The 72,089-nt window shown below is 39.8% G+C and overlaps 1 pseudogene; it reads left to right on the plus strand.

Moving 5' to 3' along the window:
- Positions 1 to 22,587: 22,587 nt before the first annotated feature.
- LOC128863696 (guanine nucleotide-binding protein subunit beta-like protein) lies at positions 22,588 to 36,975 on the plus strand (annotated as a pseudogene).
- Positions 36,976 to 72,089: the final 35,114 nt, after the last annotated feature.

The following is a 72,089-nucleotide window of genomic DNA, read 5'->3' on the forward strand; positions in this document are numbered from 1 at the left end:
TATGCATGTACATATATGAGTAAGTTCTCTGTAGGAAAAGCCAAACTTGTAAGTAAATGCATCTTCTAGTTCAAATACTAACAGTGGACAATAGAAAAAACCAGACTAGTTCACCATTGACTAGAATAATACCAGTCGTAATATGATCAGTTTGTCTGGAAAATACTATAGTAGTTGATTTTTGTTTTTAACACGAATTCCAAGACTCGTATATAGACACACCAATGCATGGCGTCTATTAGAGGATTTATTTGTTTAACAAATAAATACAATTTGAAGAATAATAAATAATTATTTCAAGAAGCCGAGAAAACATGATTTCAGACTGACTACTAAACTAAAGAATTATGAAAAAAACCCCTTTATTTTCTCGGTAGAGACTCTATTATGATTGATATCTCGAAAAGTAGCGATCAAACAATTTGAAGTTTATCCTCGTTGTCAAGGCGACTTTCCACACTAAAAAAAATCGTTTGCTGTTTTTTGTTTGCTCCATTCAGTTGTGAGTTACAGGGTGTCAACAATGGAAGTCAACAAAGAGAAAATTCGGTACATTTTACAGTTTTTCTTTGATAAAAGACGAAAATGCAAGCCAGGTCGCTGAAATTGTAAATGAAGTTTAAGGTGCCGTTCCTGTAACAGATAATTAATTGAAATTTTGGCTTCGTCGATTCCGTTCCGGCGTTTTTGTTGTTCAAGAAAATGTCGATAATAACAGCATCACAGAAATAATTGAAGTTGACCAGCAGTCGACGGGTCGTAACATCGCTCAGAAGCCAAAAATCGAACATAAAACAGTTTCAAAAAAATTGTACGCCAAAATAATAGTTTTCTTTATTTCAAAACTAATATTTATTCGAAAAACACCATATGTATAAGAAGTCTATCAAATAAAGGTTTTCACTTTATAAAGGGTTTTCCAATAACAGGTGTTATATCGATTTGATTACTGATTATTAACGATTTTTTATGGCCGGAATTGGATGGTATTGATCTGGACAACATTTATTTTCAACAAGACGGCGCTACGTGCCACACAAGCAACGAAACCATTGATCTTTTTCGGCAAAAGTTTCCGGACCGTGTTATCTCTCGAAGAGGTGATCACAATTGGCCATCGAGATCTTGTGATTTAACACCTTGTGACTTTTTTCTTTGAGGCCACGGGAAAGAGAAGGTCTACGCCAACAGCCCAGAGTCGATTCAAGACCTCGAAGATGGAATTCGTGGGTCTATCGAGGACACAGGGCAGCCACTTTGCAATTCGGTTATGGAAAATTTCATGAAAAGGATATTGTCCTGTAAGCGTGGTCGTGGTGGTCATTTTCCTGATGTTATTTTCCATTATTAACGGCATACCTTCCTCTTTATAATGAAATCAACATCCGATAATTTACAATATATTAAAAAATAGCATTTTTCTTTGAATATCAAAATAACACCTCTGTTTGCAAAACTCTATACAAGGTGGCGCAAAATTAGTAACTCTATCGGAAAGTTTATGATCTTCGTAAAAGTCGGCGCTGGCAGAGTAAGAAATAATTTCAGAAAACTGTATTATAACAATCCCGATTTCACTCTTGGAATTCATGCACTTAGTCAATAGTTGTGCGCACCGAATTTAACAAACCGCACCGTTGTTAGATTCGGTGATTGGGTGAAATATACCCCAGTTTGTAGTTCCCGTACTTCTTTTGAATATACAGCCAACATCAAAAGAAAGCGAACACTATATATTTATAAATCTAGGACACTATCATCGTCGTCAAATTCAAATATTTCATCATTCAAATCAGATGAAATACTTTACTGCTCACTTTTTTTTAGAGGCCGGCTTCTAGAGGCCGACACTCCATATAGAAATGGAATCATAATCATGGAATCATAATCGATACACTGTTTTGCGCGATCTAAAAGCTTTTCGAAAGAGTGTTTCAGGTCATTGACCGGAATGTCCTTCAGGATGTCGGTACAAGCCTTTTGGATGGCCTTTACGGACGCAAAACGTTCTCCTTTCATGGCCAACTACAATTTTCCGAATAGGTAGAAGTCACAGGGAGCCATATCAGGCGAATACGGTGAGTGATTGATGGTTGAAATGCGATTTCTAGTTAAAAAATCAGTCACAAAAGTGGATCGACGCTTCCGATTGCATTACCATACAATAAGCACCAGCTTCCACCTTCGCGTTATTCAGGTATTCAGGGCGAATCCGACGAATGCGATGCAACAAACGGTTCAAAACGCCCAAATAGAAAATTGCATTGACGGTTTGGCCCATTGGCATTGTAGACAATTCCCTTGGAATCATTAAAAAACGAGCATCGACTTGATTTTTGGCTTCTCCACACACGATTTTTTGGTGGTGACTTGTCTGGGGGCCTTCATTCGACACTTTGTCGCTTAGTTTCAGGTTCACGTTGGAAACACCACGTTGCGTCACCAGTTACGATGTTGTAAAGGAGGTTTTCGTCTTTTCTCGCCTCTTTAATGAGGTCTTACGAATGTTTAATTCTGAGCAATTTTTGGGCTTCAGTTAACTTGTGCGGAATGAAACGTGCACAGACCTTTCGTAAGCCCAAATGATCAGTTAAATCGATGTTTTGGGGATATTCAACTCCGATTCCATGAATTTTAATGATGATTTCAGTTAATTTTTTGATAAATTTACGAATAAGTTCGATCTCTGAACCGTGTAAACCACTCATGAACTCTGGCACGAGATAGACAATCAGCGCCATCAACTTTTTTCATCAATTCAAATGTTTCGGTAAACGTTTTACCGATTTTAAAGCAAAATTTGTTAGTAGCTCTTTGTTCGAAACTAATTTTTGTGCCGATGACACAAACACACTAACACTTCAGATGCAATAACTTCGCTTCCACTGGAAGTCAGCCAGATATGTAATTTCCAACGTACTAAAAAGATGATGCCAACAAAAACATTTTTAGTGACGCCAGTCTTGTTTATTTTGGAATTTAGCTTGTAATTCACTAACTAATTTTTATGAATTTGCTATTTTTCGCAATCTTACTACTTTATTTTTAGTTTATTTAGAAAAATACTTGCAGCTCTCTTCTCTTCTGAGCATCACCGTCCTTGGTGAACCACAGGCTTCATTCACAACCTTTCGCCAGCCGTCTCTATCCAAGGACACTTCCTTCCACCGCCGCACGTACAGCTTTGCAAGGGCATCTTCAACGTCTTCGAGCCATCTCTTTCTGGGGCGTCCTCTTCTTCGGCCTCCAACAGGGCGTAATTCAACTGCCTTTCGAGTTGTTCCCTTCTTGGGCATTCTAAACACGTGTACAAGCCATCTTATCCTCGCAGATGCCGGACATATAAAATCAAAATTCAAAATTTAACTACCATTAATTTTATTTAGTTACTTTTTAAAGACTTTACTTGAATTTTTTTAGGATTTACTTATAGTTTAGGTATGAACCGATTTTTACATATTTAACCAATGTATTGTACCTGAAAGAAATTTCATTGAATATAAAAGAATAGAATATTTAAAAACGTTCGAATAAAATGGATGTTTTTTTTTGTATATATTTTAATTGATCCAAAACTGATTGTTTTGGAAATATTGTATATTATATTTATTATTATATGTAGAACTTTTTGGCAAGTATGAACTGATATTTAACTGCTATTTTGCTGATGTCTGGCGGGGCAATTGCTATTTCGTAGGACATCGCCACTGGCTAATTTTGAAAACAGATAGAGTGCGAACTGGTTGAGCTGAAAAGTGAACTGGTAGAATTCAGTACTAGGGTTTTTTTTTCCAGCGGGGAATTTGAAAGTCTGTGCTTGTACTTTTAAAAACCTTGAAACTTGTGTGGGTGTGTGTGTGCTTGTGGTATTTTTTTCTTTTTTTTTGGTTAGGAATTCTGGCAAGAATGGCTAGCATCTGCACTCTACACTCTGCACTGCATAAATGTGTATGTATGTATGTATGCGAGTTTATTGTAGTTTGTTTCTGCGCTGAACCATTGAAGTTGAAGTTCGCCATTTGCAACAACAACAAGCAAACAAACACAAGTACGTTAAGTGGTTGAAGGTGGCCTTTTAGCGCTCTAATCGAAAATTGCCATTAAGGATTTAAAATTTTCTATGCTCGCAAAATCAAATGTGTGGGTTAATCTCAACCAGGTGTGTGTGTGAGTGTGTAGTAGTATTAGTTATTTTAAGGTGGCCATCGCTATACAAACACAAATAAGTACATTTGTACGTACGGATTTACTTCTGTTGTTTGATTCAGTTTTCCGTAGCACTGCAGGGTAGGCACTTGTAGGGATGTTTCCGAACAAACAAAAAAGGAATAAAAACAAAACTCGCTGAAAATATGTGATTAATTACAACGACACTGTGCAATTGAATGACTGGGTGGAACATCAATAAATCGGTCATAGTGCACCTATTTATTATTTATGGTGTTCAATGCCCAACATTTTTGTAAAGAGAAAAACAAGAATATGTACAAGGTGGCGCAAAATTACCCAATTATGTTTTGAATAACTTTGAATTTCGACTAATGATTTTGACTGGTGAAAATCTTCATTTTGACCTTTACGCGTCCCATTGCTTGTTGCAGCTGTTTAGTTCACAAGTGACACATATGATTAAATTTGCGTCTCCTATCTACATATACGAGGTGTGTTCAAAAAGTATCGCGAATTTTGAATTTTCGCAGGTTATGTATATTCGAATTTCAATTTTTTTGTGGCGATATGTTGGTACTCTTGTCTCTCACCCCTGCCGTCGAGTTCGGCCATTGTGAATGTTTAGTTAATTGTAGACAGCTTTTGCTTCCTCGTGTTTCGGCTCGTCTTCGATTTTTACCTATTCAAAAAGATGGATCAAAGAACCTGTATCAAATTTTGTGTGAAAAACGAAATTAAGTGCGCGGATGCATTCCGAATGTTGACTGTGTCATACGGAGAAGCTACTTTAGACCAAACCAAAGTTTATCGGTGGTACAAAATGTTCTCAGAAGGCCGAGGAGATGTGAACGACGAAAAGCGTGCCGGACGCCCGAGCACTTCAACAACAGACGAAAAAATTGAATCACCGTTAGAGAAGCTGCTGCGGACCTAGGCATATCGATTTTTTTGAATGATCTGGGCATGAGACGGGTCGCCGTAAAATTCGTACCAAAACTGCTCAATTTTGGCCAAAAGCAGCATCGCATGAACATTGTTAATGAGATGTTGGACTCTGTCCGCGAGGAACCAAATTTGCTCCAGAGGGTCATAACTGGTGACGAATCGTAAGTTTATGGTTGTGACGTGGAAACCAAAGCTCAATCATCTAAATGCAAGCTGCTGCACGAACCAAGCCCGAGAAACGAAAAAAGCGCGCCAAATTCGGTCGAATGTAAAAGTTTTGCTTGCTGTTTTCTTCGATTGCAGGGGCGTTGTGCATCATGAGTTCTTGCCACAAGGTTAAACGGTCACTAAGGAATATTACCTGCAAGTTATGCACAATTTGCGCGGAGCAATCCGCCAGAAACGTCCGGATTTGTGGAAGAACAAAAATTGGCTCTTGCATCACGATAACGCCCCTGCTCACACATCGTTGCTTGTGCGCGACTTTTTGGCCAAGAACAACACACTAATGATGCCACAGCCACTGTACTCCCCACATCTGGCCCCCTGTGACTTTTCTTGTTGCCGAAACTGAAGAGGCCCATGAAAGGACGACGCTACGCTACGATTGACGAGATAAGGAGCAGAAAAAGATAAAAAAATGATTTTTTGAAGTGTTTCGAAAATTGGAAAAAGCGTTGGCACAAGTGCATAATATCTCATGGGGATTACTTTGAAGGGAACAGAATAGATTTTAATGAATAAATAAATAATTTTTGAAAAAACACAAAATTCGCGATACTTTTTGAGCACACCTCGAATTATTAAGTCAAGAAAATTTAATATGCATTAAACTGGGTGGAACAAACAAAAATTCCAAAAACTTATGTTCTGAAAATTTCGAATCACAAAGCCTCTAAGAAACCTTCTAAAACCGCAAAGATGATTTTTGCTTTTAATTTGATTATTTTTTATCCAATTTTCAAAATCAATCAACTGTAGTCCTGTGGAGTGATGTATTTCGTTCTAATGTCCTTTGGCACATATTTTATACCTAAAAAATTCATTCCTTCTGAAAGTTCTTAAAATCTCCTTCTAGGTAATCAATATAAAAGTATGAAATTTTGTTAAATTTAGTATAGAATTATCGTCAAAACTCGAGGTATTATCGGGGAAAATAATGGAATAGAGGCCAAGGAGTATCCCTATATTTTAAAAATCGATGTATCGTTTTGATAACAAATATACGCATCGAATAATGGTATCTGAGTAACGTACGATAATGAGCTTCGACGTTTAGTGTTATAGGAATTTTCAGCCTGGATTTTTTTGATAGATAAAACCATTTATTTAGGCGACTTCTCAGCATTATAGGATTATTTTCGACCAATGATTTCATTTTTAAATTTAGGCCGAGCTAAGTACAATGAAATCGGCGTCCTTTTCTTTGGTGTTCAAATCTAGTTCGGTCCTAAATTCTGCGCTACAATATTATTTTGGGTAGGTAGTTTTGGCAGCCGCATTGCACAGAGGAACAGCTATGCCACTCAGACCACGAAAAATTCGTTGGGTAAAAATTGTGGAAAAATATGACCTGTTGGGTCATAATTCTATACTTTAAAAATTCTGAAAAAAAGTATGATTAATATTCGGTATATTTAAAAGTGATGTATAAAAAAAACGAAATTTCATGATTTTAATGAAAAAATTAATACCTAAGTATTTATCAAAAACTCAAAAAGAAGTGAAGGAAATTGGCAATTCAAGAATAAAATATCGATGCTAAGACTTATTCGTATGTAAAAATGTGTGTACTTACCCTTGTAACTACCTTCATTGTTGTAAGTCAAAACATATTTGGCATTGCAATTACGCGCTGCTTACGCCTGACAATGGGGGCAGATACGAGGTTGTGAGTGTTTGAAGATCGGTATGTACATATCTCTAACAAAAAAAAAAATATAATGTGATATAATATACAAGAGAAACTGGTGTTCAACTAAATTTGAACCACGATGAAGTGAATGCAGGTGGCGCCTTCTGCAAACCGCTTCTTTGTTCTTGGCATATTTGACAATTGAGTGTCTTCAATAGAGAAAATAAACAAACCTTTGTGTGAAAATGTATGCACATGGCGATGTACATATATATGTCTGCACGACTTAAAGTACGTTCACATATGCAGTAATTAGCAGTAAGTCCACAAAATTATTCTACGCGTTCAGATATGGCAGATTACCTGCGAAATTGAGAATCAGCTGTTAATACTATTTTAAAAAGTTTTTCTTCATAGAAATTGCTTTGGTGGAATATTTTGGAGTTTTTGGTTAATTTAATTATTATTAACGACATAAAGAAAAACCAAGGCGAAGGATTAGCTAATTCAGTTGCGCAAGTGGCTGCTAGTAATAGACAGCTGGAGGAAATTCGTAAATGACTCTAGTAAAGTGGCAAAAAATTATGATAGAAATACGCATGCGAAATTCGATATCACATTTTAAAATAAGCACTAACAGGTCAAAGCGTCTGACAAGCTTTTTCTTTTATAATCTCAGATTTCGGGAGAGAAATAGTGTATGGGTTATCTCGCTTTTTAATTACGGATTGGGAGTTAAGCACGAAAAAGTATATACTTATCTACTTATAACGTATTATTATGTTTGTTTTATATTACGTTATTATTATATGTTTGTTTATTTTCTGTACTGACGTCATGGCACTTGAAAGGCGCATTCTTGTATTCTTTCATTCTTGGGTTTCAATCCTTTTTTGAATTTAGCACTAAATATTTTCATAATATTGCGTAACACAGCTTTCCATGTTTTCAAGCAAACCCTGAAGGTATGGCAGAGAAGCTGGAACAAAGAATTGGTTTAGGTTGGGAAACCAAAAGGCAGCCTCCTATGTGGAAGGAATCCATTATCGTAAAAGTACACAAAAAGGGGGATAATAAGCAATGCTATAATTGGAGAGGTACATTATTGATGCCCATTATAACAAAACTTTTAAGCAAAACTATACTTAAAAGAAAGTATGGGCTTCTAACTGGCTTAATAAAAAAATCAAGCAGGCTTTCGACCACGTACATCCTGTGTTGGCCTTATAAATACTACACGGATTATTATTGAGCAATCTGACGAGTTCTGCTTTATCTAGTGTTTATTGACTGCGAACAAGCATTCAATGCTTTCAAAAGAAATTGTGTTTGGATGGAACTAAGAGCTAGAGGAATTGCAGAGAAAATAATTAACATTGTTAAAGCGAGCAATGAAGGATCAAGAAGCCGTTTTCTTTAATACTTTACGGATGGTGTACTAGTGCTAACTCACAGGTATCAGGATATGCAGCAAAATTTACATATCCTGACGATACGTGCATTTTAGCAATTGGAGATGATGAGACACAGTCCTCTCGCAAACTTCAAGAAGATGTTAACAAAATCACCGAATGGACTACAAAGTGGCGTATAAAACTTAATGAAGCCAAGTCACTTCATGTGGATTTTACAAACAAAAAAATTCAATATAATCCTGTATATATTTCTGGCACGAAAATTCCTTACTCCAATACGGCGAAGTACTTAGGGATGACGCTTGATGCCAAACTATGCTGGAAAGAGCACGTTAAAATAAAACACGTGGAATTAATCCTCAAAATGCAAAAATTAAACTGGCTTACTGGAAGGAGGTCTCCTCTTTCCATACAAAATAAACTTTTAATTTATAAACAAGTATTTAAACCTGTGTGGACTTATGGTATACAACTATGGGGCTGTGCCAAACAAACTCATATCGAAAAAATACAACGATTTCAAAACAAGTTCTTAAAGAACGCAGTAAACGCGCCATGGTATGTGAGGAACACTGATTTACATCTTGACCTAAAGATGTCATTAGTATCAGAAGTTGTCAAACATTACGCTGTAGCTCATGCCGAAAGACTCGAAAAACATACTAACCCGGAGGCTCGCCGACTTGCCAATTTAGATGACCAATGCCGGAGACTTAAACGAAAAAAACCAAATGATCTTGTTCCAGAAATTTTGATGACTGACAAATATATGTAAATTTCTGTCAGCTGTCTTCCAGTTATATACGTGTTTCCTGTAAATACTGTTGAATTTAATAAAATAATATTACTTGATAGTTGTGAACTAGGTGTAATAGAATGAAATGTATTTAAATATTTATAACGTTTCAATAAAAAAAAAAAAAAAAAACGAAAAAAAAATATCCTGACTGTGAATCTAAAAAAGTTGGTCTGGCCATAAACGACAAAAAAATAAATACCGACAATAAAACAAATACCAATGAGAGCAAATTGCAACGACAGAGATCCACTCAGTATCGGTACTGAAAATATCGAAGGTGTGCCCCCTCAGTTCGAAGATGTGGGAATCCTAATTACAAGCAGAATTCAAAGAGCGTTAAAACAATGTAAAATTGGTCAACAATGCAATGTCATATTAACAAATTTTTTGAAAACATTTAATAGAGTTGGTCATAAAATTATGTTTAAAAAGTTGGAATCAATTTCATTTCATTCAAGGAGATTCATTCGCATAAATAAAGAACACCATAAGCACCTACGGCCTTTACTCTCGTTAATTTCTGTCAATGAAACTCCAGACACTCGATTTTACGTTGTCTCCTGTACGCAAATGAGCAGAATTAAACTTCAACAGGACATATCAAGATGGCCAACTTGGTGTAGTGCGAACTCTCTACCTCTTAATGCTGGCACAGGTCCTTTGTCTTTTTGTTGATAGGCCCTGCTACCACCACTAAAATGTGGGTGATGAATTTACTTTTCTAAACATAATGGAGGCATTTGGCTGTCTGGTTTATTTGCAATGAGGAACACTAATACACTGCTGGTCTTAGTTTAGACGCACGTTTAGTTGCATAAAACTTTGCTTCATATTTATTTATTAAAAGACGATAGAAAAGAAGTTGATATGCAAAAACATTTCTTACTTAATGATACTTTAAATATAATATTCAAATGATTATATATATTTAACAAAATTGTGTTTTTCAAACATTTTCTTAAAGCTACTCAAAATAAGGCGAATTTTTCTTGGTCATTAGAATAGACGCACTTTGGGTTTTTAATTTTTATAAGAAAAGTATTTGGATTTTAACTTAAATTACTATTTGATTTATTTGAAAAAAAAAAAAAATAATTTCAGTAATGAGTACTGCCTCCTTTGTTAGTAATAACTTCATAAATCCGGTCCTTTATAGAATGATACAAGGAATCTATGTAGTTCAAGGAAATCTCGCTCCAAGCACGTTAATATCTGCAGTTAATGTTTCCTTATCTTCGTATTGCTTTCCTCCTTCGTATACCTTCCGTGTTAGCCAGCCCCAAACATTTTCAATTACGTTAAGATCTGGAGACTCTGACTCGAAATAAAAGATTTTACTACTCGAGAGTTATGAATAGGAGCATTGTCTTGTTGAAAAATCCAAGGAATTGGTCCAAAGAGATCTTTTAATTTTGGAAATACGGACTCCAACAATGTTTTGAAGCGATCGCCGTTCATCTTTTGATCGATAAAAATCAAGTCAATTGTTCCATAAAACGTGATCGCACCCCACACCATTATTCCCCCTTCTCGGCTATGGTGGCGACTTAAATATAGCTCACCGTTCCGCAAATCGTGATAATAATATTTAAATCCAATTTTAATATTTTTTCAATACGAAAGTTTACTCTAGTCCACGCAATACGAAGAAATTTAAGCTGCGTCTAATTCAATGACCAACCGAAAACACGTGTGATTGCCATAGAAATTTCTATAATCTCCGAATGTACACTTATTTTTTCGCAAATCAACCAGCTGTCAGCATTTTTTTTTTCGAACAAGATTCGCACTTTGATAAGAAAAGCATTTTGGACAATTAGAACAAGCATGATAATAAATAATTGATTTTGTTTAAAAAAAAAACGATGGTGCGTCTAACCTAAGTCCAGCAGTGTATAAATCCGAAGATCCTTTTATACTCAGGAACTGTTATTTTTCATTTGTAATATTTATTGACCCCTGAATATTACGGCATCAATTCGGATCCATAACATTTGGATGCCTTTTGCTAGCCTTTCCGACATTACAAATGCGAAGAAAAATGTAATCTGCGGTGTATATTTGAGCCATAAACATTACCATAGACTAAGCATACTTTTCTTTCTTCGAAGTCTAAGTTTTTATTTGTAAGAAATTCGTCTTTTCATAGACTAAATTTATATGAATAAACTAACTAAATAAACTGAAATGCCCACGTAAAAAGCGCATCTACGATAACTGCATCGCTTGCTATGAAATTGGCAGCTCCCATGTGAGAGCTCATCGCCAAAGTATTTTACGTATATATATATAATATATGTACTTATAATTGGCGCGTACACCCTGTTTCGGTGTTTGGCCGAGCTCTTCCTCCTATTTGGTGCGTACGTCTTGATGTTGTTCCACAAATGGACGGACCTACAGTTTTAAGCCGACTCCGAACAGCAGATATTTTTTATAAGGAACTTTTTCATGGCGGAAATACACTCGGAGGTTTGCCATTGCCTGCCGAGGGGCGACCGCTATTAGAAAAATGTTTTTCTTAATTTTGGTGTTTCACCGAGATTCGAACCGACGTTCTCTCTGTGAATTCCGAATGGTAGTCACGCACCAACCCATTCGGCTACGGCGGCCGTATTTTACGTAAAGGTAACACGAAAGACTTATTCAATTTTGCACTTAATTATTTTCATGAAACAAAGTTTTAGTATTATTTTAATCCTCATACCACACAGCTGTAAGAAAACAAATTATTGGAACCTTAGGTAAATATATTTGCACGCATACATACATAAGTATTATCAGAGTAAGCCTACTTAACTGAATACTTTCCTAAACTTCGAGCAGCTACACCAAATAGTATTTAAATACATAAATCTCAGTCTGCCTTAAAACTCCACACCTATTCGTTATTATTTTTAATCTGATCTGACAACCAAATCATTTGTGCCGCTACTTTACTTGAATACTCCATGCACATCTCGTTCACCTGCTACAAAATCCCAGTTGGCCAAATTTTGTCGTAAGGTTGTGTGCAAATATTTTACAATGAAAAGTCGGGCAGTAACAAGAAAACCTCAACACTTGAATTGGCCTATTGGCCAGCACGCAGGCGCACACGAGTCATACAACTCAGATGGGTAGATTATTTACGGAGGGCGACACAAACTAAATAGATAACTAAACAAACGAAGAATGTACGTACATATTTTCACACAATACATATACATACATACATACATAGGCACACACAAGTACATCTGTCATATCTGTATTTACATTTCACGCTTCAATTTGAAGATGGCCCATGTCAATAACGACAACAAGGCAAAACACGAAAGCAAACCAAATGAGTAGATAAACAATTTTTGGTGTTTTTAAATAAATATGCAAGTATTCAAGCTGCTGTGTGTGGTTTCAACAATAACAACAAAAAAAATAGAAAATTGTTTTTCAAACTGTATAGGCGTAAGAAAGGCGCGCAGAAGGCGTGTCCGTATGTACTATGCATACAAATATATGCTTTGAGGTAGGTTCAAGTGTGGAATATATGATAAGAATAACTGTTAAAGCTGTTGTCAACTTTCGTAAGTATCTACATAGGTAGGCAGTTTTATTCATTATCGCAAACCATTTCCATCATGACACAAAGACTCACTCGTCAACAACACTGCTTCTTCAGGGGTGCCACAGGCAGTATTTTTTGATGCTGTTTTGGAGATATTCAATTTCGACTCTATGAATTTCATTTATTAATTTAGTAAGTCAAGAAACACAAGGTTTCTAGCAGACTACATAGAACTAAAAGTATTTGTAAAAATTATATTTATTATTATTACGGGTGAACGATATGAAGTGTTACCAACTTCACACTGTTGTATCTGTAAAACAGCTCATGACATCAACGTCAAACTTGTTCTAATGACAGTTCATAACATTGTTTATAAGCCATCGGAAGCATTTGCGTTTTAGTATTGTTGAATTTTTTGTTCGTGAGCTCAGTCACCTTTGTTCGTGAGCTCAGTCACCTCATAGTGAATAAAATGTTTGTGTATCGCACTATAAAACGTTACAATGATACTGCTAGCATTGCAAAACGCTATGGAGGTGGACCAAAAAAACCGCAACAACGCCAGAAATGGTTCGGAAAGTGAAGGCACGACTTGAACGAAATCCACGTCGAAGTGGAAGAAAAATGGCCAAAAAAACTGAAAATATCGCAAGACAGCATTCGACGCATATTGAAAAGTGAGCTCAAGGTACAAGTTTCAAAAAGCATGTGAAAAGCATTAGGAGTTGTTACGCTTACACGAACGTGGCGAATTTCCTAACGTTGCGTTTTCTGAGGAAAAAACTTTCCCAATTGAGCAGTTCATAAACACTCAAAACTATCGTGTTTACTTGACCGAACGCTCATACGAGAATTTAGCCTACGTATGGCCACTCGGAGCAATTTCCAATCGCCAGTAATGGTTTGGGCCGCAGTGACCGCTTATGTACGCTCTCCAATCGTTTATTGTGTTTTGAATAGGTAACACTTCATATCGTTCACCCTGTATATGTACATACATGTTTCGATACTATTTAAAGAAATCATTAAGTGATAATTTAAACTTAAATTTAGTTAGCGTTAAATCAAAAGCTAAAGAATTCGCCTTATAATAATAACTCCTTCAATCATAGGTGCTTTCGAAGCATAAACAGTTCTAACACGAGTTTTTCGTGGTATGTCAAAAATAATGCGCTCTAAGAGTAAAGGCGAGTAAACTGTCCCATTTATAATATCGAAAACAAAGCAGAGTGACAGTATACTTCTTCTACTTTGCAACGATTTCAAGTTTAATAATGCACACCTTGCATTATATGAAGGAAGCGGATCAGTGAAGTTCAAAGATCTGAGTGCAAAAAGAAGAAATTTCTTTTGAATACCTTCAAATCTATTGATGTGGCACTGATGATAAGACCTCAAAATAAAGACGGTATACTCCAACTTGCATCGTACGAGTGAAGTAAACAGTGTCTTCAAAGTGTAAGGATCCGTAAAGTCGGAAGCAAACCGCCGAATGAAGGCAAGTGTAGAATACGAATTGGTGATGACCAAATTTAAATGACTAAGAAACTGAAAGGTGGAGTCCAAATCAGTCATTTCATTAAGATTATTTAGACGCGAGTTCTTTATAAAATATGAGGTAGAGATTAAATGCTTTGACTTAGAAAATGGCGCCTAAGAGCATTTCTTAATATTTACTTGAAGTAGATTCCTATCACGCCATGCCTCGACGTTGGTGAGGACTGATTGAAGATAGTATGAATCAGACAGGCTTCGTACAGTTTTACAAATTTTTAATTAGGCTGCGTATAAAAAAAACTCGGAGAAATGAAAACCTTCAGATATGTCATTAACAAGAGTTACAAAGAACAAAGGGCCCAAAATGCTGCCCTGAGGGACACCGCAAAAGGCAATAAAAGGAAAAGAAGATACATTATCGACAACAACTACACATTCACGATTGAAATGGTACGACTTTATCCATTTAAGGAAAGTAGAGTGAAACCCAAAACCTGTTTAGGGCCGCTGCTCTTCGTTCTATTTATTTATGATATAAGTGCCTGTTTTTCTGTAGAAATACTGAGGATGTTCCTATGTTGCAATCGGAAATTAATGCGCTCGCTCGTTGGTGCAGTAACTCTGACATCTCTCTAAATATAATATCAAGAAATGTTTTCATGTTACTTCCGCTAAACCTTAAAATGTTTTCCACTCATCTTACAATATTGGTAATACTTTGGTTCCCTATTTTTCATTCAATAGAGGTCTTGCCTGTCAGCTCGTGTTCCCAAATCCTATCCCTTCCTATAATTATCCTTAATGCCACATCAGAAGAAACTTTAATTGGGAATTTTGCGCTTTTCACATAACCACATAACAGGGTCCGGCACTCGAAGTGTAACCAACTTCAGGCCACTGGCGCAGCTGATGCCCGTGTATGTCAAGGTAAATGCGAAATATTGTCGAGAAAGTATTCTGGAAGTTGCTTTGAAGCCGTCAACTGAAAAATATTTCGGTGGCAGACCGTGGATGTTTCAACAGAACTCGGCACCATCTCACAAAGCTCGAGTGAACCAAGAATGGCTAAAAAACAACGTTCCGAACTTCATAACATCCACACAATGGCTCTCACATTCACCAGACGTGAATCCGATGAATTACTCTCTTTGAGCCATTTTGGAGAGCGGGGCCCGAACTAAAAGATTCATCAGTCTCAAAACGCTAAAAAAATGCCATTGTTCGCGAGTGGGCCAAAATACCTGCAATTCACATTCGGGCAGCTTGCGATTCGTTTCTGTACCATCTCAAAGCCATAATCAAGGCAAAAGGTGGTCATATCGAGCAAAAGCAAATTTTACAATGCATTCGGCGAGCACAAATTCGCAGAAATTCCCTTGTTAACAATGGAGTGCAGAGCTAAAGAAATTCGCATCGCTGTAATTGCATTACAAAAGGGTGGTAAAATTGCAAGTGAGATTTAGGAATTGCTGAAAAAACTTAATATTTCGAGAATGTTTTTTTTACTCCGCGATCAATCGTTTTTCCCAAACGTTTGAAGTGACAGACAAAACAAAGGAGTGGTGACCCTCACGCGGTTTCAACCAGTGCAGCCAGAAAAGCTGTTCCAGAAAGAATTCGCAGAGATTCCCTTAGAAAGCTGAAAATCATGTCCAGGGAAATGAATGTATCGACCAGATCCATGTCAAGACTAATTAGAGATGATCTCCACGTGAAATCTTTCCGTTGTTCAACTGGTCATCTTTTGACAACGCGCTTGAAGAAAATTAGACTCAACAGATGCAAGCAGCTTCTTCGGTGTCACGCGGCTATGAAAATATTCTTTGGGCAGATGAGAAAAGTTGTATGAGCAAAACGACAAAATCTATGCTAAAACTTCTAAAGTCGCAAAAAATGTTGTTCCAAGTGTTCAGGGTGCCCACCATCCAGCCTTCGTAACGGTGGGGAGTGTCTTGTAAAGGCGTTACATCTCTTGATTTTTGCGAAAAAGGGGTTAAGACCGAGACAAAAGTGTACCAGGAGGATGTCTTAGAAAGCGCGGCGAAGCAGTAGAGCAGAAACTCTTCAACGGACAGCGTGGGATCTTCGGATCCAGCCCATAAGACAAAAACCCCCCAGCAGTAGCAAAAAAACAATATTCCTGGATTCATAGCCGCAGAAGATATGCCGTCTGGAAGTCCAGATTTGTATCCATGCGACAACATGGCCTATCGAAGACCCCACACAAATTCGGAGAGTTTCAAACAATCTTTGGTTCGAGCAGCTACGTGAATATCCATGGAAAACGCACGAGCGACAATAGCTGAATGGCCAAATCGTTGGAAGGCTTATGTAATAGCAAATGGTCCCGATTTCGGATGAAAATTTAGAATTTTCTGTTATAATATTTACAATATTCAATAAAACTAACTTCATTAAAAAAGTACTATAATTTCATATCTTAACTTGTTTCAGAACTTGTGGCAGAACTAAATTTATAAAATATTACAATTTTTTAATTGGTCGCTGAGCGCCAGAAGTCAAAATACATCCGAAACTTTTTAAATATATTCAACATTAAAGCCATACAATGAACTTTCAAACAAATACAGTTCCATGAATTAAATTATTCATTCTCAAAAAAACACCCTTTACATGTATGTACACGCACAATCATCATAAAATGATAGCTTTATTATCTATTTGCAATTTTGGACACTTTCCTATGCTTTCGCATGAATGTTCAGAGGTTATAAAAGGTCTTTCAAAAGTGACGCCTGGACGTCAGTAGTGAATACCTCCTTTTTTATGTCATCTTTCATATTTGTCCAGTAGACAAATCTAAAATTTCACACAATAGAACAACGCGTAAAATTAATAAAACTTATGAAAATGGTCGTGGTCGATCTTTAAGAGTAACAAATCGCAAAATTTGGATTTTTTCTTTTATGGAAATAATCGCCCAAATGAGTCAGCAATTCAAAGATTGTTGAACAAATTTTAAACAACTGGTTTTGTCGAGAATAGAAAAAGGACTGGCGGACCAAAAACTGGACATTTTGTTGAGGATATTGTTGTTGTAGAGGAAAGTGTTGCTGAACAACCTTCAACATCGATATCTTGAAGTGCTCAAAAATTAGACACGCATGTCATGAATCGACTATTTGGCGGATTTTACCAGTAGACATGCTCACGGTAGGTCCCTCCATAATATAATTTTTCACATATAATTTTAAAGAGCCGTATTTTCAATGAAAATAGTGAAACCTAACAGAATCTAAATTTGTATGCATATTTTACTTTAAAACAAGAAAGAGCCTTTATTTGAATTTCCTTAATCCCACTAGCTGCTGCATTATCTTTGGTGGCATTAGCGCTAATACAGTTGTTGTAATTTACGCCTATTCTAATCCAAACACAGCAGTAGGTTTAGTGTGAAAGAATACTACGTAAATCGCTATAGGCTTACCACAAATCTTAGTCAGGGTGTTTATAGAAATATTAGTTAGGCTGAATGGCCGAGTTTCTAATAGTTTCTGCACGGTGATTAGAAGAAACTGCCCGAAACTGAAGGGTATGCATGTCTTTGCATCCCTTTCTAGCACTTCACGTGTAAACATAAATTTGCATACCTTTTCTGTTCACGCGCACAAGGACTAAGACGCCAAAATACCTAGCAAACAATTCCCTTATTCTTCTCGGATGTCTGTGTTAGGCTATGTTCAACAGGCAAATTAGCTGAAATACTTTAGCTTTAAATTGCGTCATGGAGTTAAGTATTCACACACTTACAATTAAGCCTACTCAATTAGTGGCTGACAACTGAAAGTACTCTGATTTTGTTTGTGAAAAATTTGGTGTGAAGAAAATGGAAAAAAACCTAACTTTAGAACTTTAACTCACTTCTGCCAGCGTTTGATTCAGCACTCGAAATTTTTTTAGAACTCTATTTTCGGTACATCCATCAGAAACGTTTTCGATTTTTTCTATTACTTTCGGCTGTTAAAACGCATTCCCCATAATGTTTAGGTTGTTAATATTCGTCTCGTTCTTGGTCAAAAATTCACGGCTAATGATGGCCCTGGAGAATGGTTTCATATGTAGAAGCCCACGCAAGTGGGGAAAGCTACTGATCGTCATTCACTTGGGATTAGCCAGGACGATTCTTCTACATATGGTTCAAGCAGCGCACAACTTCCAGGATTAGCCCAAGTATCCTCTGGGTAGCTTCCGAACACCCGTTCTTGAGTGAGCTAGCTTGAGAAGGCGAAGTATCCCAGAATAGCTGGTTGTGCGCTGGCTTTGGAACCCGCCACTTGAAAATCTCTCCGAATGAAAACATATACAACGCCTCGGATGAGAACTTCCTATACTGATGACGACTCCTGCAAACGAACTAGGGCTACGATTTGAGGGCATGCACCTGGAATGTCTGGTCCCTTAATGGGGAAGGTGCCTCTACCCGGCTGGTTGGTGCGATAGACGGGGAAAGACAGAAAAACATAGGACCTTGCAACGTCTACTTCAGCTGCAAGGAGCGCAAACTCGGTGTCGGATTTGTTGTGGGGGAGAGACTTCGTCGCCAAGTACTGTCGTTCACTCCGGTGAACCAGCGTCTCGCAATAATCCGCATCAAAGCGCGGTTTTTTAAAATCTCGCTAATTTGCGCCCACGCACTGGTGGAAGGAAGGATGATGCGACCAAAGATTCGTTCTATTAGCGCCTGGAACGTTCCTACGAGCGCTGCCCCCCGCCATGACATAAAAATCATGTTTGGCGACTTTAAAGCCAGGGTGGGAAAATAGGAGCCTGTATGTACGATCCGAGAACCCAAAATCGACTCGGATCATTCCCCTGTTGCAGCCAAACTGCGCACACGCCTCTTTGTAGCAAAAAACGTACATCTCCGTACGCAAAGAATGTTCAACTTCGAAAAGCTGCAATTTCAACAGACAGCCAGAAAAGAGTACTGCCTAACAAACCGACATTCACGAACAATAGAGCAACATTTCTCGTTCTCTAAGAATCGCCGCCGCAGAGAAAATCGGATTTCGGCGAGCCCGCAAAAACAGTTGGTACGTCGAGGAATGTCATGCTGTCGCGCAAAGAAAAGATGCTGCCTATAGAGCCACGCTGCGACCGGACCGATATCGCTTTCGGGAGCTAAAAAAGGAAGAGAGACGTATGAATCAGAATGGAAAAACGAGATACCGAAATACATGAGTTCAAGGAGTTTGAGATGCTGGCCTATAGGAACAACGCCCGAAAATTCTACCCGACCATGACGAGGTGCGTCTCGTACGATTTTTTCCTGCATCAGGATAAAAAAATCACACGACAGCGAATCACCTTATCTGAAACTTCATTTGGTCGTTTATCAAACAGCTCTGAGAGGTTTTTCCCTGACGGCGCTGCTGGTATCTTTTCATGCTGGCGAATGCGGTTTCAAAATCGAGAAAAATGTGGCGTACCAATTTTACTTTCATGGGTATTTTCCAAGACTTAGCGCATTGTGCCAAGTTTTTTCCAATTACACGCTGAAGAAAAATTTGAATCTACCTAACCTACTTTTCTTTTTCTAGCTAGGTGGAGTACGGTTTTAAGTGACTTCGCGCTTACAACGATCGTCGTCTGCTGCGTCGAGTGGTGTGCCACTAAAACAAGCCCTCCTCTTTCTCCCCTGGATGAGGAAACTCTGCCGCGGAGCTAAGGTAGCATTTCATCAAGACATATTAGGCGTTTTGATAAAGACTGCCTCTTTTACTCTCTCTGCGTCCTGGGTCGCCAGTTTTGGACCCAGCATCAAGCTATCGCCGCATCTTCTAATTAGATATGTTAAGGTTTAAGGTTAGCATGCCCGTTGAACATTCCTGTCCGTGTCAAGTTTTTTGGCGCGCAAGACTCGCTCTTTGTACGTTCCAAAAAGCTCTCAATTTTCTTCTCTTTCTACCATTTTTTCCAACCTAATTTCCATCTCTCATATGTGGTTTTCGGTTCGATATTTACGAAAATACCTTCCTCTTCGTTCTACGGGTACAAGGATTATACGTATCGTGCCGCTGCAGCAACACGGAGGGCAGCAGTTCTTTGGGCTTTGGTAAGAATCTTGCGGTGACACTCAGCTTTAGGTGTGTCCGGCCATACTTCACAGTAAAGTATAGTAAAATAGACACCGTCGCGTACATGAGCAGCCTCCGCCTGCTTGTGAAGGGGCCTCCGATGTTAGCCATTAAACTTGATAACGATGAGATTGTTTTGGCACATTTTTGCCTTTATATTAAATGGCGGTTAAATTTACGTCGTAAGTGCCGTAGCCGAATGAGTGGGTGCGTGACTAACATTCGGAGAAACGGAGAACATAGGTTCGAAACTCCGTGAAACACCAAAATGAACAAAGAGTTTTTTCTGCCGTTGGGAGTCGGCTTGAAACTGTATGTCCGTCCATTTGTGGAACAACATCAAGTCGCACGCCACAAATTGGGGGGGAGCTCGACCTAACACCTAGCCATGTAAGCGCCGTTTACATATATAGCCTTCCTTATAGTAAATGCTGCGAAAAAGTATCGATACCAAATACCAAACTCGAAAAAAGCTTTGAGTAAAAAAACTACTTGCCTTGGAAAAAAGTGTCGGGTAATTACTTGCAAGGCTTGAGGCTAACACAACCGCAAATTAGTCACCGTTCATAGTCCACAAAAACTCAACCCTCCCCACCCCTCTCCTTTTCATCCTATCGTTTTTTTTCCTCCACCTCTTTTCCCCCTCTTGCAATGGTATCACAAAGGATGAACCAAACTTCTTTCGTCCAAGTGGGCCCACTCTCTTGACAACCATTACTACCTAACCTAACCTAATCTACTTGCAAGCACAGGTATCGCGAAATCACTAGACGGAAGCAGTGTCACAAAGTTTTTGGAACACGACAACCTCGAAATTTGTTAAAGATTTTTACTGGCCTTGTTTTTGAATATCAGCACAAAAGATCTATTTGGGTCGCAGCGCGGGTATTCCCTACAGAGTATTAAAACGAATAATTTATGTATTTATGTTCATAAATTCTGATTTAATGCTCCATTATCTCACACCTAACTAGAATTAAAATTTTGTCATGAGAACGCCAGCATAGTTGACTTTATTGACGCGCACATCCGAACGCTCCAGCTCAATATTCCCACTAAACCCGCTTTTGTAAAGATCAATCGCTGATCTCCAACGGCTGACAGCGCACTTAAGCACTTAAATAAATATGTGCGTATGTATGCGCTCGTACATAAATAAATAAATATTAAGTTTTTATGTGAGCTTCATCCCCACCTCCAACACATTCGACAGCTAAAATTAGCGCTGAGGACGCGCCCCCTGCGGCAGCTCTGTGCGCATCAACGTTAAAATGTCCCTTGACCCTCAATGGTCAAACAAGCAAACAAACAAACAAAAGCACTGTTTTTATTTAAAATTTTATTCGATTTTATTTTATGTGAATGCTGTGGGCAACTAAACCGATGGCATTTAAACGATTTTTTATTTAGTGAAGGTAAAATACCTTGGGTTACGTTAGATTCTGTGTGCTTGTGCGTTAAGGTGTGGGTTGCAGGACAAGGGACGCGCTGCAACAATGCCAACACACACTCCACATTCATCCACAAATCTATATTTTAATTCATAATTCTTAATGGCCATTTTCATTGACTTTTTCCGAGCGAGCTGTCTTTGGTATGCTTGACATTCTATAGAATGGAGTCGTCCATTCGCCGAGACGAGTTGACTTGGCTGGATGGATGCACGCATAGGTGTGCATGGGTTTGAGTGTGTGTGTGTGTGTGTGTGTGGAGAACATTACCGGGATTGCTTCGAAAGGCGGTTACAGCTGTTGCCACCAGAGCAAAGCGGTTATTACACGCCAGCGCAAGGGAGCGAGAAAGAGTGAGGGTGAATATGAGGGTGACTTGCTTTTGCTGTCCACCGAAAGGTAGATGGGCAGACGTACTCGGCGCACATTAAAATCAACTCGAACAATTTATGATGGCCATCAGGAATTTACGATTTACAGGCACCGCCGACAGACACACTCACGCACGTACATATACTCACATGCATACATAACTTTTGTACCACATTTCGTGTTATAGTTGTTTTTGCTGCTGTTGATGCTGCTGCTGCTGCCAACATGACTGGCTAATGCCATGCCGAAAAGGGTCATAAAGTCCCGAACGTTGTGAAAATCGAAATAAAACCAATTGTAAATAGTCAGAAAGCAACAACAACATCAAACAACGATAATAAGAAAGGAAGAAAAATGCAGCAACAAAGAATTACAAAATATCGAAAGAAACAAAAAACACAACGAAAAAAAACCTCTGAATATTGGAAACGTGCAATGAAATTGGTAAGCGAAGCGTCACGCTGTGCGAAAGGTGTGCATGACGCGGCGAATGGTGGCGGCGACCAGTTGCAGACAGCAACTAAGTGCGCTGTAGTAGCTGCAACAGACTGCTCGTCGGCTATGCGCGCGCGAGGATGCCAAGTGAGACTGTAAAGCCGCCATTTAGACAGATTGCCGTAGCAGACAAACCGGCTGCTGGGGGCCTTAATGACTTGCTGACTAACCGACCGACAACTGGCTATAGTTTGCCGGTGAAGTTGCCGTCAGACGTCAGGTTTGTGTTGTGTACACCGCTCAGACCGGCTGGCTGCATCGCACAACACAGTACAGCCGCGTCCTATGGGGCAGGCAGACTAACAGACGCATTATTGGCAGCAGTCAAATTAATGTGTACAATCGTAGGTGGCTGCATTTCAGACACAAACGAGCTGCAACTGTAGAGCCCAAAAACGTGATTAAATTTTAATATTTGATTTTTTTTCGCTCTGCGCATTTGCAGCAAATCAGTTTGAAATGTTCGTTGCGTGTGTGTTCCGATTGCCTAAATCCAACTAATTGGGTATTTATTTATGTGCGGCCGCAATGCCACTTACACCCACACCCAGCACTGCTACTCTGTTGCAACCTTTGCGACCCTGTGCGTTGCCAGGCAGCATTTGATGCGTTGTTCGGCAACCCAGCACGGCATACATACGCATATTATAGTGTGTATGTGTGCAAGTGTGCGTGCTCAACCTTACTGTTGCGGCATACCACGATTGCGGCTTATAAGTAGCCCCGAGAAGCAACTCATAAAGCGGCGCCACCCTCAATTACGCCACCCCGCCACATTATTAGTATATAGAGACATCTAAGTATAATCCGGGGGTGTCAAGATTGGTCGCCTAGGGAGCGAAATTTCATTGGATGTTGAATCCTTAACTTTGTGTTTTTTCGTTTGATACAAATATGTTGAGTTGGAGATCGATGATGCGTGAAAATACACATTTAGGCAGACTTCTACGTCCACGTCCGAGCTCTTTAGGCGACAGCAAAGGAATACAGGGTTTGATTGAAAAGTAATGAGCCTTCCCGCGCGGAGCGTGTGCCAAGCGATCAACCGAATCGGCTGGTGGGGGAAAATGATCGTTGGACCTTCCCCTTCCACTAGAAACCGATCCCAGTTCGCTGGTAACAGCGGTGCAGTCAACATCGCTCCGCGCGTGAAAGCTGTTTTAAAAGTGTGTTAGGATTTTGCAATGGCGAAAATGCAGCGATCATTGGAGAAACGTTATTCGATCAAATTTTGCGTAAAGCTAAACAAAACGAGTACCAAAACCATTGGGCTGCTCAAGGAAGCTTACGGGGACCAATCTCTGTCCAGTGCCCAGGTAAAACGCGCATGTCGAAATCCAAGGTCAAAACCATGCTGATCATCTTTTTCGACTCTCGAGGCATCGTCCACAAGGAGTTTGTACCTCCAGGAAGTACTGTAAACGTGGCATTTTACAAAGAAGTGCTCCTTCGGCTGAAAAACCGCGTCGCCCGGGTTCGGCCCGACCTCGTCAACAATTGGACTCATCATGCGGCGACAATGCGCCGGCGCACACCGTACCTCTGCACGTCTACATTGGCAAAGATGGGGGTTTCGGTGCTTCCCCACCCTCCCTATAGCCCAGACCTGTCCCCTCCGGACTTCTTCTTGTTCCCGCGCCTGAAAAGAAAGCTGAAGGGGAGACGTTTCGACTCCATCGAGGCGATCCAAAAAACTGTGACAGCCGAATTGAACGCTATTCCGGCGATGAGTTTAAAAAATGTTTCCTGCCGTGGAAAGACCGCTACCAGCGGTGTTTTGACGCTCAAGGGTCCTATTTTGTGGGTAGGCAGGGAACTATATTTTACCTTCCGGTTTTGTCGTTTAGTGGATGAAAATCCGAAAACTATTTAGTATTATTTGGTATTGCAGATCGATGCGACCTCAAAAACTTGAGGCGCTGGTCATCTAATATTAGGCTAACAAACCAATTTAAGGCGCATTCATGGATATACAGATGGCTCAAAGCTCGAGGGCAGAGTGGGTGGAGGTGTACGAGTATATTTTAAAGATCTGGGGATCTCCTTCAGTTTTCGGCTCCCCGACTGCTGTAGTGTCTTTCAAGCTGGACTGATCGCAATAATGAAACCCGCGATACTGGTACAAAGTAATGCGATACCCGGAAATGATATCTACGTTTTCACTGATAGCCAGGCGGGAATAAAATCTCCCTCAAAGCAGTTGACAACCTCCGAGGTAACCATAAAATGCCGCATATCTCTTAACGAGAAGGTTGAGTCATATCACCTAAAGGTAACATGGATCCTGGCCATTGTGAGATTGAGGATAACTGCAGAACTAGCGAGACTCGACAACAAGTTGACCGATACATAAACAATGACATGGGTATACCCTTACAAACATGTAAGCTACTTATCTTTGAGGAAACCGGAAAAGCAGCGAATGAAAAATCGCGTAATGAAACCTCTGAATCTGCAAAATCGCCAGGCAGTTGTGGCCGACTCTGAATGCTAAACACACTACAGTCTTAGCACACTGATCTCAGTTATAATGGGACACTGCCCCACCCAGAAGATGGGCACGCAAACACATGAATTCTGCAGAAGCTGTCTAGATGAGGAATAGGAAGAGACGATCTCGCACGTTCTGTGCCATTGTTCTGCTATACCCAGACATAGGTTGACTATTCTAGGCACAAATTTTTTTAATGTATTGGAAGATTGCAATTCTGCAGAAATCAGGGATATAAATATTTTGAAAAGAACGCACTGGTTTTAGGTGAGATAAAGACAAGTTCCCCATGCGACATCATAATGGGCTATGAGCTTAAGTGTGTCCCACAGGGCAACCGCTTCAGTCTAACCCATGTATAGAGGTGACAGTCATAACATTACGTAAGCCAAAGATTTGGATACGTTTGCTGGCGATACGTTACGCCTGGTAACGTTGGACTGCAAAATTTCAATTTATTTCGTATCTTAGTCATGGCTACAAGATTTATAGCTATCGTGCCGCTGAAGAAACACGGAGGGCAGCTTTTCTTTGGGTTTTGCTAAGAATCTTGCGGCAACACTCAGCTTTAGGTGTATCCGGCCATACTTCTGCAGTGGTCACCTTTCTTATCTGGGTTTAGGGGCACAGCAACATTAGAGAAAATGAGACAATGAACGAATTGACTAACACAAGAGCCTATCTGAAATCTGGAATTCTCTTTCATTCTACTACAAAACTAATTACAAAGCACTTTTTTCAAGTGGTAAGTGGAATATGGGAATCGGCTATAAAATATACACCGGACTAGGTAAGCAATTGAGTAGTAAAGTTTTCCCTCGACGAACAAAACTACCACTTTATAAGGCTCTAATCATGCCCGTCTTAACATATGGCGCAGAAGTTTGGACGATGGCAATGTCCGACGAGACTTTCCTTGGAGTGTTTGAGAGGAAGATTCTGTGGAAGATTTTTAGATCTCCGCACGTTAGCAATGACGCGTATCGCAGGATAAAGATCCAGAGGCTTCGTTGGCTGGGTTATATCATCCGAATAAATACAAACACTCCGGCTCTGAAAGTATTCCATGCGGTACCAGCTGGTGGTAGAAGAGAAAGACCTCCTCTGTGTTGGAAATATCAAATGCAGAAGGACTTGGATTCACTTGGTGTTTCCAACTGACGCGGGTTAGCATGAGAAAGACACGACTGGCGCGCTTTGTTACACTCGCCCAAAATCGCGTAAGTGGCTATTGCGCCAATCAAGAAGAAGAAGGGGCATATGGCCAGACAAACCAAGCGCGTGAAATAGCACGCGAGCTTTGGCTATGAAGAGAACCAAACGTCGACTAACTAGGGCTGTGTTAACCGCCTCGTACTACAGATCAAATTCATCATGTGGATGACATCTGAGCTCACTATATGCGCAGGCGTCGCCAAAGTTAAGAGCCAAGACACCTCGCAAGATAGGGCAGCTGAACGGAAGGTTCTCTACACAGATATTGCAAAAGAGGGTTGAATAAACCCAAGTCTCACCTCGTGCATGCCGAACGGATAAGTTCGGAGGAGGACACCCAAAGTATTCAAGAGTTACCGAGAGATTTATTAGCATCAGAAGTTCCCTCGTGCGTCTCCTTTTCACGCGTGGCCAGAAGGACCTCGCAGCCATGCAAGTTTGCGTGTTTACTCAGCGCCCGCTCAATTGACACGAAGTGTACGTTTCGCAAACCACGTTTAGTTATGCAAACACAAATCCTTTTTTTCGTAAGAAAATCAATGCACGGGTCTCTTCTTCTCTAAGTTTATGGAGACAAACGAAGAAGCTGGGGAAGGGTTGAGACGATAACGAATAAAAAAACTTATTTCCTACTACTTTTGTAACTTCTTTTTCGTAGAAATTGGTTAAATGGTTATGTTTTATTACAGCATCTTTCTCTCTTTCTCTTCACTTTATAGCAACGGCGTTTGGATCTGGAAACGGCTTTCAACACCAATTTTCATCTGTCTTTCTAAGAATTCATCCTACAATAATTCATAAAATTTAGCCGTATTATTGTTGTGCAAATATTAATCAAGTAATCGTCCGTCGTGGCCGAATGAGTTGGTGGGTGACTACCATTCGGAATTCAGAAAGAGAACGTCGGTTCGAATCTCGGTGAAGGATCAAATTAAGAAAATTTGTTTTCTAATAGCGGTCGCCCCTCGGCAGGCAATGGCAAATCTCCGAGGGCATTTCTGCCATGAAAAACTCCTCATAAAAATATATGCCGTTCGGCACACCACAAATAGGAGGAGGAGCTCTGCCAAGCAATAAAAAGAGGGTGTACGCGCCAATTATTATAATCGTCACTCTATTCTCGTCTGTCACCTACTTTCCACGCTTCTTCCGGTCTAGAGAATTTGTTTCGGTTCCAGGGTAGTATCAATTCTAATATCCCAAAGCGCCAGATTGATTGAAATGTAGTAGACCAACTGATATTTTCTTTTGCACCCTTAAAAGTACTAGGGTTGCCAGATACACTTTCAGCTAGTTTGTTAAGGAGTCACGGCGGACTCATCATGAAAGTTCCAGCCTGATTATATGACGTAACCAGAGTCTGATGCCGTAGCCGAATGGGTTTGTGCGTAACCATCATTTTGTGGAAGTGAGTTTCGAAACCCGTTCGGCACGAAACTCCCAAAAACAACAGCATATCATAAAAAACCATAGGCTGTTCAGAGGTGGCATAAAACTGTGGGAAAAATTAAGACGTTCAAGTTAGGGAGGAGCTCTGCCAAATATCCAACAGAGGATGTAAGCGCCGTTGTTAGCACTTGGACGATTATGGAATTTATCATATATCAGCAGGTGTAATTAGCAAAGAAGTGGACGCCAAGCTGCCTAAATATTAGCGCCATAAGAGCAGGACAGCTGAAGAGAAGCTGCTCTCACGACAACTGTCGCAAAAAGGACTACAAATAATACCGAAGTAATCTTCTTATTCAGCTCCATGCCGATTTTGACTACTCAGAGCAGGACAGCTGAGTAGAAGCTGCTCTCTCGACAACTGCCGCAAAAAGGACTGCAAGGAATACCGAAGTAATCTTCTTATTTAGCTCCATGCCGATTTTGACTACTCATTCATCTCAAAAGGCTGTCTCGAGAACTGCATTTCCAACTGAGTGAATTTTGTCGGAGCGGATTACTGTGAGAATAACAAAGTAGATTCTGAAGGCTCAATAAACACTGAATTAAAGTAGACAATGTCCTCCACCCATGTAGAAATCGCGAATTTCGAGAAACTTAATTTAAGTATTTTTTTAAAGGCTGGTAATCCGAGGCTACAGAAATATGTCAGTTCTATTTATGCAAATAAACGAAAATATCCCTTTTCCAGCTGAACGGGTGAAGTTTTTCCAGCCCTGCCTTATGCGTAAATGATATTTATTGGTACGCTCAGTGCACTGCAACGAGCACCACAGCATCCCAATTTGTGCCACCGGGCGCTTGTTAAGCATCATCGGAACGACCGAATGTCAGCGCTGTTTCGAAATCGTAGTACAAATCGACGCTATTAAATTTCCAAATCAGTTTACAGGCCGTTTTGTGCTAATAATCCGTTAATTGGCAACTGTTGCAATACGTTTCAGATATTGCACAAGTATTTATGAATGGTTGCATCATGAAAGCAGCAGCCACCGCAAAGTCTTTAGTCAGTCAACCAGACAGCTAGTTAGCATTGGCTTGACAAGCAAATTATATGGAATACTTTATACGATTTTGCACACACACAAACTTACGGTTTAAAATGCATACACACATGACCGTTAGTGAAAGCTTTAAATCAGTGGTTGTTGCTGTTATTGCTTACGTTGTTGCCATAGTTATCCTTTAATGAGGTTTGCCTAAAGGGCACACAACTACGCACAAACGCTCGCTGAGTTACGCTCGCATCGCATAAGTCGCCAATTAAGACGATTTGCGGTAAATCATTAAATGGACGTGTGGTCGGATGGTCTGTGACCCTGCAGGCACGTGTGCCAAGCAATGCTTTTCTCCACCTCCACTCCCACCTCCGTCGCTAAAGCGATTGTATGCGAAATCAGCTAAGTAGGGGAATTGAGATATTTTTGAACTTTACATTGGTGTTACACGATAAACAGATTTACGTTCAAAGATGGGAATGTTTTAAGCTATTTGGGCTTGCGCGGAAAAATCCCACCAAATTCAAGGATTAGAGTTGCGAGAAATTGATTCAAAGCTGATTGAGCTTGGGTTGATTTTTGGCTAATTACTTCCTTTTAAAAGAATTGCGCTAAGCAGGTATTTTTTTTGATTCGCCTACCACAAATGGCAGCAGCCGCCGTAGTTGAGTGAGTTTGTGTTTGACAAGCATTCGGGGGTACCCGGCTTCGAAACCCAGTGTGGGTACGATGCACCAAATTTCGTTGAAACAATTTTTCTTCTAATAGATTTTTCTTCGTGTTTTTTCTTGCGTTTTGCAACCGATTCAGCTTCCAACTCTTGGCGAAACTTATGAACGAATAAACGGGCGCGCCTAGGAAAATTAGAAAAGAGATTTCTAAAACGGTGTGATTTGCAAAAATTGCGACGATAACTGCATGCCTATTCATTTCTTGAGTTAAGTAGTAGTCCTGCATGTCCTGCATCTGAAAAAGAGCAAAACGAAAAATAATGGCTTTGGGCTTGCCATGCTACTTGTATCTTATAATCAGGCTCTCAACGATAGCAGTCGGAACTAAACGAAACTAAACTCAAAGGCAGTCAGAGCTTCCGAGCCACTGAGCCAACATTTTTGTAATAAATTAATAGCAGTTTGTCCCTCCATGCGTTTTAATTTCTTTAACTTTGCTTTATCTCTAAAATTCACGTCAGACTTTTAAAATTAATAGTTGGTGTGCTATGAACTTTTAAACCGTGTAGACTCACACTCACTCACTGAGTTTTGTCTGGTAGTCTCCTAGTTGCAATGCTTTAATTAGCCTACTGGTAGTATACTAAATACTTCACCTTTGGCTAGGTTCGAGTGGCTGTCGCCAAAGTCACAAATTGTTTACCAGTCCCTTAAAACTAATATCTCTTGCCTCTAGCACTGGACTGGAACCCGCAAGGGAGCAGAAGTCGCGGTCGGTCACAGATTAGTTGCAGAGGTCCATGTAGCGCGAGCTTGCAGTTGCCGATATCACATTGGAAGGCGCAAAAACAACAGCCCAGAGATGGAAGAGTCCCAAACGGAGTGAATAAGTATAATAATGGTGTCTCTACATACCGAATTATGTTTTCGCACAGCGCCCAGTGACGGAGGAGAAAAGAACTACTCATTCCTCCCTATCGTTGCTTCAACTTCTTTAGAACCCATCAAGTGAACTTCCTACTTTTCTGCATCATTTCCGGTCATCGTACTTGTTTCCGGATCAGTTCCACCGACGTCTGCATTGATATACGGCAAGGTACGCTTTGTTGTTTTAGCATCTCGCCTACAAGAGAATGCTCCCAGTAGCAGTATGCGAATTACAAACGGCATACCTATGAGCTCTTTTGAAAGAAAAGTCTGCTTGGTCGTATCTTACCTTGCATACTCATACGCCACACAATTTCCTTCAATATCCATAAGATCCAGGACACATGTAAGATAAATTCTAGCCTGTTTAGCAGAGATCGAAGACAGATGTAGACAAGTTTAGAATTGCAAGTGGCAGAGCCTAGAGCTCTAATTGCCATCTGACCGTTACCAGATATAAAGATATCTCTTGCTCACACATGGATCGATCGCTCACTCCCTGCGAAAGAGTGACAATAACATCGCCAAATAGGCGCTGGCGGTGGAAGCCCTTCCAACAGACAAAATGAAATGCAGGCAAACCACGAACGAACTGGCGCCATCCAACGAAGGCTGCCCGAGAATGAACTTGGAGCTCTTGCACAAAATCTTGTTCAATGGCGGAGAGGAGTTGTTGCCGCCCGAACAGGGCGAGGAAGAAGAGGATTTGGTTTAGAGGCTGACGACCAAACAGTAGCTAATTACATTGCGTTAACTGATTTAAACTGTTAAAGAAATTCACCAGTTGTTGATATTTAACCCTGCCATATGCGCAGGTGTAGCAAAAAAGTGAGAGCCCAAATAACTAAATCTTAGACCGACGATAGCAGGGTAGTTGAGGAGAAGGTACTGAGATGTTATCACCTCATGCTCCAGTCAGCGTCTGTAGAAAGGAATTGAAGCAATCCCAAGTGTCACCGCATGGATACCGAACGGACAATGCTTGGTAAGGACACCCATTGAATTCGAGAGCTGCAGCTTTGTTAGCCTTAGAAACTCTCTCGAGCATAGCCAATCTACCCGTAACCAGAAGGAGCTCGCTACTTTGCACGCATGCTCAAAAAGCCAGCGCTCGCTGAGTTGAACAGGAGCAGATAAAAATTCTCAAAGGAGTCCTAATCCTCTCATCTCGCGAGTACCTGTCTCAAGGGTCCCTTGTTTAGCCAGCTCATCAGCCTAACCACTTTTTGTTATGCCACTGGGACCGGGAACCCAAAAGAGCCTAATATCGAAGTATTCGTATGCAGAGAAATCAGGCATTCGCTGTCTTATTTCGGGCGCATTAAAAACGAGTACATGGCCCTAATTGCCGCCAGGCAGTCGGAGTAGATATTTACCTACCTTAGTGTAATTTCTTAAAATAAAGTCTAGCAATACTTTTCACCGATTTTTATTCAGTACTCGATACTTGTTTCAGCTACCAGAAACAAGTAAAAGTATCTACACCAAAAAGGTGTCGCACAATCATTAGCACTGCTAAGCTATAAACGCCTTATCCTGCCAACTCCGACTAACACATCTTAACTACAGGAGCGCTTAGAACCAGTCCTACTGAAGCGCTCAATATACTAACTCATCTGTGTGCGAGACTCAGAGACATAGGAAGTTGGACAACAAGGTCGTATGGTCACAGCAAGATCCTCTTACAGGGACCCTTGCTGTTAAAAAACATATCAGACTACACAGTCCCCGACCTTAACTTCAAGAAAGACTTTACGGCACGTTTTCCACCGAGAGCCGAATGGAGCAAAGGGAAGGTGATTGGAAGACACGATATCGAAATCTATACCGATGGTTCTTAGATGTGGTGTGGGAGCTGGCTTCAATTCGAAGCCACTCAACCTATCTCAGTCAATTCGTCTTCCTGACTATGACACCGTGTTCCAGGCAGAACTTTTAGCGATCAGAGAAGCATGCAAATCCCTAGAGCTCTATAAGGAAGTTTGTGCAAGAGTAGCTATCTTCTCAGACAGTCAAGCAGCTATAAATACCTTAGACTCCAACTCTATTTCATCCAAACTGGTCTTACAGAGTAGAGAAGAGCTAGAATTGCTTAGTCATTGACTTGAAATTACTCTGATATTGGTTCCCGGTCACAGGAACATACGGGGTAATGAGATAGCGGATGAGCTAGCAAGAAAAGCTTCGACACTAGAAATAGCAGAGCCAGTGACAGTCTCCACCACACTGAACACAATAAAAGCATCCATTGCTTCACACTATCTTGCTTTAGCCGAAAGAAGATGGAAACAACTAACTAACTAACTAAATGATCTGTTAGGATGCTCCCGGCCAAACATCTCACGCATCACTGCAACCCTTACAGGTCATTGGAAAGTATGGGATCATGCAGCTAGACTCAACCTACCCTTCAATCCTATCTGCAGAATCTGTCAAGCTGAAGGGGCGAAGGAAAGTCTTTGCCACTACCAATGTTAATGCCCAGGGCGAGCTAGGGCATGACTCCGCTCCTTTGCTAAGCCTTTCTTGCAGTAAATTAATGAGTTCTCAGACATCCAGAATATAGAATCACTAAATGGATCTGACTTAGAAAAAAAAAAAAACAATCATACGAGGACGATGGTAGTAAAACGGTGCTGGTCACTACTTAGGATTATTTCAGTGGAAATACTCAACCACTTCAACAACAACAACAACCACATTTCACTTATTATTATACATCCCCTCAGTAGCTTGTTAAAATTTTTCAAAATGATGTGATTTACTCCGAAAATAATCACTCGTATAGCAAAACTGCATTTGCGCAATTCCGTTATATTTTTCGTGGTATGCACCTCGAAAGTCTTCAAATTTTATTGACCATTTAAAGCTTTCACTTTGAGAAAAATTATTCACGCCAAGTTGATAGCCAAACAATTTCCTAATCAAATCACTATTGGTGGGTAATACTGCGCAGGCGTCGGGATGTCTAAACGATTCGATTGCTATTACAGCGCAGACATAACGGCGTCAGACTCAAAACAATTGTGGATTTGACTGATTGTTGGCGTTAAGCAACTATGAAAAATGCACTGAAATGCATTTAAAATGCAATTCAAATTTTGACAGCTGGTTGGAATTTACTTATTGACTTTTTGTACGCTGTTTGATGTGCGTCTCATTTGATTTTTTTCTTTATTCTTTTCTTGTATTTTTTTATGTTTTTTGGTTATTTTTTTTCTTCTCTGAATAATCAGCAGCCAAACGCATTATTGGGCCAAATGTGTGCTATGTAAATGACTGAAACAAAGGTAATTTAATAGAGAAGGCAGGGGAACAATTTAGTGGCTGCATATGAAGTGGCGCGTCTAAGTGAGCCGAAGGCACAGAAGACTCAGTTAGACAAGTGAAGAGGCAAATGCCACTGCAACTCAATTAGAAAACAAGGGCAATTGGATTTTGTGGCACTTAATTTTTATTTTTATTTTTTTATTTCTTATTTTGGCTCTTCCAAGTGTGCAGTGTGTGGTCTAGATAAATGTATACCTATGTTTTTAAAGCAATGAAAACTCATAACTGCCTTTGAAAATGGCCTTTCTATGCTTACATACATACATATGTATATGTACTTAAGTACCTACGTATGTCTGTGTGTATGATATGGAAAACGTTTTATTTCCTTTATTTTCTTCTATCTCTAAAAGCTTCTTGTACGCATTTCTTGACACTCAAATATGACCTCACAGCCTCACTCATCGACCACCACTCACCGACCACTCACTACACCAAATACAACCCAATGCTATTCCAAATCGAACGATGATTTACTTTCTGGCCTAACGAATGCTTTCACACATTGTTTACGATTTTTGTTACTGCCATAAAATGTTGATGCTGAAATTCCTAACACCAAAGTGCTGCTGCGCATGCGCGTCCCTACTTTCCCAAAGCGCGCGCCACCGAACGACACGGTAGCCACAGCAATATGCGCACACATACATACATATACACATGCATACGTACGCGATCCGTTTGGCTGTCGTAATGGCCAAATTAGTACCATTTTGGATTTTTATTGGCCATTTTTATGATCGCCACTAAACTGCCAGCGATCAGCGATTTGCATAAATAACATCAAATCTACGCAACGGTAAGAAAATCGACAAGCCAGCACACAACGTACGAGTGTTTAGCTTGGTTGGTTTATGAGTGAAAATTATCTATGTTAATGTGTGCGTAAATATGTGTTTGAGAATATTTATAGTCATATACAGTGATGAGCAATAGTGTGAAATGTATCGAACTTGAAGCCTTTTTCGGAAGTAATCAGAAACTAGAAAGCTCACTGATCGCATAATTGGATCAAAATTCTCTGCCATACTTCTGGTCGAGCTACAAATTTTGCCACACTGGCCTCAAAACAGCTGTACAAAAGTTTTTTTTTCATGAAGTTTCCTCCCTTCCGTTGTAGGGTCACGATACATGCCTTGCCAGTGTCGCTTTTTTAGAAATTTGTTTGATTCTTAACTCTCTTGTCTTACCTTTGGTACACAATTCACTAGCCACAGCTATTATTTACAACTTTAAAACAATTTTTGCTTCAAATTTATCTTACCATACTTCCGATCTCTACTTTGACGAATCGAGCCATGAAATTTCTAAAGACTTTTGCCACACTTCTCCCTTTACGGATAGAGCCAGAAAACTTCTTTAGGAAGCTTTTGGTTTTGAAGCCTCTTACCATACTTCTGATCTCTACTTAGACGGGTCGAGCCATGAAACTTCTTTACAAAGTTCTGGGCTCTAAAGTTTCTTAGCATACTTTTGATATCTCTTTTGACGGATCGAGCCATAAAACTTCCTACAAATTCTAGGCTCTGAAGTTTCTTACCATACTTCTGATCTCTCTTTTAACGGATCGAGCCATGAAACTTTTTTACAAAGTTTTGGGTTCTAAAGTTTCTTACCATACTTCTGATCTCTACTTTGACGGGTCGAGCCATGAAACTTCTTTACAAAGTTCTGGGCTCTAAAGTTTCTTACCATACTTCTGATCTCTACTTTGACGGATCGAGCCAAGAAACTTCTTTACAAAGTTCTGGGCTCTAAAGTTTCATACCATACTTCTGATCTCTACTTTGACAGGTCGAGCCATGAAACTTCTTTACAAAGTTCTGGGCTCTAAAGTTTCTTACCATACTTCTGATCTCTACTTTGACGGGTCGAGCCATGAAACTTCTTTACAAAGTTCTGGGCTCTAAAGTTTCTTACCATACTTCTGATCTCTACTTTGACGGGTCGAGCCATGAAACTTCTTTACAAAGTTCTGGGCTCTAAAGTTTCATACCATACTTCTGATCTCTACTTTGACGGGTCGAGCCATGAAACTTCTTTACAAAGTTCTGGGCTCTAAAGTTTCTTACCATACTTCTGATCTCTACTTTGACGGGTCGAGCCATGAAACTTCTTTACAAAGTTCTGGGCTCTAAAGTTTCATACCATACTTCTGATCTCTACTTTGACGGGTCGAGCCATGAAACTTCTTTACAAAGTTCTGGGCTCTAAAGTTTCTTACCATACTTCTGATCTCTACTTTGACGGGTCGAGCCATGAAACTTCTTTACAAAGTTCTGGGCTCTAAAGTTTCTTACCATACTTCTGATCTCTACTTTGACGGGTCGAGCCATGAAACTTCTTTACAAAGTTCTGGGCTCTAAAGTTTCATACCATACTTCTGATCTCTACTTTGACGGGTCGAGCCATGAAACTTCTTTACAAAGTTCTGGGCTCTAAAGTTTCTTACCATACTTCTGATCTCTACTTTGACGGGTCGAGCCATGAAACTTCTTTACAAAGTTCTGGGCTCTAAAATTTCATACCATACTTCTGATCTCTCCTTTGACGGGTCGAGCCATGAAACTTCTTTGCAAAGTTCTGGGCTCTAAAGTTTCTGACCACTTGAACGTTTAACTTTGTTACACTAGAATTCAATGAGCCATGAAACTGCATATATAGAAAAATTTTAGAAAAAAAAACCCGAATATCACACCAAGGAAGTTCACTCTGTTGCCTTCTCCACTGACAATTGTCAATTTGTCTCTAACTCTCGCGACATATCCCTCAAGCTGTGGAACTCTTTGACCGAGTGCAAGTTGACTATCCAGGAAGATAGACATATGGATTGGGTTTCATGCGTGCGTTTCTCGTCAAATCGTTCCAACCCCATTATCATCTCCTGTGTTTAGCATCGCATCGTGGGAGTCTGAAGGTAACTGTTGACTGTTTCACCTGACCTTTTATTGTGCACCTCTGGTGACAAGAATTCCAAAGCTCTGTTGTGGGACCTGAATGGCGGCTAGAGCTTGTAGACTTTGGAGCATATTGACATCGTCAGCGCGTTATGATTCTCGCCCAACCGTTACAAGGTGTGCGTTGCTTAAAGTCCATCCATTAATATCTGGGATTTGGCCTGCAAGAAGACGAACTCCGCCTCGATTTTGTATCGGCCAGCTCCAAGACTGATCCACCACAATGTTTGTCATTGGCATAGTCCGCCGACGGTCATACCCTGGCTACTCTTACAAGAACTTATTTATAAATGTATTGCTCAAGGAGCTTCTCAGAAATACACTCGGAGCTTTGGCATGGCCTGTCGGAGCTTTGGCATGGCCTTATTTTCAATCATATGATATTTCATGCACGGAGACTCGAACCTGTGCACTTTCGAATAGTAGTCACGCACCAACCCGTTCAGCCACGGTGGCAATCAGTTTGGAGTCGGCTTAAAACTTTAGGTCACTCCATTTGTGGAACAACATCAACACGCACACCACAAAGAGGAGGAGCAGCTCGGCCAAACAGCCAAAAAGGTTGTAAGCGTCAATTATTTATCCAGATCTGGATTGGGTTAGAGTATTGCACATGACTGTTTGGTTGTGGTGGCGATCTCGCTGTTGGTGGCACCTAATGTGTTGGTGACGATGCGCTTTTACTGAGTAATCGATTTAATTTAAATTTCTTTACAGCTAAAAACCATTAAAAACACATCGGCGCACTTATGTGAATATGTGTGTGTGAGTGCGTGAGTGTGCCGAGTGCATTTCTGGACACTATGTATGTATATATGTGTGTATGCGCGCGCCAGACAACAAACAGGTACAAGAAGTCCAGCGTACACCAATTGAGGGCAATAAAATCAAGTCGTTGTTGCCAACCCTGATGACACTTTCTAGCTGACGACGATAGCGATGACGACGACAACGACAACGATGACGACGACGCCGGTGGCGGTGGCGGTGTCGGTGACGTTGGTCCGGCACTTGCTCGTAAAACAACCTCATAGGAGCATTTGTCAACGCATTTAAACGCCTAAATAGCCAACTAACCGAACTCTAAATGGCCACTAAAAACTTTAAACCAAAAATGAACGAATGTGATATACGTCAGTTGCTTCTGGCCAGACACGTTGGTCGTCGCCACAGCCGCCACCGCTACCGCCGCCGTCACTGCTTTTGCTATCATCATAAAATCATCAATGTTTTTGCTCTTATTGTTATTTTTGCCTTTTTCTGCCCATGTGTGAAGTGCTATTTTTGGTACGTTTGCTGCTATTCCGATCGCACTGTCTACTGTATCCAACAAGTTTAATTGCCGTTGATAACAACCAGTTCGCCAGCAGCTTAAGTCAACACTCTAACCGACTAAGTATGAGGCAAACAGCCAAACAGCCAAGCAGCCCAACCTTCCTTACTCTCTTCGCGCATACTTAGCTAAGCTTAATGTGACTGTTTCTTGTGCTTGGGGATGGCTTCAAATAAGTGAAAGAAAATCACTATTCGATGGATGGTGTTTTTAATGGCCAAAACAAATTCATAATCTCCCATAAAATGTTGCTTAATTTGAATAGTATTTTTATTTTTTTTTTTTCGTACCTCTTCACTTGTCTTTACCCACTTAGGCTCCCCAGTAAAATCTTTGAATTTTTGACATTAATGTGCGTTGATAAATATGGCACGATAACGACACTGCCGATAATATCCATCGTTGTTAATAGTCTGCGACATTTGTATTCATTCATTTATTGGAGGTGCAAGCAGAATTCTGTGTCTTATAATAAAGTAGCAATTGGGTTTAGTGCATCAGACCACTAACGGGCGACCAAGCTTTATCGCGATTCGAGTGTTTTAGTGAATCGAAATCTGTTCTCCTTTGGATTAAGCAGCCTTTTTTGGCATACATAGTATTTGGGCTAACTCAGCACTAGCTAAACATACACCCATTTCAAATATACAAATATTAAATTAGAAATTATAAAAACAAACTCTTTGGGCTTTGATAACACGGACTATTAACTATGAATATGACTTGCCAAAATGTTTCCAAATCAGCGCCACCTAGCGACCCTCTTGCACGTCGTTATTATGTTCCGAATATGAACCAAAGGGCACCATAAATACAACTTTTCGAAAGATCTCGAATCCAGCGCCATCTAGGGAATCCACACAAAGTGATAAACCTTTCTAACAATAACCTTCCCAGCAAACAAACTTTCACATTTCAACTTCTAGCTAATCGCACAGGGGCCTATCGACAAGTTTCGACAATTTATTTGTTTGGTAATAAATATCTTCTTTATAAAAATACCACCTTTATCAAAAAGTTCCCGGAACGACCACCAGGAGATGCTCTACGTCAACTGATTTGAGTTCCGATTTTTTTTTTTTTTTGGCTTAGGTTGCCAAATCTGTGATTAACGTTCCTATCAAAATTTTATAGTCCTTGCCTGACATTTGTAAAAGTTCGCTGTCTCGTGTAACTCAGTGATTTTTCTATTTGGCCGAGTCAAAAAACCACTACGGGGAACGCTTAACAGTTGATGGGATTTCTTTGAAGGTGATAACATCACTTTTGAGGAATAAACTTGTATTGTAAGAGAGTTATTAGGACAAGTTACTGATGGACGGCTGATATGAGGTCAAAACATTGTGCGCTTCGCTAAAGCTCAGCGGCTGAGATGGTTTGGACACCTACTCAGGATGGCCGACATCAGAAGTTTGCAAAAGACCTTCTCTCATTCTCTCTCATTATAAGCAGTAAAAAGCGTGGAAGACCGGGAAGAAGATGGGCAGACGATGTTGATATAGATTTACGCCTTATATCAATGTTCAGTGCTAGAAGACGCGACGCAATGAACCGAGTCGTATAAAGCGCGCTTATGAAGGAAGCCCTGGCTCACCCCGAGCTGTACTTGCTATGATGATGATGATGACTCTAAGAACGTTTTGATTTTAAATTTTTTTTACCTGAAAATATGTACAAAACTACGAGTTGCAATTATGTACTTAATAAGCTGTATAGTCTCCATCGACTCCAGCGGCTACGCTGGCTGGGTCATGTCGTCCGAATGGATACAAACGCTCCGGCTTGATGCAGTACCAGTTGGTGGTAGCAAAAGAGGAGTAAGGCCTCATTTGCGTTGGGAAGATCAGGTGGAGAGGGACTTGGCTTCGCTTGGTGTGCTCAACTGGCGCCGGTTAGTACGAGAAAGAAACGACTGGCGCGCTTTGTTAAACTCGGCGGTTATCGCGCCAATTAAGGAGAAGAAGAAGTATCCATCGTTATCGAGCCTGGCATCTTCTCGGCATGCTTTGAACTATCTTTTCTGCGTAGCTCATCGACAAAGAGAACCACATTTTACGAACTTAACGCACGAGTTGCTTTAAATCGTTGACTGGCTTTCCGCCAAGATGCGTTTTCACAGTTCCCCACACATTTCCAATGGGGTTGGCGTTTGGGGACTGAGAAGGCCAGTTCATTAACTGTGACGCCATTTTCTTGTTTCCAGTCCTTACAGAGTATTTTTCTGAGATTATTGGTTTTGATGATGTGGGACAGTAGGATATGTTCGCCTCCTTCAGTCGTCGTTCGATGGTGTTGATACTCACATCTATTCCCTTCTTAGCACGAATTGTGTGTGCTTGTAGTCGCAAGCCGCGCTCGGAAAAGTCATCAACATTTTTGTACACTTTATACCGCTGATTCCACATCACAACAAACTTTTGTGATTTTTTAATCACTTTTTCAGCCGCGACGTAAAATAATTTAGGCCCTTTCGAATATGTGCATAAAAATACCGCCTCGGAAAGTTTCGCGTACTTCTCCACTCATTTTTCTTCGGTTGTATTCACAGGAAAGTTTCGAACGGAACTAACCTGAGTTAGCAATGGCGTCGTACCCCTTGAGTGAGACTATTACGCAGCAAAAAGCAGAACGAAATCTACCTTGCAGTTACCAGAAAAAAGCTGGTTCTCTTCTTCTGACCCAGACTCTAAATCCAAGTTTCAAAAGAAAGTAAAATCGCAATCCGAACGTTTGAGCTTTTTAAACTCTAACTTAGTATTTGTGCTATAAGCTCTCAAGAAGATTTACTCCTTACCTTTGCAGATGACAAATCAGTTTAATAGCCGTTCGACCTCCTGGTATACTCCTATTTTAAAGGACAGGCCTGAAAAAATATTGGAGAAATTATTACACGCATGCTGTACAAGCTGTGATTCGTACGGGTATAAATTTGATTTTAACTGCGGGCACTCTAAAATTCAATCTGATATCATATTTTTATTTCATTTCATATTTTTTCAAGGATGGTTTAAAATAGGCTGATATGTTTAATGCAGGATCGCTGCTTCATAGGTCTATAATCGGTTTCTTCTCAAATGCGACGGTTTAGTAGTCTGTAGCAAGTTTGATCTCCTTCTCAGTGCGTCTACAGCGTTTGCTACGAAGATCCCAATCAGCAGCAAAGTCTTGAACTCGCAAGCACTTAGGGCAAAGATAAAGAAAGGTTGCTGGCGACATTTTAAGTAATCAACCGGCATTTAGACTATGCAGCATTCATCTGGTCGCCGGGGGCTAGTGATGCGCAGAAGATGAAGCAATAGGCATACCAAAGTAATGCATTCGATGCACCGACGGGATGCGAGACATGTGTGTTACCTGCCAAGGAGCATAATACCATGTTATCCTAAGAACCACCCCAGTAAGCACTTATTGTAGACTGAGATACCTTCTAGTAGCTTAAGAAGGATTCTTCAACAACTGACTGACGAGTTCCGAACACAAATATAGCAGTCACTGCATCTCACGTTACATATATTTACAGGATTTTAACGACATTCAACATTCATTATTACCATCTTGATGAACTTTCAACCTCCGAATGTCGTTAGTGGAGTCCAATCACCACCCAACGCTAAGAAGAGCTTCAGCAGCCTCATGAGACCCGCGTTATTCTTGCATAAATGTATTCTGTGTATTTTTGCAGGTTAAACTTGTACTTATCCAGAATTTATCCGAGTATACTCAGCATATGTCCGGCATGTAAAGATAACCAGAATGGCACCAACCAGCTCTTCACATGGTCACTTAAACGCATGCATCTAAAACCACTTTTCCTGTGATCCCACCCTGAGAAACAACCGATTTCCTGAGCCGATGGCTTCACTGCACTGGGCAAGATTTTTTCAACTGTTATGTTATAACAGCAACAACTACAGTGAGCTGGTAATGACTTCCGAAACCTCATATCTGCCATCTTACTAAAACCCAAGGGTCACGAACTATAAATATTTTAACCCCCGAAAAATCATAATTCTAATAATAGACTAGGAGAATATACATATTAAAGTATGATTTACAACACTGCGACTACCTTTCTACAAGTTTTGAAGCAAGCATGGGTTTTTTGAAATTCGAAATATTTTCATGAATAAAACATGCTTCCTAAACTATTGTTTTTAAATCTGATAATTTAAAACACTATTGTTTCTCCCCAAGTCCAGACAGTTCAATAGCTTTGGAAATAATTCAGAGCAATTTGTAAGCAAATTCTCAAAACAATAGTACTTTCATTCATCATTACCTTTCAGAAAATACAAGGCCACCCTGCAGGGAAATCCATTAGTGCTGAACTGGTGCAATTGTGGTGAATTTAGATGATTTATTGGTGCGTTCTGTGCGCCTTTTTCAATAGTTCTCAACCAGTGGTGAATTCTACAATTTGTGTCTATGAGAAAAAAAACTAGCTTGTGCTGTGACTTCCGGCTGAATGGTCCATAGAATAGGTCATATTTATGGGGTCTTAAATACGATTTTTGGGGAGAAAAACTTCTTTTTATTATTATTTTTTCTTAACACCCACATGTGGATGTATTTTATTGCGTTTCATTGAATTCGAAACCATATCCTTGCACTACCTCGTCTGAAACCAAGAACTTGGTGACTTACAAGATCCTGGCCAATATGTGCGAAAAGTATGATTTTAATGCATTCACGCAGGTCAATTTAAAAAAGTGCCACATGCAATAACTACGCCTCAATAGATGGAGGCAAGAACTTAGATTCAACCGCCATACTTCAAACAGACGAATCTAAATTTGTTGAAGTCGTGGGAGCTTTATCTTCTTCGAAACTTGACCTTCAAGGAGCGTGCAGGCTGCCGGACTTATACCACATTTTCCGAGCCGAGGTATTTGCTCCAATGAAAGATACTGACTTGGCAGCCGAACTATCCTCTCTTATTGTTATTGTTGTTAAAATGGTCGTGCATTTCTATTGAAAACATCCTAATTAGCGACTAGCGCCGTTTTACTACCACTGTTCCCGTGTGATGTCTTGCTGTTTTTTTTTTTTTTGATTTGAGTCAGATCCATATCGTGAGTTCCAGGTATAGCAACAAACTTTTTATATCTATGTCGGAGATTTCATTAATTTCCAGTAAGAAAGGCTTACCGAAAGAGCGAAGTCTTGTTCTAGCTAAACCTGGACATTCGCATAAATAGTGGAAAAGACTTCCTTTCACCACCTCCGCCTGACAGCTTCTGGGATGAGATTGAGATAGAGGAACTTTGCGTTAACAGCCAAGTCAACACCTACTTTATATTTGGATGCAAAGAAAAAGACGGGAATGGAAGGACTGATGTGCTGGCCAAAACTGGGGCAAGTCTATCATCGGACAACGGGATACTACATCATAACTAACCTGGACATATCCTATATTTCAAGAGCGGAATATCTTGAGATAAGAATTGGCATTTTAGATGATAGAGAAATCATGCTCGCTCCTACAAACGAAAAACTATCAACCATCTCGCTACCTAGGGTAGATTGCAGACAAGTATTTGGAGTACTAACGAGGCACTGTCTTACAGTATCGGAGATGGAGGAACTAAAACGATTGCTAAGCAACAAGCAATGAGGCTCAAGCAGTGATCAAGGCACTGGCCGCAGCGCTCATCAACTCAAGAAGGTCGCTCTCGCTTATCCAACAACACAACACCACGCTTTGTTCGGTCACCGGCCACTCAGAAGTGGAGGAAAATGAAAAAGTAGATGTGTGTGCAAGGAAAGGCTATGAACTTGATCTTCAGCGAGTGGTAGAGGACATAAGCATTCTTCTAAACGAACTAAACACTGCGATTGACTTGAGCGCAATCGCGAAAACTAATAGAGGGAAGTCTTCGACTACTAACTGCAGGATCTCCTAAGCGCTCTGGCCTAAACTGAATCTTAAAAGGACAAAAACGTCTGCTTGGATTCAACGGATCATCTACTAGCGTCCTCACAGATGTTATAACGGGTCAATGCCCTATGTATTGGCACCCTAGCCAGTAGAATAGGTGTACCTCACAATAACTTTTGCAGGAGTTGTGGAGATGAAGCAGAAATTGAGTCGGTACAACACCTCCTCTGTGAATATCCTGTACTTCAAAGAAGCCGTGTCAAATAACTTGGAGAAATGGGAAATTTGCAAAATGCCTCGCTGGAGGGACTATTTATGTACCTCCTTAAAAGATTTAAGTGGTTTAAAATTTAGTTAGGAGATGGAAATCAAATGCAGGTATCACAATGGCCTTTAGAGCCACCGAGTATCCTGTCTTAAGCAAGCAACCTGGCTAACCGGACCTAACCATTTCTCGAAGGCAATGCCGAAGATTCTCTGTACTACCTTTTGTAGTGCTACCGAATACCTTGCGGCACTCGATCTCTTAGGAGAATCAGCAACTCACTAAAACTTGTGCACTACGAGCGTACACGCCTTCTACTACGACTTCTTTGCAAGACCAGCGATCAGTTCCAGTTTAGTTGAAGTAAATATTGACCAGTCAAACTTACCTAACTTGAAAACACTACAGACTAGTTTCGGGTTAGCTGAGTGCAGTTTTGATTTGCCAATTCCAACCCAACCTAACTTATCGGCTTTAATACAAACACTTGATGAGGACAATTGCCTTTACTCGCCTTGTGATTAACGAAATGATTAATAAATGACAAAATTTGTTCAAATTCAAAATTTCCCTACACGGTAGTGTTACCTACCGGGCCCTTCATAATATAATTTTCTTTGACATACCATATACATACAGGTTTCAACTGACTTGAACCGCCTGGTTCCCTATAAGCCCTTCAATGAAACTGCCAACATGCGCCCCAATGATTTGTTTGTTATTTCTTGCCTCATTCCGTTAAATATTCAATAGTTGGCAGTTGGCATGTTGATAATCGTATTAGTTTTAATTTGAATGATCTAAATATGATAAAATTTGACAATCTCTTGCTAGGCTCGATCATAAAAATAAATAAGTTATCGATCGTTAAAATCAACGACGCTTGGCGCAGCGTGAAATATTAAATATAATAAGATAAATATAAGTATGTATGTGTGTATGTAGGTACATAAATTCATATTAATCCCTAACACGTGAATGGCTATGGAATAGGCTGCCGGTGATGGCGAACAAAGGGTAGGGTAGCGCGAGAAATATTTATGTATGTACACAAAGCAGAGCTGTTGAGCTCTTGTTGGCTTTAATAGCAGGTCTAATGATAGCCGACTTATGTAAGAAGTGAAAGTAACTAATAAATGAAGGCATAATTAGAATGCAGTAGTCGCTCGCTAATGTGAACTAATGCAGACAGGACTTGTTCACTTTGCTCTTTGATAGTACGCAGATATTCAGTCCAGGTAACTCTTTCAAAAGAATTAATTTACATTTATTTGCTATAAAATACTTATTACTTTAAATACCGAAATACGTAAATTAGTTAAAAAAAATTTTTGAATTACTGGAAATTAGCTCGAAAAAAAGCACTGAGCGGCTACAAGAGTAGTGGTCGAAAAATTCGCAAAAGTTCGAACGAAGATAAAAATATTGAAAATTAAATAGGAAATTATTCAGCCTTAGATGTATTCCCATAACATTTATTTATGCTACCGAAAATAAAATAAAGTTTGGTCAGAGTCTTTGAAATACGCACAAATAGCCTCGCTTCACTTCATCATCTCTCAGCAGCACATTTTTTTACTCAAAGCTCTTTTCTTCATTTCTCGAAATCCTAATCTGAGGAACATAGATCGAATGTGGAAGGTAGGAGATTTCGCAGATTGATGGCAAAGTTTCAAATGGAGTAGGAAGTCTAGCATTAAATTAATATATTTCGTAATACGAGGGTCGTTTGAAAACTCCGTGCGAAAATAAAAACTACTTACTTGTTTCAGGTAAACGTCTTTTATGTTTCGACACAGTCTCCTTCAAGGCTTACACACTTCGTCCAACGCTGTTCTAGTTTGTTGATCTCTTCCAATTTGTCCAAGGATTTTTCCAAGTCTGAAAAATAGCCATTCATTTCTGCAATCCCCTCCTCGTTTGAATGAAATTTTTTTCCCGCTAGCCATTTCTTCAAATTGGGGAACAAATAGTAGTCCCCGGAATCCGAGGGAGCCAAGTCTAGAGAATATGGGAGATGTGAAACGAGTTGGAACTCTATTTCTATTAATTTTGGGACCACAACTGCTGAGACGTAAGCTGGTGCACTGGCGTGATGGAAGAGAAAAATCTCCCGACTTTCTCGATTCAAACGAATGCCAAACACAAAGCAAATGGCCGATCTGCCTGAAACTTGGTGTGTGTTCTTCCAAGAGATGCTACTAACTGAACACTAGAAAAACCACAAGCTCAAGGAAACATTTTTTTTTTTTAATTCTTAAAAAATAGTCGATTTTTGGGAATTTTTATAAATAGGAATGATTATTCGAGGATCGGGCAAAACGAAATTTATCATATGTTTATTAAACTATGTTTATGTAATTTTTTATTAAAAAATATTGAAAATTGACAAATTTATGTACATAAACGTAACGAGTTAAAAAAAAATGACGTCATCTGGTGGCAGCGATACAGCAATGAATAATCATCTGAAATCCAAAAACCAAAAATTTTATTAATCTACACAATAGTGGCTGTCGATGTACGTACCCGTTTTTTTCTTTTTGACAAAATGGTGGTGATTTTGATTTTCGATGTGTGTTTTCCCCCATTTTTCTGATTTTGAACAGGCCCAAAAAAATTATTGTATTATTTTCAAAATTTTGAAAATCGGCTACGTACAACGATAGCCAATGCGATAACAAAAGTTTTTAAAAAAAGAAAATTAAAATCGGTTCATTAGGCTTCGAGAAATCGTTGTCACCGTATCAAAAAAAGTCGTTTCGAGAAAAAGGCGTTTGAAATAAAGCATCGTATCGTAAGGGCTACGGGGCCGAACCGACGGGTGCTCACTTAAGTGCACATAGAATCGGGAATGAAGCGAATTTCGCTTTAAAATTTTTACCACATCTTCTTGAGTAGTTATACTAACAATTTATGCAAAAAACAAAATCCATTTTTTTGAATTTTCACAGTAGCGTTCTCCCTTAATGATTTGTGGTATGTACTAAAAACGTGTCCGCTTATGGGAGGTTTCTGCAGAAAAGAGATCTCGTTAGGAGGGAGTACACTGTGTATTGTTTGCTGATATTTAGTTGCCAAATTTGGCTTGTTTTTCTTTACATTTTTGTTTAGTCTATAAGGGTATTTATGCTGTAGATTATTAAAATAAAATAGACTATATCAAAATAAAATAAAATAAAAAATATTATATAATAAAATGGTGCTATAAAATAATTTGTCTTTCTGTCCGAAATTTATTTACAAATCTTTACCTGATAAGAAAGAAAAAATGGTAACAACTAAAAATGCGATATTTAGTCGTCTCCCCATTGATTTCCCATTCCATTTCACTAACTCTCACACACGATTTCTTATCATTCTTAATCATAGGTATACTGTGAATTACAAGAAGGCGCATAATAAATCATCCAATTCACGCAGTTCACAAATGTCAAATATGATTAATGATAGTCGGCGAAAACAATACATCCGCGATCAGGCCTACCTGTCGTAAGAACGATTAAAATCCGGCAGAAGAGGAAGAGGCTCGGCTCGAAAGGCCTCATATATCCCGAGAACCTCCAGCGGCCGGGCTGTAAAGCTCATTAGGATCGAGACCAATAAGAATCATGATTACGCCACACTAGAAAATATTTCAAATCAGACAGTATATGGACTCGAGAAAGCAGTATTCTAACACCTCAGTACTGAAGGGGGGGCCACCTCATCGTAATAGCTGATAGGCTAAAGCTACAATCGGCTCCGTCCCGTTAAAACACTGGCAAGCCTTCAGGTACGTTTCTCCCACCTGTACTTGGTGGTGCAGGCTCAGTTCAGAATTAGACTGGCTAGTTTCTGTCCTGGCTCTTAACTCTACTCCCCATGTAGCGTAGAGTCAACCCTGGCATGGCCGCCCTGTTTGCGAAGATAACCAAAGGGATACTCAGGGAAACTGCACTTTCGTGTAAGGATAGCAGTCTGAAATCGGGGCTCGAAAGAACTGAAAATGAATCAATAGAATCAGAAACAAACCACCGAGAAAAAAATAGAATAATTAAGCAGAGGTGGTCCAAATGACAACGTGGATCCAAGAGCAGCCTTCAATAGAAGCAGCCTACAGGGCCACCGCAAGTCGATGTTTTCGATGGTCCTTATCGTTGCTAAGCGTTTCTCGACCAAATTTGAATTGCTTGCGCCAATCGTAAATTTGCTTGCGGAATAAACAATCAGCGCTATATGGTTTTTGAAACGTTTGGTGCGTTTCGGTAAAAGACTTACCGAGTTTAGCACAAAAGTCAATTGCAACTCAAATAAAACTCGCTTGAAACTCATTTACCGGCGGCAGTGCAAAGCATACTAACAGAGATGACGCAATAGCGAAAGTTATTTACTGGCAAAAGCCATTCTTTTTTCACACTAAAGCAATAGACTAGTGGACTAGAAGATCTGTTTCAAAATTTTATATAACTCGCGCGAAATTTTTTGCCCTCTCTTCTGTGTGCTCATTTGCTTTAGCGTCTACATTACCCAGAGACTACTGTAATTTGCTCTTAAATCAGGCTCAAATTGTTAAAACATAGAAATATGAATTTAAATAAGTTTCGCGCTTGTCCACATTCAAGCGAATTAAATCGTTTAAGCTCAGTTTAAATAAAAACTTTATTGACCTTTTCAAATTCCAAATATGTAAGCGCTTGAGAGAAAAACGATTCATATTGACATTCACATTCGTATGGGGAAGCTGTTGTGTTTTGCTTAGATTATACAAATAAGTTTATGAATGATATTTGAGTTGGCTTATTTCACAAAAATTTTATTCTGAATTTTAAACCCAAAATGAGCGCCACTTGAACATGTTGTAAACTCAAACTAATTAAATTTTTAAAAACTTTTGCTGCACGGTGCTGCTTAGCTCTGGCTATAAAAATCCATATCGAATTCAAATCTACCAGTAACTGGTAATAAAAAAATCGATTAATAAACGATTCTTAAATTACACTGCATTAGTATCTGTAAGGCCATTTAAATTTGTAACATTAAATTAGCCAGGTATCCCAATTCGAATTGGTTGTTAAATCAGCAATTAAAATCAATCAGTGCATAGAGTAGGCAAAGGGCACACAAGCGAAGTGAATATATTTGACAGAAAAATAGTTTTTTCTGAGTTATGAGCACGAAACAGTTATGCGTTTATATAAATATAATGGGAATTATTTTATATGCTTACAAAAAATGTTTAATAATGACATCTATTACATATTTTTGATACTTCTGTGCAATACGAGGGTTACCTTTCACATTTTGTGATCAATAATGAAAACACAGTACAGTAGGTTCTGTTTTTATGCGGTAGATACGTTCCGCAAGAAACAGCATAAAAAAAGCTACTAGTTCTATAGTAAAACTATAGATACGTTTCAAAAGTGCTAAAACCGCATAAATCTGAAATAATGTAATGAAATCGCATAAAAAAGGGCACTAGTCCCATATTATAATTATAGATACGTTCCATAGACCGCATGAATCTGAAATAATTAAATAAAATCGCATAAACAAAATATTGTATTTTTGAAAATTATATCTTTAAGAAACGTTAGAATCGAAAAATAAAATTAAGTCAGAAATAGAATCAGACAATACCCACATGTTGCACGTCCGTTTAGGATTTGGCGTAAAATCACTTTCGCCACTTGAGGAAATGTACACGTCTGAACTAGATAGTTATGCAGGCGGTTCCATACTTGTAGGGTTAGCATTTCTGATGTAATCTGTGATGAGTTTTTGCTTAGCTGGTTTAGAATCTTGTTTATATGTACAATTCCCGATAGGTCGACATGCATTTTGTAATTAAAAAAAAAAACCGCACTATTTCAAAACCGCATAAAAAAGAGCCGCATAAAAACAGAACCTACTGTAAAATAAAAATAAAAATAAACAAAAAAATGGAAAGTCAATACACTTCTGAATTCGCTTGCACCAATTTTCAAAGCAGTTTTGCCACTCAGAAGTGGATTCCTCCAAAACCAGCTGATTAAAGGTTTCGCATGAAGAAGCTAATGCGTTTGAAAATCATTAACCTTGCATTTCATTTTTGATGTCCGGGAACAAAAAGAAATCATTTATTGCTAAATAATTGATCTGAGATTAATTACCCATTAATTTGAGCTCTAAAACTCTCTTGTGTCAGCCGCTACGTTAGAGCTCGCATTGTCTTGTTGACGAATGATTCGTCTTCGGCGGTTGGTTTTCCTTAATTATCCAAAAACTTTTTTTGTAAGGAGCTTTTTCATGTCAGAAAAACATTCGAAGGTTTTCCATTGATGCCGAGAGTTGACCGCTTTTAGAAAAAAACTTTCTCATCATTTGCTGTGTTATTTACGCAGAGGGTCTCGAAGCCGAGCCCTAACAAATGGAAGTCACACAAATAGCAATTTAGCAACGGCGGCTTATTTATACAAAAAAGAATTATCACTTTAAAATAGTGTATCATTTGGAGGAGACACCGTAATAAAACCTGTAAATGTTCCCTTCTTGATTAATGTAATAACAGAGTTTGGATAAAAACCGAAAGCAAGTTTGGTTCAGTTTGGCTCAGTGTGGAGCTACTTCGAGTGATATGGAGGACAGAAAGTTGGAATCATCTCGGTGGCTACTCTTAAGGTATGATCACGTTACTGTTGACAGCTATAATTTTGAAGTTGTTAGAGACAGCGGAGAATCTATCTTGCCAACAAGTGCTACTTTGGACTAAGTAGCTTGGATGATGCCAATATCCGATGAAGCCTCCCTTGCCGACTTTCGCAGGCGATGGAATAATAAAATGTATGAGCTTTACGTCGCAGCGAATAAAGATCCAGCGAATCCGCTGGCTAGGTCATGTCGTCCGAATAGATAAAAGCGCTCCAGCTCTCAAAATATTTGATGCGGTACCAGCTGGTAGCAAAGGAAGAGCAAGGCCTCTTCTGCGATCGAAAGATTAGGTGGAGAATGACTGGGCTTCGCTTAAGCGGTTTTCGTGCCAATCAAGAAAAAGAAGAAATATGATGATTTTGCCAGGTTTAGATTAAGAAAGTTTTCTTCTCACTTTTAAATTAAGCCTGAGTAGATCTCAGGTTTGGAAATTAGTCGCATACGGAATAATTCTTTCCTTCTTTTTTTCCTATCAACTGCCTACGTTTTTCTCATAAAGCTCTGCGAACTGACCTAATCTATCTTGAAGCTTAGAAAAGAAAGGATACCTTTTAAAGCCATTAATGTACATTCATAATACGTAGTAAAATTTCTAGACCAAAATTTCCTCCTAGAATTTCCTTGGCAAATGGTCTCCCATGTACATACAAGGTAGCCCAAATTAATCAAACAATTTGGTTTTTGAATAACTTTGTTATTAATTTAAAAACAAAATTATTTTGAGTGATGAAAATCTTTATTTTGACCTTTACTCGCCCCATTGCTTGTACCAAATGATTGACGTACGACGCCTTTAGCAAAAATAATAAATCATGCGATAGGGTGATTAATTTTGTGCCACCTTATAAAGCGTTTTTCAGTAAGAGCGATTCAACTTTTTTTTTGAATAAAACACAAACGGTTTGAATTTTTTAAATAATTTTTTTTTTTATTATCGAGTTTGAACATATACATTTAAGTATGAAATTCGATTTCTTTTGCATGACCACCGCGTGCACGTTTTACGAAGTCCAATCGTTGAACCCAGTTTTCAACCACTCTTTTGCATAAATCGGCCGAAATTCCAGCAATTTCGCGTTCAATATTGGCTCCGACTCACAAATCGTCGCCGGCTTGTTACTGTAGACCAATGACTTCACATAACCCCAAAGAAAATATTCCACAGGCGTCAAATCACACGAGCGCGGCGGCCATTCGACCGGTCCATTTCTGGAAATAATGTGCTCATCGAACTCACTCTTCAACAAAACAATTGTAGCGTGTGCTGTGTGGCCTGTGGCCCCGTCCTGTTGAAACCACATGTCGTCTAAGTCCATACCATTCAATTGCGGCCAAAAATAATCGTTTATCATGTCGCGGTATCGATTTCCGTTCACAGTAACGTGGCGATCGTTCTCGTCAACGAAAAAATATGGGCCAATTACACCGCCGGCATGTAAACCGCACCAAACAGTGATTTTTTCGGGATGCAACGGTGCCTCATGAATCACGTGTGGATTGCTTTCTGCCCAGTAACGCATATTTGCGTCGTTCGCCCTCCCTATCGGAAAAAAGTTGAAGCGCACCTATTGAAATTAGATATATTATAGATTTTGGTAACGATTTCAGAGACTTATTGATTCACAGGTCCTTCGAAAGGATTGACCCACCTGTGAATTTTTTCACCTTTTACAGATCCATCAACATTTCAAGGAGAAACGATGCAGACCGTGGAACAACTTTTTTCATTGTACTTTGAGTCACGTGATTTTTTAAATGCTAATTTTTGTAAATAGAAATTAAAATAAATTTATTTATAAAGTATAAGTACTAATAAAGAATGCATACATTTTTTTTATATTTATTTCTATTGTTATCCCTTCTAAAACAGTTTTTCTTTTAGCGCATTTTTGGCGCTGCTGGACGTATGTCACCCCTTAAGTATCAGGTCAGTCCATAAGTTCGTGCGCATTTTACCCATAATTTCACTTTTGTACGATTTTTGCATACAAAAAATTATTCGCGGAATATAACGGAACTATTTATATTTCTTTGATATATTGTGTATGTGTTGTTAAAAAATAAAATGGAATCTTCGAACGCGTATAAGTGGCATTTTGTATTTTTTTTATAAAAGTGGTAAAAATGCAACAGAGCTGTTGCAGAAATAAACACTGTTCACGGAGAGGATACCGTGCGTGTAAGGACTGCGCAAGAGTGGTTTTCAAAATTCCGACGTGAAGGATGCCCCGCGCGCTGTTCGTCCTGAAGTATTTAACTCCGACGCCTTGCTCGAACTCGTGGAAGCCGAGCCAAATTTGACAGTCGATATGATAGCTCAGAGGTTAAATTCATCGCATGGAACAGTTCACAGGCACCTGGTTCAGTTGGGAAAGGTTTCAAACCTGGAAAAATGAGTTCCGCATAGACTTTCCGTCACCAACCATCAGCAGAGAATGAATGTGTGTTCTCAGCTGCTGCAACGGCTTGAAAATGAAAATGAAAGTTGTTTTAACCGTATCGTTACTGGTGATGAAAACTGGGTCCTTTACAATAATTCTGTTCACAAACGCCAATGGCTAGATAAAGATGAAACATCAGAACCGACTCCTAGAGATGGCCTTCACCCCAAGAAGATTCTCCTATCTATTTGGTGGGATATGACCGGTATTGCTTATTATAAACTTCTGGAACCATACCAGACGATAACTGCTGATTATTATTCCCATCAGCTATCAAACCTGAATGAGGCACTTAAAAAAAATCGACCGTCTTTAGTGAATAGACGCAAAGTTTTGTTTCATCACGACAACGCAAGACCTTATACCGCATCCGCCGTACTCTCCGGATATTGCACCTTGTAATTATCACCTTTTCCATGGACTTCAATCCCATATGAGTAACAAGAACTACTTCTCAAAAGAAGCTATAAAAAGTGATATCGAAGCATATTTTGGCTCCAAGGACAAAAAAAATGTTTGAGTAGGGAATTAAAAACTTGCCTAAACGTTGGGAAGACATAGTAAATAATGAAGGAAAATATATTATTGATTAATAAATACTTTAAACATCTTTTTTATTAATTTTAAAACCACCTTTAAAAAACGCACGAACTTATGGACTGACTTGATATGAAATGTGCGAGCACAATTCTGTTGCCGAATCCGCTACTCTCACAACCTTGCTTCAAATAAACAAACCTTGTTATCTATCATCCTTGCTATCACCTATGCTGATGGATTTGCGTATACTTATACATATCTTGGTTTCCTATTACCACAAATATTCGCACATATCCCAAATTCGAATTTCTAAAATCGAGAAATATCATCGAACAACCAACGTATTCACCGGATTTATCCCCGTGTGACTTTTTTCTTTTCCCGAAACTTAAATTGCCACTCCGCGTACACCGCTTTGAGCCGATAGAGGTCATTAAGAAGAATTCGCTGAAGGAGCTGGAGAAGATCTCTTCAAACGGGTTAAAAAGGTACTTTGATGACTGGACAAATCGTTTGCATTTGGCGTAGGTGTATTGCTTCGAATGGAGCCTATTTTGAAGGCGACAAAATAAATTTTGATGAATTAACAATTATTTTGCGTTTTATTGAACAATTCACGGTACTTTTTTGACAGAATGTACAATATCTTGGTTTCCTATTACCACAAATGTTCGCGCATTTCCCTAATTCTAAATTCTAAATTGCAAAATCAAAAAATCTTAAATATCCATTTAGTACTTTTCCTCACTTTAAAACGGCTCAGTAAAAAATGTTCTAATGCAAATTTTTGTTTGCGAGTTGTTCGTGTAGAATTTATTTATTTATTGTTTGTTAGTGTAATTTATAATTAAGTGATTATTGTCATTAATGTCATTTTTTATTAGCGCGCTGCTGTTACAGCTACTGGGTATGTACGGGCACATTATAGCTCTTCGTATTGTTGTTATTGTTATATTTGCCGTTTTGTTATGTTTGCAGTTGCTATTGCTGCCGTGGTTGGCATTTGACAAGCACGCCATATGTACGGCATATTAATACGCTCGCCGTTTGATTTATTGCTTATTATTTGCCCATTAAAAACAAATAAACGCGAAATTATTTCATTTGCGTGCGAGCCTGGCCAAACCAAATACCATATCCACACATACATACATACATATGCAAACAAGAATTCAAATTGCAACAACAGCAACAAGAACGATAAACAATAATTTGGCTACTACGCTCTGAACCGCACCGTTTTGCGGTAATTCAACTGTTGCGGCCATCAGCCGTTCAACCCAGACGAGCATTTGATTCAATTGCTGGCGCAAATAAGCAACACATTAGTGCCCACATTCCCACACACACATAGGTACATACATATTTACATTAGTGCCCACATTCGAATATATGCCTAGGTGTATGTAAAGGCAAATATTTAGGTATCATTACCGGCGCATTATTTGGCGACGGTGTCGCATGCAACCGGAATTCTAGAATTCAAGTCAATATTCGGCATTCGATATTTTTTTATCTTTAGTATTTAGTTATTTTCCGTTTTTGCTTTCGTTTTTGGGTTTCAATTGTTGCATGTTAATGTCTCCGTTCTGGGCAGCCTGCAGCTGTTGCCACCACTCGGCGGCAGTCACTGAGTAATTTGTCAACGATTTTTGTCCATATAGAATTTTATACGCATAACTTCGATTTTTGTTTCTCTTAATTCATTTTTTTCATCGAGACACACCTTTTTGGCGGTCCGTCGGTGTTGGCTGAATTGCTTGCTTGATTGCGTGTGTGTGGAACAGGTGTCGGCGCAACAAGTCTGCGCACACTTCGAAATGCCGCCGCACGACCTGTCTGATCAAGCGGAAGCGATTGCTGGTCATTAAACGCTTTTTGGTTATTGACGGCGGAGTAATAAGCAACAAATACTAGAAACAAAGGCGGTTTGGCATATTCGATGATTTTGATCAGTGCTGGCGGTGTATGAAGGGAGCGTATTGAGCGTAGGTACGTATTTGATATTTGTACTTTTTGGTCAATATGATAAAGTTTTCATCACATAGAACAACTTTTATTAAACAAAAAACTTCATGCCTGCTTGCATATGCTTGAGTGTTAGATGGGTTGTGAAATGAACGACATTTGCGATAATTTCCCTCTTTAGTAAAATAGGCGCAACTCTATGAAAATTCATAGAAAATCTCTCTGTTACTCATTAAACTCTCTATGACTTTTTAGTGGTAGAAGAATGAGCTTCTAAACCTCTGATTGCTTCAAATTCCCCACTGAGATTATTATTTTTCAAGTATCGGTTAGTGGAAAACTTGAAATTGGGTTTATTCAATAAGGCGGACCTTAAAATAGTCCATCATAAAACTGTAAAAAAGTCGTATCGGTACATTGATTTTTTTTTTTTTAAAGAATAACCAGACATAATGACAGGAATGTAGAAAAGTATATTTAAACCATTTTTAAAATTTCTGTTTGTTTATTTGATTGTCTGTTTGAAATCTCGAATGAGTCGATTTATATGGCGCTTTAACTAGACTGCAACCTCAGACATAACATAGGGTATTTTTTATCAAAATCGGCATATGGAAAAAAGTTGTATACATACGAGATGTGTTCAAAAAGTATCGCGAATTTTGAATTTTCGCAGGTTACGTTCATTCGAATTTCGATTTTTTTGTGGCGATATGTTGGTACTCATGTCTCTCACTCATGCCGACGAGTTCGGCCATTTTGAATGTTCAGGTAATTGTTGATAACTGCTTTGCTTGCACGTGTTTCGGCTCGTCTTCGCTGTTTACCTATTCAAAAAGATGGATCAAAGAACCTGTTTCAAATTTTGTGTGAAAAACGAAATTCAGTGCGCGGATACATTCCGAATGTTGACTATGTCATACGGAGAAGCTACTTTAGACCAAAGCAAAGTTTATCGGTGGTACAAAATTTTCTCACAAGGCCGAGAAAATGTGACGAAAAGCGTGCCGGACGCCCGAGCACTTCAACAACAGACGAAAAAGTTGATGAAGTGAAGAAAATGGTATTTGCCAATCGTCAAATCACCATTAGAGAAGTTGCCGAGGGCCTAGCATATGGATTGGTTCGCGCCATTCGATTTCTTTCAATGATTTGGGCATGAGACGGGTCGCCGCAAAATTCGTACCAAAACTGCTCAATTTCGACCAAAAGCAGCATCGCATGAACATTGCTAATGAGATGTTGGACTCTGTCCGCGACGACCCAAATTTGCTCCAGAGGGTCATAACTGGTGACAAATCGTGGGTTTATGGCTATGACGTAGAAACCAAAGCTCAATCATCTCAATGGAAACTACCGCACGAACCAAGACCGAAAAAAACGCGCCAAGTTCGGTCGAATGCAAAAGTTTTGCTTACCGTTTTCTTCCATTGCAGGGGCATTGTGCATCAAGAGTTCTTGCCACACGGTAAAACGGTCAATAAGGAATATTACCTGCAAGTTATGCGCAATTTGCGCGAAGCAATCCGTCAGAAACGCCCGGATTTGTGGAAGAACAAAAATTGGCTCTTGCATCACGATAACGCCCCTGCTGACACATCATTGATTGTGGGCGACTTTTTGGCCAAAAACAACACACTATTGATGTCACAGCCATCGTATTCCCTTGATCTGGCCCCCTGTGACTTTTTCTTGTAGCCGAAACTAAAGAGATCCATGAAAGGACGACGCTGCGGCATCGAAGGAGGAGCTGAACAAGATAAAAAAAATGATTTTTTGAAGTGCTTCGAAGATTGGAAAAATCGTTCGCACAAGTGCATAACATCTAATGGCGATTACTTTGAAGGGGACAAAATAGATATTAATGAATAAATAAATAATTAAAAAAAACACAAAATTCGTAATACTTTTTGAACACACCTCGTACAATTGGGGCTTACACTCTTCATTGGTGTGTCTCGGCGAGCTCCTTCTTCTCCTATTTTGAACGGTAGATATTTTTTATGAAGAGCTTTCTCTTTCTATTATTTGATAACCCAAATCGTTCGCTTTTCCCTAAATGAAGCACCAAAGGCTTTCGCAAAAAGTTCTTGAAACTGACTAAGAACTTTTAGTAATCTCTTCGCCATACGTATCAACGTGAAAATGACTGTACTGTGCAATTGAAAGAAAACGAGAATCTGCTTCATTTTTGTTTCTCAGTTTGGGCCTTAGAACACACGGGCCTTAGGCGAAAAATCTTAATTTTCATATATTAATGAGCGAAATGACTGCATTTTTGGATCTTCAAAGCCCGCTCGTGAGTCAATAATGGTTAGAAGCGTATTTTGGTGCGGTTTTACTCGTCTCATTGACCAATTCTTATCCAAGTTGCTGCTGAAAATACCGTTTCAATTACAGGGCCATGACAATTTACTTTTTGTAGGCTGCAAGCGATGCTATGGGATTTAAACATTTTTAGTTGTAATAGAATGGCATCATTCATAAAACAGTAAATCTTTTGCGGCACGAATCGTTTTATGAGCCGTCTTGAAGATGTAAACTGGCCGCCTCTGAAATACTATTTGATTTCCTTAGACTTTGTTTAAAGCGCTGCCGTAGTGGTACAAATAGAGTTAGTCTATTCAGACAACGTCCATATAATATTGCAACATTTGAAGAAGAATTTACTAAATTTTCATAATAAAATATTGAAAATTAAGCGAGTGACAGCGAGTTTCCCAGGCGGCACATCGAAAAAAGTTCTTTTGTTTGTCATTACTCGCAAAAGAATCATCACTTCCAAAAAGCAATATTTCTCCCTGGGTGAACTTGAAAGCCAAAAAAAAACGATTTTCGTTAAAAAAGGCTGATTTTTTATTGTACGAACAATTGAAAAACACAAAAACAAGAAAACCCAGGGGTACCTCGTCAATTATGAAATACTGTGCAAATTTCCACAACGATTAGTACAAATTTTGAATTATGGAGGGATTCCCATTTCAAACGCCAAAAAATACGGTTTTTTTACGAATTTTTATTGGGAAAACTATCAGCTGAATCTTTTGGAAAATTTACAGCCATATTTATTATGCATTATATAAAATCAACTTCAATTTTTGGTAGATTTTCTGGAAAATTGTGGCTTTGACAACGCTCGACGGTGAAATTTCTATGAAAATTCCTGGTCGCTGGCCGCCACGATAACTCAGCTCCAGGTTGTCTGAAAGAAAAACATTTTACTCCTTATGAATATAGTTTCAGTATGAGCTATTGAAAAAATTTTTTTTCGAAAATTAATATAACTGCGATGGTTGAAAGACAAATTTGTTTTTTCGCACATTTTTCCATCGGATTTTTATTTATAAAAAAAGGCATGCATGTATTTTATTTCCCGTAGTTTATGATAGAGACAGATATTATTTCAAGCTTCGTGTCAAATTTCACAACAATCGACCGAATAGTTCTCGAGATATCATGGCGGCCGTATAGAAAAATGCTGTTTTGAGAAAAACGCATTCAAATAGTATTTATGTGAAAAAAGGTATACTCGTATATTTAAGACTCACAGCATTTTCGTGTTAATCAGCTATTCCAGGACCATATAGTACTCCCTCTTCCTCTCTGTATTATTTATACTACATGCCTGCTAATCTGTTTTTAACCAGTACGAATAAAAATCTCAGAACTGCCTAAGGACAGAAGTAATTCTCGGAATAAAAACCGCAGCTCGGCTATTGCTCGCGCGCTTTCTCAGTATTATGGAGCGCGCCGAGTTCATTGATCACGCATAACTTCGTCAATTTAACGAATTTTGTCATGAAATTTTGCACAGAGTTCTTTGAAAGTATAATAAACAAGAATCGGTAAAAAAAAATCGATTTTTTTAAGCCGGGGAATGGGAATCCCCCCTTATGGCGTTCATGGACTGAAAAATATCAAATTTCGCAAAACGCTTCAAAGTCGAATTGGTATTGAAACCCAATTTGAAGTAACGAGCGTTCAAATGCAACCTAGCGCAAAATTAATCATCCAATTTTGTTTTTGAATAATTTTTTTTACTAAATAAAAAAATGATTTTGAGTGATGGAAATCTTTGCATAATTTGACCTTTACGCTTTGACTCTTATTTTGTCTTGACTGCCTATTTCTGCTATATATTCTAGCTGTATAATTCACAAGTTTCAAATATGATTGACGTACGACGCCAATCCCAAAAATTATCAATCATGCCATAGGGTGATTCATTTTGCGCCACCTTATACTTATAATTTCGTAAATTTTTACTCAGATAGACATGAAATTTTGACAAAATATTTTTTTTATTTCCTTTATTTAACTTTATTTAAAATTTCCTGACTATAAATTGTAAAAAAATTAACAAATTACAAAACAAAGTTTTAAATAAAGTTTAATTGCTTTGCCCACCCGTGATTCGATATATGCCATAAACTGCCGCTTACACCCTTTTAGGGTGTTTGACCGAGCTCTCCTCCTATTTGTGGCGTGCGTCTTGATGTTGTTCCACAAATGGAGGGACCTCCGTCGACTCCGAGCGGCAGATATTTTTTTATGAGGAGCTTTTTCATGGCAAAAATACACTCGGAGGTTTGCCATTGCCTGCCGAGGGGCGACCGTTATTAGAAAAACTTTTTCTTCATTTTGGTGTTTCACGGAGATTCGAACCAACGTTCTCCGAGTTCCGAATGTTAATCACGCACCAAACCATTCGGCTACGGCGGTGGCTCATTTTTTATTCCTAATGAAGCCAAAATCACAAAAATTGATTTTTTTTTGCACTTTAAGAAACACAAGTGCTTATATTTGGAGCGCCCTTTATGCTTGTTATTACTTTTTCATATTTGCACGTAAATAGAAAAACTTAAGAATTTCAGTTTTACGAATCTCTATATTTTAGGTAAATTTTCAACAGTTTTTCGTTCTTATATTTAAACATTCTCGAAGCATTCTTGGCCTCATTGCACACTCCTACCGCAGTTACATTAGTTTTCCTTATCTAGCGATTTGTGTACGCTGTGACAATTTCCCACAAATATTTTCCTTTCACACATTCAGCGACAAACATTCGGCCTACATTTGTATTTATTTATTGATAGGCTCAAATCTTAATCAGATCAGTACACCCACATGGCTGCTGAGAATCACCGCCTCCCAAGCATTCCCAGCGTGTTCGCCTATCGCGCTACGCTTGTGGTACTCGTGTAAGCTATGTGCATATGTAACAAACTGATTAAGTGCAACAACAACACTTCGACCCACTTCAGCTAGCAAATCCGACACATGTCCAAACAACGCGCACGCTCTGACGCACGCGCTCCAGTGCGGCGCCTCTCGAAGATCAGCGCACAAGCACCCGGCCACATGTATTCGAATTGGTATGCTGTTGAGTGGAGAGTAGGAGCGCGCGGTTTGCGGCGGCACGTGTCATGCCAAGTGGCAGTATGACAATGTAGCAATGTGGCAGCAACAGTAGCAGCATTCGCGTCGTGCTGGCGTGCGTGTACGTGTGTGTGTATGTGTGTGTGTGTTTTGTTTAGTGACACTCGACGTACTTTTTCTTTTTACGCCGACCTGATTTGTGTCGCTTAACAGGATTTTTTAGTGCCATGCAATGTACTTGAAATAAATCCCAGTTCTGAGTATGCTCCGTAGGCACTCAGATTGCGGAGGAAAAAGGGAAACGGTGGTTGCGGGAGATGTCCATTAAGATGACAACACATGTCCAATCGGCTGACTGCTGCCATGTCATGCGCTACGTGTGTCCACGTTACTGTTTCACGGCGGCCATTGGCGCATTGGTGGTTAGTGTGCACGTGTATGTGTGCGGGTGTCGGGTGCGCTGTTGGGCGGAGTTGCTACGCGGTGACTCTGGTATCTGTACTAAGTAACAATGGCGTTGGCGCTGTAGCAAGCAGTTTGTGGCAATGTTGCAAGTCTCGCTTAGCTATTAATTGAACTGTTGCTACTTGTCAATCGTCTACTTGTTATTTGTTTTTTACTTGTAAATATATTTAGTTACCATTGACGTTTTTGCAAAATGACAGTTGTTGTTGGTGTTGTTGTTGCTGCTGTAGCTGCTTGTTTTAGTCGCCTGTCACATTAGCGACGCTTCTTCGGCCCACTTAAAGAAATACGAAACACTTTGATTGTTGTTGTTGTTAGCGTTTTATATGTAGCTGTTAGGCCAGCAAATGTATCGCATATGACGTTTGTTTGACTTCCACTCGGCGTCATTATTGACGCTGTTAGTTGTTGTTCTTGTTGTTGTTGTTGTTTACATTATGTCAATTGACGCACGACCTGCCTACAGAGACCAAATCGTCTCACTTTCATAATACCACGAAGATATGGTTTAAAATATGTATGTATGTATGTGCGTGTGTGTGCGCATGTGAGTGTGTTTGTAAGTCATTGTTGACTGCATGACAACATCAGCAACCGGCCAGCAGCAACAGAAAACAAACAAACATTTAGTTACTAAACACTTCGACTTTTTTCCATTTTCATATTTACATGCATACATACATACACACTCACATACACACGCACGCATTTATTTATTTGTACATGTATTTATTTACATTGTTATTTGACCTCTTGTTTGCATGCAGTTGTTGTCTTATTTGCTGTCGTCTATTCGGTTGATTGGTGGAGGTGTCGCGCCGGTAAATTGTTACTTAAGTTGTTGTTGTTGTTGTAGTCATTATTATAGCCAGACTTGTCACTAGCGTAATTATGGCACGTTGAATAATATTTGCAAAGGACAATAGCCCACACACATACATACACACACACATATGTATGCACATACGAGGGCTGAATGGAGGAAGTTCACTGATGAGGAAAGAAAAAGCGGGAGATACAGACACACAAACCTAAATATTTACGCGCCAGAGTTGTCACCCCCGGAGTCTCGGGATTTCATGACTCCCTCCGTTAGACATCTTATTTAAAGCCTTCGAATGGGCCTTTATTCGTCCCATTCGAGGACCCTTTTTAAAAGGTTATGCCTATAAATCGGTAGAAAATTAAATTTAAGGAATTACATAGAAGCTCAAACCCTTAGCTATAATAAAAAAATATTAAATTCCACGTCCAAAGTCGAAAAAGTCTGGCCAGACACGGGTGCCTGAAAATTCCGAGACCATTTGCCGAAAATCCCATGAGTTTCGGGATTTGTAATTTCTAACGATGTATGTGAAATAGGCGGCCGCCGTAGCCGAATGGGTTGGTGCGTGATTACCATTCGGAATTCACAGAGAGGTCGTTGGTTCGAATCTCGGTGAAGGCAAAATTAATAAAAACATTTTTCTAATAGCGGTCGCCCCTCGGCAGGCAATGGCAAACCTCCTAGTGTATTTCTGCCATGAAAAAGCTCCTCATAAAAATATCTGCCGTTCGGAGTCGGCTTGAAACTGTAGGTCCCTCCATTTGTGGAACAACATCAAGACGCACACCACAAATAGGAGGAGGAGCTCGGCCAAACACCTAACAGAAGTGTACACGCCAATTATTTATTTTTTTATTTATGTGAAATAGAGGCAGAAAAGTCTCCTTTCATAGTACAAAAAGAGCGTTGATTTGAAGTTTTTAGCAAATATGGATATGCTTGGACGTTTTTGATTTGGTTTGGTGAAATGTTATTCAAAATTTGATCCCAACATAAATGACTAAGGCCAACTACTTTCCGCTCATTCGGGCGACTGCATACAGTATTGGGGAGTTCGCAAATCTTCAGGCGCACTAAACTACGAATATTCGGCTCATGCGTGAAGTCCGTATTATTGTACGGAAGCGAAATATGGCTGGTCTAGAACACCATCACACAGAAGCTACAATCCTTCATCACCGCCCAAAACAACATCAGTAACGACACACTGTGAAGATAAACGAACGAGGAACCCATCCTTAGGCAAATCAAACGCAGAAAGTGGCGATAGATAGGTCAGACAGGACAAAACCACCAGATAGCATCACGAGAATGGCACTGGGCTGAAACCCGCAAAGGAGCAGAGGTCACGGTCGACCAAAAAACACTTGGAGAAGGTCGACGCTGCGCGAACTAGCAGATGCCGACATCTCATGGTCTCTGAAGCTTCCTACACAAGGACATGGTAGCATTTCACCTACCTTCTCTGTCCTTCGTGCAGATCTCTCCATCCACAAACTGCGTTTTGAGGGTTGTGCTATGGGCTATTTTTCCCAGCAGGCTGGATTGGAACGAGGGGTAAATTTGCACAAAACACGAAAGCTTGCACCTCTGTCTTCACTGACGGCACCGAGATGGAATCAAGAGTCGAAGCAGAGGTTTTCTCTAAATCAGCCAATTTATTTATGTCCTTAAAATTGCCGAATACTGATAGTGTTTTTCAACCAGAGGCCTTCGCAATCCTGCAATCCTGGAGGCATGCAAAATGCTTACAGATCGCTGTTAGATGGGAGATGTAAATATCCTTTCAAGCTGCGATCAAGGCCCTGTCGTCGCCATGGTGCATATCCAAACTAGTCAACTCCTGTAAGGAGGAGATCAAATCTGTTGGGTGTGCAGATTACAGGGCATAGGAGCTCCGATGGAAATAAAATTTTCCGACATAAGTTGTCCCCATCTCAGACATCGATGGCTTTTCGCCGTTGTTAAAGGGAAACTCCAGTAAGGAGGCGATCAAATCTCTTGGAAGTGCAGGTTCTAGGGCATAGGAGCTCCGATGGAAGTACAATTTTCCGCTAAAAGTTGTCCCCATCTCAGACATCGATGCCCCTTCACCGTTGTTAAAGGGAAACTGCACAATTTCTTTCTTAAAAAAGCGCAAGACAGGTGGAATTCTATCTAATCGTGTGCTGTCTCAAAACCACTTTGGCCTCAGTACGACAGAAGCAGGACGCTTAAAGTGCTGCCGGTTTCCCGCCCCTCAATTTCCAAACTCATAGCGCTGGTCACCGGTAACTGGGTAGTCGGAACTCATGCGGAGAAGCTTGAACTTCTATACAACCCCCACTGCAGAAGCTATGGGGTTCCTGCAGAGAAAGAGACTGTTACACTCTTTCTTATCAAATATCCGAGCTTGGCGGCTAGGCGCTTGAGGTTCTTTAGTATGCCTTTTGGGGATAGTCTGAAGGAGCTCTCCAGCGTAGATCCCTTTTCTTTACTGCATTACATCAGCAGCACTGGTTGGTTGTTTCTTTAAGTTTTGATAGTTTCTGTTTCTTTAAGTTTTGTAATTTTTCGTAGATAAGGGTCTACTTTATGGTATCGAAACGGCACTCTCATGCGAAGTTACTTTTTTACGTGATGTTTCTCACTTAGCTGCTTCTTATTTCTTTTTTTCTTTTTTGTGGCTTCAATTATAACTAAACCTACTTTTTCCTTCTTTCAGTACCTGCGTATAAAAATATATCGACCTTGACCTTAAACTCATCAAATCTCATGCAAAGTTAGTATTTTAATTGACACTCGTTTAAGCGCCTCAATCACTTAAATGTTTCCTGTTTTGGAGATTTAGATGTTGTTTCGAGATTTAGATGTAATTAAACATAATTTTTCCTCCTTTTAAGTGAGTTAACTACAAAAGTTTTCTAAAATTCCGAACATAAATATTTCCTGCTGACCGAATACTACCATTTCCGTAAAATCTCGTACAAATTTACACTCTTAAGTGTTGCTGTTTTCGCTTACTCTTTATTCCATTGAGTTTTAGTCGTGATTAATCCTATTTTTTTTTATCCTAAAAAAGACAGTGGTTTCACGTTGAAATAATGATTCAAAAATCCAAAATATAAAATTGCACTTTGATCGAATATTTTTTAAATTCTTAGTATTCACTTAAGTACCTCGCCACTTAGAAATTCAACTCGTTTGAGTAAGAAAAAATTTCATGAGCAAAAGCACAGTGGGATTGTCCCATTCCCTGAAGAAATACATCCAATTTATATGAATCATTACAGAAATACTCTGTCATATCCCTTTGGAAAATATCTATCTTGTATGTTACTTTAGATGCGCTTCTCTATATGAATTCTTCAACGCGTTGGCTAAAGAAGCCTCTGGAGATGCTCAGGAATGATTTCTCCAAACCTATTTTTACATGCCATTAAACCATTCGCATATTTTAACGAATCCAGCCGACTTCTTCCATGACCCCTTACCAAGACTATCCAAACGTTCGACGGGGTGGTACCGAAGAAATACTAGGTTGTTCAATAAGCTTTGCGGTTCGATAAGAAAAACACAATTTTATGGTTTCAAATATACTTTGTTATTCTGTAAAGTCTCCCTGGACATCAACACACTTCTTCCAATGAGATTTCAATTTATGAACACCATCCCTGATGTGAGAATGTGGAAGTGCTGCAAAATACGCTGTTATGTCCTCATCAAAAACGCTTTCCACGCATTCATTTTTTTAAGTCCGGAAACAGATGCAAGTCGTTAGGGGCCACATCTGGTGAATACGGTTGATGCTTCAACAATTCGAGTTTTGTGATGATTTATTTTGTATATGAGAAACTTGGTGCTGAGTGAAGCTTAGCTACTGCATTTCCATTACGCGGTTACTAATTCTCTGCAATTTTTATAAAAGCAATTTCCACAGCTTTCTTTCGGATTCGACATAAAATGGAACATCTCTCCTTATATGTATACCAAGGCTCACGCAAAAATCTTTGGGAATTAAAAATAAATAAGTAATTGGCACGTACACTTTGCCGAGCTGCTCCTCCTTTTTCTGGCTTGCGTCAAGATGTTGTTCCACAAATGGAGGCATCTTTTAAGTTTTAAGGAGCTCTAAGCCCACCCCGGCAAATGGTTTTTATGAGGAGTTTTTACATAGCAGAAATGCACTCGGCGGTTTGCATTTCTATTATTTGATGTTCATGCACGGAGGTACGAACTTACGCACTCACCACGCACCACCAGCTGGTACCGCATCGAATACTTTCAGAGCCGGAGCGTTTGTATCCATTCGGACGACATGACCGAGCCAACGTAGCCGCTGGATCTTTATTCGCTGCGCTATGCCTATGTCGTCGTAAAGCTCATTCAGCTCATCGTTCCATCGTTCCCTCCATTCCCCGTAGAGAATTAGCTCCAATTAAAACACGTCAATCCTTAAAATTACTCGCAATCACTTTTACATTCTCTAATCTACAACCAATTGCAGAGCCTCATAGACTTGATTGCAGTATATCTGTTGTGCCTACCTCTATAATGACAAATATGAAACTATTCACAACATACCCCCTTTTATTTTAAAATTTCATCTTCAACAAAGTTCATCGGAAAATTAAATTAGTGATTACTCATTACTGAAAATATTTACCCAGATAGTTGAACTACTGCCTCTTTAACCGGCGTCGCGTCTGCTCAACTTTGGAGAATTTCACAGTATGTACTTTCAAAACTTTTGCCAGCAATTTAAAGTGCGCACTCTTCTTTAGTTTCCTTAGTTTTTTACTCTTCCTCATCACTGGTTTTATTGCTTGTAAAGTTTCCATAAAAATTTTTACCGATCATCGATTGGCCATCCGAAAAATGGGGGCACACATACGCACGCATTATCCAGCCATCCATTCGCACGTCTATCCACACATCCGTTGCATCAATCGCCCCACCCCCTCGGCTGGTATGTATCTTTGCAGCCATTGCTTGTAAAACAGGCGATAATAAAATGATAAAAAAGTTGCAGGAAAAATTCCGTTAATGGTGAGGAGAAAAGGAGGATGGAAGGAAGAAATCACTGCGTGCCACAGTGAAAGAACTTCGACAGACGGAAACAGGAAACCGGAAGTCCATCTTGCTCGTATGCAGTGGCCACGATGTTGGAGACAACGGCAACGACAACGGCGGGGCAGATAGGGTGGTTAATGCTGATGGCTTGGGTGGCTTGGGTGGCTTCGGGATAGCGCAGCTGAAGCGGATGATGACAACGCGGATGAGAATATTTTTACGCCACACTAAATGAAATGCACACACGTGCCTTTACACACACATGCTTGGCCGTTGAAAGTGCTGCATTAGCGAGTTGGAAGATATGTGACATATGACAATCGATGTGACGGCGGGGTGTGCGCTGTGCGGTGCGAACATGAAGGACATTACTGCGTAGACGTAGCATCATCATACATCATAAACGCCAACAACAATAATAACAACCATGGCAAAACACGTCCTGATTTCGGATGGGGTGGCCAAGCGAGCTGTGATAGTGCGAACGAGTCATCAACATTAGCTCCAACAACAGCAAAAACGCAAGCCAACAACGTCATGTAGCGGAAACTGATAACGCACGGACGGGCGGACAGACGGACGTATGCACGTAGCTGTTGGCAACTTATGCCTTGGCAAAGACGAGCACTACGCAAGGTGATGATGATAATGGTTATGTTGCCGATTGCCCTGGTGGGCTAAGACCGGACGCGAATGAACGCTTAGGAGTGGGAAGCAGAACAAATTACTAGAGACAAGAACAACATCAATACATTGGGGAGCGCGAGCTGGAGAGTGAAAAGAGTGAAATGCAGGGCATCACCATTAGAAGGGACAGCGTGAAAATCAATGAGGCGCGAGTACGCAGAGGGTAAGAACTATGTATGGTACACTTCCAACTGAGTGGGCGAACAGACGAATGTCTGACTACAAACGCTTACGTCATGCAGCGCATTGTGACGCCGCGCTAATGTAGCATTAACCGTTATTCGTATTTTGAAAGTAAGAAAGAAGAGATTTTAGCAAGCGGCAAAAGGGAATCATCGGACACTCGCTTAAAAGACAAATCAATATATTCAGCAACATAGTAGGATTTTGTAAGAATTTCGGAGAATAATGTTGTGACAATTTCCAGGATATAGTAATGTTACTTGCGTCAATGGGAGTAAAGAGAGGGCGCACTACTATAAAACACGAAGGAAATGGGAAGTGAATTAATTACTGATGAAAGTTCGCCATTTCGAAGTAACCTCGAATACGAACAACTTAAGTTGTAGAAATTATGCTGAGGAACGAAAATGAAAAGCCTACTAGGTTTACAGAAAATTATTCGAGCAGTGACTAAAGTTCAACCTATTTCCTTGAAATCGTATAATCGGAACTTCATAGAAGAAGAAATGAAGCCAGTGCCGTGTTTATTCCATCAAAAGTTGCTCACCCTCTGATGAAGTTATAAAAAATTTTCGCATGAACTCCGTTTCATCTCAGAAGCGCTAGGCTAGACAGAAACCTATTTGGGATCTTACTGCAATTCAGGGCCAGTATCAAAACTCTCTGGAATTCTAGGCTAAGTAGAAAACTGGTTAATTCAAAGTGAATTTGGAACAATTTTTCACATTCAGTCCACTCCTCGTATTGACATTTAGGACATTTAGTTTATTATCTCTGGTGCAGTCAAGTACCATTGAGAAATATCTCATAGGGATTAATTGATAGGATGCGAAAAACACAATGGCGAAACGAAATATTTCTACCTCCAGATGGGAAAAACTATTAAACATTTGTCAATCTCGTTAAAAGAGGTAAATCAGAAGAAAAATAACTAAAAAAATAAATAAATAATTGGCGCGTACACTTCTGTTAGGTGTTTGGTTGAGCTCCTCCTCATATTTGTGGTGTGCGTCTTGATGTTGTTCCGCAAATGAAGGGACCTACAGTTTCAAGCCAACTCCGAACGGCAGATATTTTTATGAGGAGCTTTTTCATGGCAGAAATACACTCGGAGGTTTGCTATTGCCTGCCGAGGGGCGACCGCTATTAGAAAAATGTTTTTTTTTTATTAATTTTGCTTTCACCGAGATTCGAATCAACGACCTCTCTGTGAATTCCGAATGGTAATCACGCACCAACCCTACGGCGGCCGCCAGGCGGAAAAAGCAAGAAGGTTCTTTGCAGGAGTGAATGACGAGCAACAGAGGCTAACTACGTTCGTATTAACCGCTTCAAGCTATTCATGAATTTCTCCAAGTGTGATATTCAAACTCGCAATATCTGCAGGTGTAGCGAAAAAGTGGGAGCCCAGATCTCTGAAACTTTGCCCGACGAGAGTAGAGCACCTGAAAAGAAAGTGCTGAGATGATTCCCTCTCCTTCTCCAGACAGCTTCTCCAGAAAGGACTTAAAGCAATCCCAACTCTCACCGCATGGACATGGACATGGACTACATCCAGTAATAACACCTACCAAATTCGAGTGCTGCGGCTTTGTCAGCCTTACAAGTTCCCTCGAGCGCCCCAGACGTACCCGTGGCCAAAAGCATCTCGCGATTTTGTACGTTTGCGCAATAGCCTGAGCTGACGTGAGGCCTATCTTCCCAGGAGTAGACCACAGGTTCTCAAGGGAATCCCACTTCTCTCATTTTGCAATGAAACCATATCCAGCGGCACTGCCTAGCTAGCTCATCAGCCCAGCAGTTTTCCTCTGTGCCGCTGTGACCGGGAACCCAAATGAGCCTAATAGCGAAGTATTCGGATGCAATCGAGAGAGAAGTCTGGCATTTCCCGACTACTTTCGAACGCACAAACAACGAATTAAAGGCTCTGACTACCGCTCGGTTGTCCCAATAGATATTTACGTCCGTTACAGTAATTACAGAAGTAAACAACCAATCCACTGCTTCCTCAATTGCGGCTACCTCCACTTGAAAAACACTGCAGTGCTCCGGCAGTCCAAATTTGAGCTTTATGAGGAGCTGCTCGCAGAATACTCCCCCACCAACTCTTCCGTCCAACTGCGAGCCATCCGTAAAGATGTTTGCCATGCCCTGTCTTAAAATCTTCCTACCCGCCCACTCCTGCCTTGAGGAAATATAAATGGAAAAAGTACTGCCCGAACCCAGCGAGAGTGTACGATGACCCAGCACCATGGGGATGAGCTCAAAGTATTTAAGAATACTAGAGTGTCCATGGCTTAAGTCTAGCAATTCATATACATACAAACTTTTATTTCTAGTCGTCAACAAATCAGTCATCTGAGGGCCCATCCAAATAATAAGTCTCATGGCTTCGTTCGTCGCTGTTCGCACAAAATTTGCTGTAATGGATTTTAGCTCATCGCAGAAATAACTAAACGGTATCCTCTTTAGGCATCTACGCTAGCTCAGTGAAGAGGTGGCAGGAAGTTCCCTCTGCGAAAGATTAAATGAAGGACTCGGCTTTACTTGGTGTTTGAAACTGGTGCCGTTCGGCATGTAGAATAAACGACTGACGCGCTTTGATAAACTCGACCATAATATTTTAGACGGTTAATGCAACAAAGAACAAGAGAAGTGAATTGCCAAATATTTGAGGTACATTTTTATAAAGCAAAATTAAAATTTTTAAATTTTTTAAATTTCACCCCACAACACACGCCACCTGCCATGCGCATAAAGCACCGCGCCCGCACGTGAACTTCCCAGCTGTCAATTTTGACCACAGCCACTTAACGCTTTAATGATGCAGCATTTTTAAAGCATTTTGTGGAAATATACAGCAAAATTTTATGGAATAAAAATATGAATATCCTGTTTATCATGACCGCGACGGGAGGACCTAACACTTATAACAACAAACACACATTCACACACAACAGACGAAGAACTTTAATGACATGACTTGAACTTTTCGCTTTTTCTGGCTGCTTCCTGCCCCTTTTTTCAGGCGATTGAGATTACACACAAACACACATGGAAATATAAACACAAATAAATGTTTGCATGCGTTAATGACAGTCCGACAATGTGGCGAAGCCGCAGGACTTGCAAGAATATGCCATATTAGTCGAACTGCTGCGGGACACAAAACCAGCAACAACAAAAGCTAACAATATGAGGTACAAGAAGGCAAATGGAGTGCAAGTGTGTTGTATCGAAAATTGTGCTTGGCAAAGGGCACATTCACACATACACTCACACATACATACGCACATACGGTGGCACATCAAAAAGACTATGCAAATAGAAGGATGAAAATAAAGAAAAACGCGTTATCATCGAAGTGGTGTTTCGGTCGTTTCGTTTGTTGTGTCCTTCCTGTTGGCCTTGTGACTAATGCGAATTGCACTGCGACAGTGGCTGAGGCGGAGCGAAGCGGGGCGCAATTGAAGCACCTGAAGGCTGTCGGCTGGCAAAGGAACGTCCGGAAAGCGAAGCAAGACAGGTGTTCTGCTCACTCTCCGAGGCTTGCACAGCCACCAGCGCCAGGCAGCTGAAGAGACATACAGGAAGGCCGTTAGCAAGGCAAACAAGGATGCACAGGTAGTGCGGGGTGTCATTACTGGTGTCCTAATATGACACTCGATTAAAGTGTCGAGGAATGTAGCCGAGTAGAGGCCAGCAGAGATATGGG

The sequence above is a fragment of the Anastrepha ludens genome, chromosome 5, assembly GCF_028408465.1.
Source record: "Anastrepha ludens isolate Willacy chromosome 5, idAnaLude1.1, whole genome shotgun sequence".
Taxonomy (NCBI): domain Eukaryota; kingdom Metazoa; phylum Arthropoda; class Insecta; order Diptera; family Tephritidae; genus Anastrepha; species Anastrepha ludens.